Genomic DNA, 67136 nt, shown 5'->3' on the forward strand with positions numbered 1-67136 from the left:
CCCCCTCAGCTTCCCTTATCCTCTTAGGGCAGGCCCAGCCCTCCAACTCCACAGGTGGACCCTTTTTCCCATCTTCCTTTGGCCTTCCCAGGCGTCTCCCCTTTTTCTTTCTTTCTCACCAATTGCTCCCTCTCCAGGCCCAGGCCCGACATGGGGTCCTGCTGGGGGCAGTGGTCAAGGCTGCCCCCATGCCCAGTTTGGCCAACAGGAGGCACCTGCTGGTCAAGGGAAAGGATGGGTCGAAAGGAGGGGTCTGAGCCCAAAGCCTGCTTCTCCTTTTCCAGGGATTTCAAAACACTGGGAGGCATTTGTCACCGCAGGAGGTGACAAAGTCTGATGTGGGCTGCCAGGTGAGGGGTGCTGGAGTCGGGAATGCTCAGAGGGAAGCTAATGTCCAGGAGAGAGCCCAGGGCAGTGAAGATCAAGGTTGTTGCCAAGAGAGGTGTGTGTGTGTGTGTGTGTGTGTGTGTGTGTGTGTGTAGTAATGGTGAGGGTGTGTGGATGGCCAGAAGGTCTGGCTGGGGTCTGGGAATGGGAACCAGAAATTAGAGATGTGAGGGCAGAAGAGACTTCTCTGGGCTCTGCCTGGGGGTGCCAGCGACCCCCAGCCACTCAGACCCTGCCTCATCTCCTCACTTCTGGTTCCCTGAACTGCAAGTCCACATGCAGGGGGAGGAGTCTACTGTGTGGATAGTCTGAGTGAATGCTCCCCAAGGCCTCCTGTGCTCTGCTGCATCCCCCCCACCTATGTCAGGGGGCCCCTGCCATCCAGGGCTTCTCTTTGGCACAGCCCTCCCCACACTGTACTTTTGTCTGTGCCTACAGGTTGTAATCACCTTGAAGGCAGAACCATGTCTTACTCATCTCCATAGAGTCCCAGTGCCTGGCATGTTTAGGGCTTTCAATGGATGGATGGATCGAAGGATGCCCCGAGGAACAGATGCCTGAAGTAACCACCCCATCCCATCATTGCCTCTTCTCAATGTTCCCATGTTCCTATCTGCTCCATCCCAGGGGAAAACTTAGTTGTACAGGTCTGTGATTCTCAGGTGGAGACCACCGCCTCCTGAGCTGTGGCCCTGGATCAGAACCACACAGCAGCTGACCTCCTGGGCCAGGCTGTGCATGAAGACGCCACGGGAGGGGCTGCCTGCCCTGCTCACTCACCTGCTGGGCACCTAGAGTGACCCCATGGGCAATAGTGAGGAGGCTGGGACAGGAACCAGACAAGGTTGGGGAGAATGAGGGGCCAGAAGTCAGGGGCTGGGGCCCAAGGAGCAGAGAAAGGAATAGGCAAGGACAGAGGAAGGGTGCTGAGGATGGAACCTGGGCAGTGGGGGGTGGGGTGGGGTTGGAACCAGAGCGGGGCCCTGGGGCTTCAAATGGGGCTCTGGGCCAAGGCCAAGGTGGGAAGGAGGGACGGAAGGAGGCTGTTGTCCCTCCCAACCCTTTCTTTGGCCACCTCAAGTGGGGTGGAGTCCAGATATTTATTTATTTTTAAAGAATTTTATTTTATTTTATTTTTTTAAAGATTTTATTTATTTATTTGACAGAGAGAGACACAGCGAGAGAGGGAACACAAGCAGGGGGAGTGAGAGAGGGAGAAGCAGGCTTCCCGCGGAGCAGGGAGCCCAACGCGGGGCTCGATCCCCAGGACTCTGGGATCATGACCTGAACCAAAGGCAGACACTTAACGACTGAGCCACCCAGGCGCCCCTAGATATTTCTCAAAGCAAAATCATTTTCATTCCGATGAGCCTCAACACAGGGTATGCTAAAGCCTTAAGGTAACAAAGACTGAAAGTACAAAACTGATCCCTTTAATCTCTTTTTCGACCCTTACAACTGTCTTGTGAAGTGTGGCCCTGTGAGGTGGGGAAGGGAGTAGTTTTCCCTCTTGCTTAACTGGGAGGAAGCTGAGGCTCAGGAAGGGTGAAAGTTTAGCCAGGGTCGCCCCCTTCTTGCCAAGCGGAGCGTGGGGCACGCGCAGAGTCCCTGTGTCACTTCCCTGCAGGCTGCCCCGAGCCTTGCTTTCCTTGCAGAGAGGATGTAAGGTGACTGGCAGTGATGGTGTTCTCCTGGGTACTAGGGGCACTGTGACCTTGTCTTGCCCAGACAGCTGGGGGGGGAGGGCGGTCAGAGAGGGCTGCCACAGTGACTCCACCAATCAGGGCAGCTCTGACCTTGCCCTTGTTTTGACCTAACCCTGTAGTCTGGGAGCTGCCATCAAGGACCCAGGCCTCCCTTATAACTAAAGCTGGGGTCTTCGGATTTAAATTTCAGTTCCCTAGTTCATTTTTAAAATATTTTATTTATTTATTTGAGAGACAGAGAGGGAATGAGAAGTGAGGAGGGGCAGAGAGAGAGAGAGAGAGAAGCAGACTCCCTGCTGAGCAGGAAGCCGGGTGCGATGCAGGGCTCCATCCCAGGATGGAGAGATCCTGACCTGAGCCGAAGGCAGGCGCTTAACCGACTGAGCCACCCAGGCACCCCAAGATTTTTCTTATATTTAAGTAATCTCTACATCCAACTTGGGGCTTGAATTACAACCCTGAGATCAAGAGTCGCATGCTCTACTGACTGAGCCAGCCAGGCGCTCCTAAGTCTCAGTTCCCTGATTCAGACCCAACCTCCTGACCTTCAGTTCCAGCCATCACTCTTCCTACCCTCCCTAGTGGAGATGACCTTGATGCTGATGCACCCTTTGGTTCCTCTATCTCCTGTCCCCTCCCCCTCTTCCTCCTCCCCACCCTTTCCCTGGCATCTGTTTTCCCCTATCTCCTCCATGCCTCCCCCTCCCCTATCCTCCCCTGTACCTCCCAGCTGTCCTCAGCTCTTTCCTTCCCTTCTCTCTCCTCCTGTCCTTCCCAGTCTCCTCACTCCTTTCCCATGCCCCCCACCCCTGCTGGCTTCTGCAGGTGGCAGCTCCTAGGTCATGGGGCTTCTCCTACTAGGGTACCCACAGCTTATCCCTGAGCCGGCCCCTCCTAGTGGGATGCAGGCAGGCACAAGGGGCCTACTGGGTGGAGGGAGAAGGTATGCATGCAGCGCGTGCTGGGCTCCCTGTGTGGATCTGGGCTTCAGAAGGCCTTGGTTGCTGGGGAGGGGCAAGGGTGCTCACCCCAGCTCACCTACCAGCAACCAGTGCCAGGCGCCCAAGGGACAGCGGCATGAGCTAACGAGGGCAGATGTATAGCTGGATGGCATACCTGGATGCCAGGCGCTTGGAGCAGGTGCTGGGGACTCTGAAGGACATGCTGTGAGGGGCCGGGTCCCAGTCAGCTGACTCCCTGCTCAGAGGGACACAGGGCTGTATGCTGATTTTCCAGACTAGGGGAGTGGGCCACTTTTGCGTGTGTGTTAAAATACATTTGACATAAAATCTACCAATTGAACCATTTTAAGAGTACAGTTCAGCGGCACTAAGTACATCTGCAGTGGCGTGCCACCATCCCTGCCAGCCATCTCCAGAACTTCTTCATCTTCCCAAACTGAACCCCACTGATCACTAATCCACCCAGCCCCCGTCAACCACCTTTCTACTCTCTATGAATTTGACCAGGCATGGGCTTTCCTTGCCCTCCCGCTTCCGGCTCCACGCTGGCTGCTCTCCAGGGGTGTCCCCGGCCCTACCCTCTTCCATGTTCCCTGCACCATTCTTTCTCTCCCCTTGCTTGACCGAGCTGCTACCACCACTCTGCACTCGCCACCGTTTGCTCCCAGCTTCTTCCCCTGGGGCTCCTGACATTCCCCTCAGCTCTGCCCTTGCCCACCTGGATGTATCCACCTCCCTCTCCTTCCTTCTTGGGCCAGCAGGTGCTCCGGATCCTGCCCTGACACCGCTCTGGAGAAGGCCATCCTATCCAATGGCCTTCTCTCGTTTCTCACTCAAGTTGACCTTTCTATACTGTTTGATGCTCCTGGCCACTGTCCCCTCCTCCTGTCCTGACGTTCTCTTTCCTCTTGCCCCCAGGAGAGAGTGGAAGAACACAGGCTTTGGAAGCCTCAGAGATCTGGGTTCCAATTCGAACATAGCCCTTTACTGGCTTGGACTCGGGGCATGTCATTCCCTGTCATGGAGTCTCAGCTTCCTTATCCCTAAAACAGGACAAGGCATACAGATCTTGAAGGGTTGTGTGAGGGTCAAATGAGCTAATGTGTATAATGCCAGTCCTGAGCCCGGCAGCGTGTGGGGGTCCAGCTTGGCAGCTTCCTTCCACCTGTTCCTGAGATGTAAGCTCTGTCTTTGTTTTCTTCTCTTGCTCTGGCCCTCACCCATCTAAGAATTTATTTCTTAAAGATTTTATTTATTTGACAGAGAGAGCACAAGCAGAGGGAGAGGGAGAAGCAGGCTCCCTGCTGAGCAAGGAGCCCGATGTGGGGCTCGATCCTAGGACCCTGGGATCATGACCTGAGCTGAAGGCAGACGCGTAACCGACTGAGCCACCCAGGCGTCCCACCCATCTAAGCGTTTAGATAGCACTTTTTCTGTCTAGTCTGACTACCTCTCTCCTGAGTTTCACATCCGCAATTCCTGGTGGACGTCTCCACCTGGGTGCTCCTTGCATGCCTCCTGCCTCGGGTGACAACCACCTTCTCCCCTGGGTGCCCAGGTTCAGAAGCTCTGAGTCATCTCGGACTTTTCTTACTTCCTCTCCCCTTCCACAGGTAAGCAGTCATCCCGTCCTTTATTGGCCCTCTGAAATGCCACTCAGACTTCCTTCTCGTCCATGGTTCCAGCCTTCATCACCTCTCCCTTGGATGGTAGCTGTGATGTCTCAACTATCTTCTGGGCCACCTATTCATTCCCTTTCTTTTTATTTTTTTAAAGATTTTATTGATTTATTTGTCAGAGAGAGAGAGAGTGCACAAGCATGTGGAGCAGCAGGCAGAGGGAGAAGCAGGCTTCCCGCTGAGCAAGGAGCCTGATGCAACTTGATCCCAGGATCCTAGGATCATGACCTGAGCCAAAGGCAGAAGCTTAACCAACTGAGCCACCCAGGTGTCCTTCATTCCCCTTCCTTCCTTCCTTTTTCTTCTTTCCTTCTTTCAAGTTTTTTTTTTTTTTTTAATAATCCCTACACCCAACATGGGGGTTGAACTCACAACCCTGAGATCGAGTTACATGCTCGGGGCGCCTGGGTGGCTCAGTCACTTAAGCATCCGATTCGATTTCAGCTGAGGTCATGATCTCAGGGTCTTGACATTGAGCTCCGCATTGGGCTCCATGCTCAGTGTGGAATCTGCTTGAGATTCTCTCTTTTCCTCTGCCCCTCCCACTCATGCTCTCGCTCTTTCTCTAAAATAAATCTAAAAAAAAAAAAAAGAGTCACATGCTCTTCCAGCTGAGCCAGCCAGGCACACCCCCTCCTTATTTCAAGGTAGGCCCTAACCCAAGATCGCTCACCCTTTCCAAAACTCCCCACCACACCCCACTGCCTTTAGGACAGTCCCAACCTTGGGGTACCTGGCTGGCTCAGTTGGTAGAGCATGGGACTCTTGATCTTGGGGTCATGTTTTTTTTTTTTTAAATTAATTAATTAATTAATTAATTTGACAGAGACACAGCGAGAGAGGGAACACAAGCAGGGGGAGTGGGAGAGGGAGAAGCAGGCTTCCCGCTGAGTAGGAAGCCCAATGCAGGGCTCCATCCCAGGACCCTGGGATCAGGACCCTGAGCGGAAGGTAGATGCTTAATGACTGAGCCACCCAGGCGCCCCGGGGTCACGGGTTTGAGCCCCACGTTGGGCATAGGGTTTGCTTGAAAACAAAACAAAACAAAACAACATAGCCTTCTAGGTCCTCAATAGTCCTATCACTTAGACTTTCTGCTTTTTAATTTAAATTTTTTTTTTTTTAATTTTAGGGAGAAGGAGCTCACACACACACTAGCAGCTGGGGAGAGACAAAAGGAGAGGGAGAGAGAGAATCTTAAGCAGGCCCTGAGTCCAGCAGCCTGATACAAGATGCAGGGCTCATTCTAATGACTCAGATCATGACCTGAACCAAAATCAAGAGGTGCTTAACCGACTGAGCCACCCAGATGCCCCAAGACTCTCTGCTTTTTGCTTCATCTATTGTTTTGTGAAATATTCCAAAGCAAATACAGATATGACATTTCACTCTTAAATATTTTAGTATGCATCTTTTTTTTTTAGTATTCATCTTAAAAGATAGAGTAGGGGTGCCTGGGTGGCTCAGTTGGTTAAGCGTCTGCCTTCGGCTCAGGTCATGATCCCAGGGTTCTGGGATCGAGTCCTGCATTGGGCTCCCTGCTCAGCGGGGAGCCTGCTTCTCCCTCTGCCTGCCACTCGCCCTGCTTGTGCTCTCTCTCTCTGACAAATAAATAACTAAAATCTTAAAAACAAATAAAAAATAGAGTAATTTTCTTATATAATCATACTATCATCATAGCTAACAAAATTATATTTTCTCATGTCTAATTCTCAGTCCATATTCAAATTTTCTCAGTTGTTCTCAAAATGTCTTTCACAGTTCGTTTGTTCCGACAAAGATTTAATCAAAGACCAAGCATTATACTTGGTTGTTATGTGTCTAAAGTTTCTCAGTCTTGACTTCAGACCACTTTCCCGTCCATTTTTTGCCACATCCTTCCGGAACACTTTGAACTAGCAAACCCCAGGCTGCCATCGACTTTGAAAACTACTTTTTTTATACTTGGCTCTTTCCTTGTCTCTGGAACTGAGAGCTTGTTTCTTTATTCTCTAGAGTCACCTCAGAAAGTACCAGCCACCTTTGTGATACGAAATCTGTTCTTTTTCCTCTGGGGCAGAGGCAGCACCTGTCTACTTTCCACCAGGGGATTGTGTGTCTGTTCACAATGTGGGCTTGGCTCTGACTGCTGGCGAACGGCAGGGCCACTGTCTCCTTGCCTTGCTGTCCCCCCACCGCCCCCCCATCTCCTGTGCGAAGCACATGCCTGGCATCTAGCGGCAGCACACTAAAGAAACTGATGAATACCCTTCTTGTAGCATCTCCGCTCCTCTTCTGCTGCCTGCCTACTGTGATATCCGTAGGAGCAAGGTCCAGAATGGGCTTGGTGTGCCTTGCTGGAAGGTTGTGATCCTGGAAACTGGTTCGCTATTAGCCCAGCCCAGAGCTCTTTCCTTTTGCTCTTACAGTTTCTTTCCTTCTTTGTGTACACATACAAAGACTCAGGAAGTGTTTCTTAAGTCAGGACCATAAGAACCTAAGGGGTGGGGCCCAGGCTGGGGTAGCCCGGAGCAACGGCCGCTTCTGTCCTTGGCCTGCTCACACAACTCCTTCTGGGAACCACCATGGCACACAAAGGAGGGAGGCAGCTTGAGGCTGCCCCCTCCCCTTCCAGCCTTCACCTGGCTTTGCTCCCTGGGATATGAAGTGCTGCCTGCTAGGATGGGATGGGGAAATCCAGAAGATATACCCATGCCTGCTTCAGTGTCGTCCCCCACCTGGTAAGAGGCTGATCCAGGAGTGGTGGGAGCATAGACCTTGTCCACACTCCCCCAGAGGGAGGGACTGCACCCTGACTGGCTTTCTCCGGGTCTCAGCCCCCTACTCCGGAGCCCCAGAAAATGGAGGACTAACAGAGAGGGGAACGGGAACACCCACTCTAGAATGTTGGGGGACTCCCAGGACGTGAGGCCAGGGACTTTCTGGAAGTGTTTATTCTGAACCCTCCCGATCCCCGGGAGCTCACAGCGCCCTCTGCCGACTGGGGGATAGGGGTGGGGGCTCCAACAGAGACGGGAGCCAGAGGAAAGGAGTGGGCCCGGGGGCGAGGATGAGGCGGCCTCGTCACCTTGCCTCAGCCCAGCCGCCCGGCGCGGGCGCTCAGACTGTAGCTCCGGGCCGCTTTCCCCACCTTGGCTCGCACACGCTTCCTCCGCTTGCTCGAACCGGGCGGAATCAGGCGCCGCTCGGTCCCGCCCTCCCAGGCCGAGGTGGCCCGGGGGCCGGGGGCACCCGGAGGACCCCAGGCACCCTGAGGTCCGGCCCTCGGCGCCTTCCCTTCGCGGGGGTGGGCGCTGCCTTCCCAGTAGGGGCCACGTGGCCCTGGCCGGGCGGGGGGCTCGGCCCTCCCCTCGGCGGCCGGGTGACTCAGGCCGCAGCTGTTCCCGCGTCACATGAGGGAGGCAGGCGGCCACTGGGCGGAGGAGGCGGCGGGGGAGGGGGCTGCGGCTGGAGGCCGGGGCGGGGCCGCGCGGCGGGCGGGGCCGCAGCCGGGGGGGCGCTGCTAGAGAGCCCCTGAACCGCGGCTGGAGAGGAGCGCACAGCCTCGGGGAGCCCAGGTGAGGCCGCGGGGCCCACGGGCGGCCTCGGTCTGGGTGGGAGGTCGCGGGCAGCGTCCTCCGCTGGGGCCCGCCCCGGGTCCCCGAAGATCCGCCGCGCTCCCGAGGCCCTCGCAACTTTGCAACTTTGCAAAGTTCCGGAGGCCCGGGCGGGGTTAGGTGGGGGGCCGGCTGCGCTTGTGTTTTGGGGGAGGTCAGAGCTCCGGAGAAGGCGGCTGGGGCGGGCGGTGGTTCGCGCTTGGGCCGAGGACCGTTTGTAGCGGCTGGCTGGGTGGGGAAGGGGTGTTGGACGCTGGGGGGCTGGCGGGCCGAGGGTGGGCGTCGGGCTCCGGCTTCGGTCGGCGCCCTGGGATCGGGCCCAGGAGGCGGCGGGGCGGGTCCGGGCTTCGCGGCGGTCGCCCTCACCCCTCTCCAGCCCGGGAGAAGAGGGGGCTGGGAGACGTGGATCTGACCGCGGGTTTCCGGGTGGGAGGGGCCGGGAATGGGGGCAGCGCAGGGAAGGCCTCGAGGGCCGGCAGGGAGCACGGAAACCGAGGTCCTCCCTCGGCCGGTTCTCATCCCCCTGCGCTCCCCTCTGCCCCAGGCCCGGCAGCCATGGCGGTGGAAGGAGGAATGAAATGTGTCAAGTTCTTGCTCTACGTTCTTCTGCTGGCCTTCTGCGTGAGTGGGAAGGGAGACGATGGGGACGCGCTGGCAGGGTGCGGGGAGACCTGGATGCGGAGTGGTGAGGGCTTGAGCGGCCGAGAATGAAGGCAGCTGGAGACCAGATGCGGGAGGAGAGCCCGAGGAACAGGCCGAAGACAGCATGGCCACCCCACCCCCTCCAGCTTTCGGGGTCCTCTGAGGCTTGTTTGGACCAAGAACGGACAGCGTGGGTGCGCAGCACCCTCCCCCTCTCCCCTTCTGGCCCTTCCTGTCTGGTGACCCAACCACTTGTGATACCGGGCAATGGGGCAACCAGCCAACGGCTGGCCTGATGGCTATCGCCGTGGGGCTTCCCTCCCCTCCCCACCCTCCCCTCCCCTCCCCACCCTCCCCTCCCCTCCCCTCTCCCTTACCCCTCACTCCTTTCCAGTCCCTCATCCCTCATCACTCCTCTCAGCTGCTTGGGGGTGGGGAAGGGCTCTGCCCACCTCAGTTTGCTCCTGTCCTGGGCTCCTGGCTTCAGAGGCTGCTCTTTGTCCAGGGAGGGGCACACCACTCCTGCCTCTTTTTCTTCTCCCTTCTCCTCCCTGGCCTAGTGGGCCTGAGGAAGCCTAGTGACAGCTGATGAGGATGGGGCGGGCTCTGGAAGACAGTGAGAGGGCAGTTCTGGGAGCCCTTGAGGCCCATAGGAAGCACCACTCTAGGTGAGGAGTATGTGCCCTGGGGTCAGGGCTTTCTGGGAACTTCTCTTTTGGCATTTGATCAAACTGTGGGGCCAGTATGGGTCATCCTCTTCTCCTGCAGTCAAGTTTCCTGGAGGTGTGAGAATCTGCCTCTCTGGGATGGGGCTCCGGCTGTGTCCTGGGTGTATCTGCTGCCCTCCACCACGGAGGACTGACGGGTTGTGGGTCTGGCCTCACCCCGACCTGCCCTCCTCACAGGCCTGTGCAGTGGGGCTGATCGCTGTGGGTGTAGGGGCCCAGCTGGTCCTGAGTCAGACCATCACCCAGGGGGCCACGCCCGGCTCCCTGTTGCCGGTGGTCATCATCGCAGTCGGTGCCTTCCTCTTCCTGGTGGCCTTTATGGGCTGCTGTGGGGCCTGCAAGGAGAACTACTGTCTTATGATCACGGTGAGCTGGGTGTGGGGCCAGCATGGGGGTCCAGGGCTGCGGGGAGGGTGTCCACGGAGGGGGCTCACGAGGTGAAGTGAGGAAAACCTTTATGAGTGAGCTAGAGGCTGGCTGGGCCACGGCAGGCCACTCTCACCAAGACTCCAAACCTGACCCCGGTCCACCGTGCCCGCAGTTTGCCATCTTCCTGTCACTCATCATGCTGGTGGAGGTGGCCGCAGCCATTGCTGGCTATGTGTTTAGAGACAAGGTAAGCCGGGGAAAAGGGGAGGGCCCTACCTCAGAGGTCTGGCTGCTCTGGGATGTGTGTGCCCTGAAGTTTGACCTCAACAATGCTCCTTCCTCTTCCCAGGTGATGTTAGAATTTAATAAGGACTTCCGGCAGCAGATGCAGAATTATCGGAAAGACAACCGCACGACTTTGGCCCTGGACAAGATGCAGGAAGATGTGAGTGAGGTTGCTGGGAGCAGGGGTAGTGGGGGAAGAAGATTCTTACCTTCACATTGAAGGTGGAGGTTCACGTAATAACCTACTCGGTATTTCTCTTCTCCCGCAGTTTAAATGCTGTGGGGCAGCTAACTACACGGACTGGGAGAGCGTCCCTAGCGTGCCCAAGGGCCAAGTCCCTGACTCCTGTTGCATCAATGTCACAAAGGACTGTGGGGTTTCCTTCCAAGTGAAGAACATCTACCCTGAGGTAGGGAAGAAGCTGAGATAGCAGGGGACTTGGGAAACCTGGGAAAGATTTCAAGGGTTGAGAGAGGGACCAGGGATGGATGTGGAGAGGGTTGGGGCTCTGGGCTGGGGAGGGGATCTGGGAGTGCTAGGGATGGGGTGAAAGGTACAGAGAGTAGGGGTGAGCCAGAGGGACCAGGGAAGGTGGGTGGGAAGTTTCTGATTATGTTCTTGCCTTGTGTGCCTGCTACCCTTCAGGGCTGTGTGGAGAAGATTGGGGGCTGGCTGAGGAGAAATGTGCTGGTGGTGGCCGCAGCAGCCCTGGGCATTGCCTTTGTGGAGGTGAGCGGCGCCCCTGGGACTCATTCTGGGGCATCTGGGCAATAGGGGCAGTGGGAGGAGGGTGCTGGGGAAGTCCTGGCCTGGGGACGGGGGCCCTGGTTGTGTTGGGGGTCTCTTGGGTGGGCCTGGGATACTTTGCCTTTCTGACTCCTCTCCACCGCTCTATCTTTACTTTTAGGTACTGGGAATTGTCTTTGCCTGCTGCCTCGTGAAGAGTATCCGAAGTGGCTATGAAGTGATGTAGAGGGTCTGGTCTCTTCAGCCCCCTCATCTAAGGGAGTGGGGTAGTACACCAGGTTTTTCAATTAAACGGATTATTTTTTCAGACTGAAAAAAATAGTCTGTTTGTCTTGAAGAGTGATAACTTTAGCCTTTCCTTCTCCTCACCCGTGTTCCTGTCCTCTGGGATCTTGTTCTGTGTGCACCTTGGGAAGGAAGGCATATTTTGGGGGGGTGTTTGGGAAAGGCGGGTTTTGCTGAAGGCGCTGGTGGGGCTTGCAGTGGAAGTGGGGATCTGGAGGAGGCTGGGGCCCACTGCGCTCCCTGTCTCCTATTCCTGTACTGCCAGGTACAGTGCTGCAAGGTTCATGAAGCCATGTCCTGCAAAAGTCCAGGGGATTCCCCACAAAGGCCCTACCTGGGAGAGGCCAGCCCAAATCTACCATGGACATCTCTTCCCTGGTGTTCTGCCCACCTCTGAGGGCCTAGCAACTCCCTCCCAACAAAGGGGACCTGGCTCCTTTTAGGGTGGTGGTAAGTTGCTATGACACCTTTGTGGCCAATACCATCCTTCTTGACTCAGATAAGAGGACAATTTAGGGGTTCCTGGGTGGCTCGATCGGTTGAGTGTCCGACTCTTGGCTGACTCAGGTCATGATCACAGGGTCACGAGATCAAGCCCCATGTCGGGCTCCCCGCTCAGTGGGGAGTGAGATTCTCTCCCTCTGCCCCTCCCCTCGCTCGCATGGTCTCTCTCAAATAAATCAATCTGTAAAAAAGAGGGGGCGCCTGGGTAGCTCAGTCAGTTAAATGTCCTGCCTTTGGCTCAGGTCATCATCTCAGGGTCCTGGGATTGAGCCACACATCAGGCTCCCTGCTCTGTGGGGAACCTGCTTCTCCCTCTTCCTCTGCCTCCTCCCCCAACTCGTGCTCTATCTCAAATAAACAAACTCTTTAAAAATAAATAAAGAGAGGGGACAATTTAAGTGGGTATTACCTTTTTTCCCCATGGAAACCACCCAGCCTGGTCCTGACCCCTCTTCACTACCTTCCCTCCCTCCCAAGAAAAATAGGTTATGGCCATTTGTACTCTGAACACCGAACTGCAACTTTACTCTGCAACTTTACTCTTCGTAGAAAAGAAAGGCAACGTCCAACAGTGCCTTCTGGTGGCCATTCCAGGTACAGCTTCAAAGAGCACCTATGCGCCCAGTGGTTGCTAGTGGTTTGGCAGGTACTAAACAGGCCAGGTACCCTGGGCATTAAGTCAGCCTAGGGGGTAGCACTTAAATGGGGTCAGTCTCCCACTGGACAACTTCATTTCTGCCCACCTACAGTGTTTTGTTGTTTAACAAGACACATTTATTGAGTGTTTATTTTGTGCCAGGCATCAGGCAGTACCAGGGTGGGGGCAGAAACAATGTCTTGCCAGAAGGCTGGATTCAGCAGACTGCCTGGGCGGGCTTGGGAAGGACCCAGGTGAGCACAGCATCCACCAGGCTGGCTGGCAGGTAGGAGGCTGGCAGCCAGAGCAGCTTGGCGTCCCAGCCTGGGCTGTAACGGGTTCTGGGGTAACGAGCAGTCAGGGCATGCTCCAGGCACCTGCTCACCTTGGTCAGGTCCGCGTCACAGATCAGGTTCATGATGCGCTGCTGCACTTCCAAGTCTGCATCCCAGGAGGTGGTTGTAATCAGTGTCCCTTCCCACTCCAGCCCATGCCAGGCCCTGTCTTCTGGGTTCTGGAGCTGGTCCCCAGCAAAGGTCAGAGGGACCCTTAGTCCCTCCCCAGTTTGGCAAGTGGGCAGGTTCCATGTGGCCTGGGTGTTCTTCTGTGGCACCCCATTCACCCTCACGTCCTCCCAGCAGGCTGGTGTAGGACAGGCCTTTCTGGCACTCTCCTTTCCCCTCGGATGCCCGTGTGGGCCCAGATACTCACATTTGGTGAGGAAGGCCTCCCCATAGCGGGCCTGTGTGGCAGGAGGTAGCCGTGCCCAGCACTCCTGCAGGGTCTCCTCCAAACACTTGAGATTTGTCACAGAGGTTCGGAAGAAGCCAGGCTCCACGATGGAGACTCGGACCCCAAAATGAGCCACATCCCGCCTGGATGGGGATAGAGGGAGGTTTCTGGCTTCTTGCCTTTATAGGAAAGGGATCCTCAGGGACTTGGGTGTGGGGGCTAAAATGGGCAAGTTAGGGCGCCTGGGTGGCTCAGTTGGTTGGGCGACTGCCTTCGGCTCAGGTCATGATCCTGGAGTCCCGGGATCGAGTCCCGCATCAGGCTCCCTGCTTGGCAGGGAGTCTGCTTCTCCCTCTGACCCTCCCCCCTCTCATGTGCTCTCTCTCAAATAAATAAATAAAATCTTTAAAAAAAAAAAAAAAAAAGGGCAAGTTATCACAGACCGGGAATCGGGGTATTGAAGGTAAAGGGGATCCCTGCTGTCCTGAGATGGGGTAAGTGGGCCGTGTATTTTTGAGGTTTGTTTTCCTTTGTAGTCTAAGATCTAGAACAGGGGTGAATAAACTTCTTAAAGGGCCAGACAGTAAATATTTTTGGCAATACAGGCCTGAAAATAAATGATATCAGTCAGGTAGGTACTTACATAACCATTTATAATGTAACCATTTAAAATGTAAACACCAGGGGCGACTGGGTGGCTCAGTCGGCTGGGCATTCGACTCTTGATTTTGGCTTGGGTGGTGATCTTGGGGTCATGGGATTGAGCCTTGCGGCAGTGGGGAATCTGCTTGAGATTCTCTCTCCTCCCTCTGCCCCTCCCCCCATGCACGTGCATGCGCTCTCTCTCAAATAAATACTCTTTTAAAAAAATAATAAAATGTAAACACACCATTATTAGCTGGTAGGCAATTGGCCAGATTTGGCCTAAGAACCAGTTTGCCAACTCCTGACCTAGAACTACCCCATTCCCTAGGTCCCAGAGCATAGGGTTTAGTCCTGGGTGCTGGACATGAAGGGTGTAGACTGGTATTTGCTGGGCAGACTGCAGACACACATCTAACCTCGACACAGATGCAGAAATCCAAGTATAAAGTATGTGTTCCATGATGCTGATTGGAAAATTAAAGGACCAAGGGATAGGTACAAAAGTATATGAAATTCTTTGCTGAGTGATGGTGAAGAAGGCAGGCTTCCTATAGAAGGTGGGCTGGCTGGGGGCACGTGTACTGCTCAAAATTCAGGCCCTGATCCCCTGTGGTACTTGCTGAGTGTCCTTTGTGCTCTCATGGGACTTTGAACATTATTAATTTTTTTTTTTTTTTAAGATTTTATTTATTTATTTGACAAAGAGAGAGGGAACACAAGCAGGGGGAGTGGGAGAGGGAGAAGCAGACTCCCTGCTGAGCAGGGAGCCTGATGCGGGGCTCGATCCCAGGACCCTGGGATCATGACCTGAGCGGAAGGCAGACAGGCGCCCCCCATTTTTTTTTTTTTTTAAAGATTTTATTTATTTGAGAGAGAGAGTGAGCACTAGAGAGAGCAAGCATGAGTGGGAAGCAGAGGGAGAGGGAGAAACAGACTGCCTGCTGAGCAGGGAGCCCAACACGGGGCTTGAGCCCAGGACCCTGGGGTCATGACCTGAGCCGAAGGCAGATGCTTAACCTACTGAACCACCCAGGCGCCCCTGAACATTACTGTTTAAATACGAAGGGCAGGAGAACATAAAGATGAGGGGCAGGCAGACCTGGGGGTAAGTCCCACTGCTTCCACTAACTAGTTGTGTGGTCTTGGGTAAGTTATGTTACCCTGTGGATATTAATGCCTATCCCTTAGAGGGCTGCTGGGAGAAACAGAGGAGAAAATGTTCTGGCAAGGTACTAGCTCATCACAAGTAGTAGTTACTAATAATACTACTAGGAGCAACAGTTTAGTTGAGCCCTAAACTGTCTCCTCTTCAGGATCCCCCCATGCTGGGTTTTAGTCATCTCTGCAGGGCAGCCCAGGGCTCTGCACCCCTCACCTCAGGCTGTCAGAGAAGGCCTCCAGGCCAAACTTGGAGACACAGTAGCCCCCACCATTGGCCGCCAGGCGACCCAGGACACTGGTGATGTTGACCACCCGGCCCCGGGCCTGCTGCAGCAGGGGCAGCAGGGCAAGGGTGATGCCGATGGGACCGAGTGTATTCACATTGAGCACCTGCTGGAAATCATTCTGTGTGAGCCACGGTGTGGGCCCAATGATCCCGGCCACACCAGCGTTATTCACCAGACCAAAAAGCCCTGTGGAGAGATGAGACAGATACCACAGGGTAGGTAAGGCATTCCGACGCGCGCTCTCCCGATCATTGCTTCTTGCCCACGCAGTCCCTCCCGCTTCCCGCTGCCCCTGTGAGTGAGCACCCCGCACCATGGTCCCAGTGGCCCCGGCACTACTCACCTGCTTCCCCAACATGTGTTTCCACCCACTTGGCTGCCCGCTGGACACTCTGGGGATCCGTGACATCCAGCAGGGTGGTGTGGAGGCAGGAGGAGGCCACCCGCTGTAGGTCCTCTGCCCCTGAGGGGGTCAGGCAGCCGGCCAGGACTCGGAAGCCTCTCTGGTCCAGTCTCAGGGCCAGAAGCCGCCCGAAGCCTGAGTCACAGCCGGTGATGAAGACGAAAGCATCGCTGGCGGGCAGGCTCTGCCGGTCCCTGAGTGACCACAGCGCTGCCCAGAGCAAGACTCCCAGCAGCAGAGGCAGCCACATGGCCAGAACCCAAGAGACCGGCAGGTGGCAGCCGAGGCTGGGCAGGAAAACTTGTCTAGTTTACTCTGGCTCTTAAACCCTTGCCCCTAACCTCCTCCCTAGCTGGAAGTCTGGTCTGAGCAGATTGAGAAATTATCTGCTTGGCAGGTAACTGGCAAACGCTGGCTCACCTAAGCAAAGCAAAGATCCAGGTAGACCCTGTATCTGCGGCCACCTCACCTAAAGCCGGATGAGTCGGGGCCGGGGCACAGGAGCAGAGGAATCTGCTTGGCTTTCACCTCTCCTGCTAAGCCAGCGGCATCTGAATTCCCTACATGTAAACTGGGCCTTATTTTTGGAAACATGTCCAGGGCAAAGAGCACTTCAGTCCTGTTGGCCCCGAACTTCTCACCGCATCTCTGAACCTGTTTTCTATTCTACCAGTGGGGCCAGCACCCGCCATGGCCCAGCTGGGAGCTGTGGAGGGTCAAGGGCGATCATGTGTGAGGAAGCACATGAAAAGCTTCCGGCTTTGACTCATCAACATGTGCGAGCCTAGGAGAGCCCCCTCAGAGTACCCAGCTCCCGGGCCCCTGCTTACCTCCTCTGGGGAAAGCTAGCAGGTAGTACAGTGCCTGAAGCGCCTTCTTTTGCTCCGTTTGAGAGACTTTGCTCCCAGTCTTTCCAGGCTCCCACACTAGCTACAGCTAATACCAAACTCCGCAGCGGGTGGCCTGGGTCCCGGAAGTATTAAGTGTGTGTGGGGGGGAGGGGCTGGGAGGAGGAGCCAGGGAAGCTGGAGGCCCCCAGTCAAAGCCAAAGCTTGGCACAGGCCAGGCGTGCCCAGGCCCCCTTCTCGGCTGTCTTTTCCAGCCAGGGTGCCTGATCACCTCTGTCCTGGACTACCAGGAGGAGGGATATGTCAAGGATGGGCGGCTGCCCCTCTCTGTTGGTGACCTTGGACCTGCCACTCCCCCTCCTTCCAAGTCCCCAAGCGCCCCCATGCCCAAGAATTAATCTCTAACCTGGTCCGGACTCATGACACTGCTTAGCACCAGGCTGGGAGAGGCCACGAGCACGTGGAGAGGCAGAGAGCCAAAGCCGGGACCAAGCCTGCTCTGTGTCATATTTCTCCTCTGCAGGAAACTGAAGTCCTGAGTTAGGAAGCTTGGGGCAGGCACAACTAACCTTCTCTGGGGAGGTGTGGGAAACTTCCACCCTCTGCTTACGCAACATGCACCAGCACCAGGCCCAAAGAGGAAAGGGGGGTGGGATAGTAAGAGGACGCTGGTTCCACCCTCTACCCAAAAGGTAACTGTCACTTAGGGAAACAGCCTTTGAATCTTCCACTCCTACCCACCACGCTGGGCTAGTAGCTCTTTGAAACATACGATGAGAAATGGAGGCTTGTGTTTTATTCTTGGCCTGTCAGCTTCCCCCATGGGGGAGGTAGGAGGGGTGGCGTAGAGGGAAGGGAAGAGGGGCTAGGAGGGGGCAGACTGCAGCTGCCCTTTGTACACATATTCCAGTGCGGTGGCAATGGTGCGCATGTCCAGCTCGATGCTCCGAGCCCAGTTCTCCACATCCCCGATTTCCTGGGAAGGGGAGGAGGTGGGAGGCTGGGAATCAGGGTGCGTAGAGTGTGGCAGGCAGGGACACCTCCATCCATCCCCTAGAAAGGGCTTTGCTTGAACCCACCAACTACTTTTATCTCTCTAGCTTCTCTGACACTGGGGCCATAGATATCACCTCTGGGACCATCCCCATTTCCTTTTTAACCTGAGGCCTGAGCTGACCTGACTGGAGCCAGTCAATAGGGTCCCAGTGATGTAGGGAGTGTGGCCCACCTTGAGTGCCTGATTGAAGTTCTCCACCATCCCGATCCACTGGCCTGTTTGCTTGGCAAACTGGGCAGCCTGGACCTGTAGGGTCTTCACCTCATGGTCCAGCTTTCTCTGGTTCATGTAGGCCTGGGCCACACTAGAGGTTGGAAGAGGGATGAGATCAACTCACCCAGCCGGTGGGGACTGGTCTCCAGGACTAACATTCCACTGCAAGGGTGGGAGGGCAGCCAGCAGCCAGACTGGGGAAAACTTCATGATTTTGGCCATTCTTGGATGTGATGCAAATGAACCAGCTTCTTCCTCCCACTCCCAGCATTCCCAGGAGAGCCTAGCTGGGAGCTGACTGAAAACTTACCATCTCCTACCCCGCAAAGGAATTCCTAAAGCTGGGTGAGAGAAGGGAGGATTAACCTGGAGGGAATATCCCTGGGGAAGAAGCTGGGAGGGTAGCGGGGGCTCAGAGAAGCTGGCAAAATCCAGCAGCAGGGACACATCTGGCCGTGCTTGGAAGCCCAGGGATCTGTGCAAGAAGTTGGGAAGGGAAATTGAGCCCCTCCCTGAATCTGGGGTGGGATGGGAGAGCAGCCCCCCTCCCCAGGAACTCAGGGTCAAGAGAAGATATCCCAAGGGCTTCTTCTTGGCTCTCAGTCTCTCTCCCAACCCTTCTCCTTTCGCCCACACAGATGGAGGAACACACACACACACACACACACACACACAATCTCTCTCTCTCTCTCACCCTTTCTTCCTTCTGCTCTGGGCAGTTTTTTTCTCCTCAATCAAGATTGGCTACAGTTACCATTAATGCCAAGAAGTTGCTATCCCCAAACCCCTGCTCTGCCCCCCTTCCCCCAATCTCCCCATCCCACAACAACTGTTCTCTCTCATTGGCTGGTGAGTCTTTCACTCCCCATCCTAAAGCTCTAGGTCATCTGGGAGACTTCACATCCGGTGCCCACCCCCCACTGGAATCTGTGGGGGCTGGAGGGGGCAAGGGGTTGAGGTGGGTGGAGAGAATGGGAAGGACACCTGACAGGGCTGAGATAGACTAAGCCTTTGTTTTCCTTTCCAGGGAACAAGAGGACCCGTGGGCAGCAACACAAAACCCTTTCTAATCTGGCTTTGGCTTAGCTGTCCTCTAAGCTGGAAGAGGGGTGGCCGCTAGCAAAGGAAGAGCAGAGGGAGAAGTCTGGGCCAGTCTCACAGCAGAGCCCAAGAGGCGCCAATGTGGGAGGGAGGAAAGGGGGCAGACCTTGTCCTTTCTCTTTGGGAGACAGCTTGGCCATAGTGGGGGGGGTAGTGTAGGAGCTGAAACAGTAATAGCAGGGGGGCTCCCAATGCTTTAAGAGAGTCGCCTGGCAGTTCCTAAAATCCTAGTTCTTCCTGTTGACCTCCCACTTTCACACTGAGTGAAGGGAGAAGTCTGGAGGGGAGGGAGATCAGAGGCCCCAACCCCGGCCTCCTTGTCCCCTAATCTTCCCCGGAGATGAGTAATGAAGATGACAGTCCCTGTATGGCTCACTTGGGTGACTCAGTCTCTGGATTCACAACCAAGTTATTCTACTTGTCCTGGGGTGGAAGGCATCATACTGCCCCCTTTCTTCTAATCATCATCTCAGCACTCTTCTGGGTCACTCAGGGTCAAGAGACAATATTCTTTGCTCCTTCCCAAGTCTTTGGTTGTTGCTGGCATTCTCCTATAGGTGGTCTCCGGACCCGGAAGGAAGGGACGAGATGGCCTGGCTCTGCTATAGCTCCTAGCATAGGTTCTGCCCTCACCCTCACCAGCTGTGCCATCTCTCTCCTGTCAGCTGCTCCCCAGGCCTGCCAGAGGGTGGGAGGTAGAGGAGGAGAGGGTGGCAAGTTTTGGGGAAGGGAGGTGCTTGCCCTCCTGCTGAGGCGACAGCTGCACTTGGAGGGGTGAAGGGAAGTGGGCAGATGGCATCAAGCTGTGAGCACCGGGGAGGTTACTGTGGGGAGGGGGGACTCTGGCCGCTTCTCCAACCACTGCAGCTGCTCCTCCTTGTGCAACGTTAGGGGTCAGAGCTGACTCAAGCCTCTCCCCATGAAGTTAAGCTGGCGGAGGGGAGGGCAGGGAATGAAGGGAGGGAATGAACGGAACACCTCACCCCCTCAACAGCAATCTGAGGTCTGGACCTTGTCAATGCCTAACTTGTGTGTGTGTGTGTGTGGAGGGGCGGGGGGTGGGTGCTGATGGGGAGTTCATACCCCACATTGAGGTGATCCACCAAAGCTTCTGTCAGGCAGGTCGCTGCAGTGATAGCCTCTCGCCTCCTCTTCTCTGGGGATGGGGGGAAAGGCATTGGAGTAGAGACTCGGTTTTCTGAAGGGTGCTAAAGGGTCGCCACCCATTAATTACTACTCCGCTAGGTGCGGGAACATCTCAACTAATCTCACAGTGCCGGAGTTGAAAAGGACCTTGCAAAACATAAAAGCAAGCCTTTTCATTTTATTGTTTTTCAAAATTTTTATTAAAAAAAATTTTTTTTCCTAATTCTTTTCATTTTAGAGGTGAGTTAACTGGTACTCTGGGAACGGAAGCGACTCGCCCAGGGGCGCCAACGAGTCAGTGGCAGCCGCCCAGGACTCCAGACCCCCGGCACTATTTTCCCACTATCTTGGCTTGAGGAATGGTAACTCCCGGATTCCCAGGCCAGATCCTCGAAGGGCCCCACCCCCATTTCCGTCGTTTCAGGCCTCCAAGACTCTCATCTCAGTCGGGCCCCAACACCCGGGTCCCTCAGGAGCGTCCCTTCCCACTTTCGGGCCGAGAGGCTCCCTGGGCCAATCGGCACAGCGCTGTTCCACGCGCAGGGGCGGGGCGAGGATGCGGGGAGACGGAGCGTGGGGGGCATTACCGGGGAGGGGGCGGCTCGCAGTGTTGCCAAAGGGACCAGAGCCCGTTGGCAAGGGAACGGGATTTCCAAAAAAGCGCCCCCACCCCCTCCCCGCAGCCCGCGCCCACCAGCCCGCGTCCTTCCCTGCATCTGGGCCGTTACTCGAGGTCCAGGCTCCGGGCTGAGGCTAGGCCGCGGCGGGAGAGAAAACGGCGGACGGGGACGATCGGCTCACCCTGCAGCTCCTTCCGTTCGTTCTGCTTGGCCTGGTGTTCTTTCAGCAGGCGGGACAGCATGGTCGCGGCGGGCTGGGGGCTGGGCGCGCCAGGCCCCCTCCGGCTGCGGAAGCTGGAATCCGCTCCGCGGCTCCCGCGGGGCCCGGGTCACGTGACCGCAATGTCACGTGAGGCCGGGACCGCCCCCTTTTGAGACCGGGGGTGGAGGGTGTAGAAGATCTTGGCTTTGAACCGAGGGACTAGTAGAGGGTTAGGGGCAAATGAGCTCTGGTGTTTTGCGGGGGCTCCTTTTTTTGTGAGTGTTGGAAGTTTTCTTTAGTACGCGTATCGCGGAGCCCGTTTTGATCGTCTCCTTTGGATCTCAGGGCTCCCGGGAGGGTCGGTACTGCCGGGCTGTGCCTCATTGTTCCATTACTGGGGGAGCAGAGGCTCCCTGGACTCATTGGAATTCTTTTCCTTTCCTCGCTTTTCCGTCCTGGCGGCTCTGGTCGCTTCTCCGTTGATTCTCAGCACCCTCCCTCTGGGAGGGAATGCTTTCCTCTCTTTTCCCGCCCCTTCGCTTCTCACCACCCTGCCAAGATCCCTCAGCTCTGGTGATCACTGTAGAGAAGAAGCATTTTCGGCATTTCAAGCGGCCTCTTAGGGAGCTTTGCTAATTTGGCTGGCTATGTGTGGTGAATGTATAATGCCATCTCTGTCCTTTTGTGGTCAGGGAATGCGAACCCTTTCAGTCTTACCAGAAGAGTAAGTGCTGCTGTCACAGTAAAAGGTAAATCATATAACACCTCTCTCAACTAAAGAGAAATGCTTCCGGGATTAACTCCAACAAGAAAAAATTATAAATATCACCATCATATTCTTGCTATTGCCATCGTTTCTCTTGGTGCACCACGCACTAACATGCTCAGTGTCTCTGGGCAAGTTGCTTATGCTCTGGATTTTGGTTTTCTCCCTAGGAAAATAAGGGGATTGGATTAAATCAGTAGTTCTCAGCCCTGGCTAAACATTAGAACCACCTGGGGAAGTTTTTAAAAATGCCCTGGCCCTAGACTGAGTAAGTAGATCTCTAAGGAGTGGAACCCAAGCATAAGTATTTTTTAAAAAGTTGTTCATCTGATTCTAGTGTGCATGGGACGTTGGGAATCACTGGACTAAACCATATCTAAGGCTGTTTCCAACTTTGGCATTCTCTCCTTTTGTGATTCAGTTACATAGTAGAAAATTGGCTTCACGATGTATACTTACAGGGGAAGAGAAATAGGTGCTGATTTAGAATAAAACAGTCTTGAATTTTCTGAGAAAGAGTTGAGGATTACTGATTGATTGAGTCATTCAGCTATTTGCAGAGTAGCATCTTAAGTCCTGGGAGGTGTGCAACGGTGAAAGGATTAGTGAATGAAATGGTTAAGTGGTAGCATAAAGCAGAGCGTTAAATGCCACCAAGATAAAAATTCTGAATAAAAATGTTGGATACTGCATATGTATGTGTCTATGCTTATATGTGTACTATAACTTATTTTTCCAACATTTCCTGAGTACTTACCATGGGTCAAACCCTTTACACGTATTAATTCATTTAATCCCTAGATCTATGGTGTGAATTATTGTTGCCCTCAATTTTCAGATGGAGAAACTGAGGTACAGAGCAGTTAAGTAATAGAGCTGATAACTGGTAGAGCTAGGATACAAATCCAAGCTATCTGACTCCAGAGCCTGAGTGTAACCACTGTCCTATGCCGCATAAACCATGGGAAAGACCCCAGGAGGGGAGGCTCTGTGTTTTGTCACTATGCCCTTCTAGCTTGTGGGCACAGTTGGAGGGAATCCTGGTTGGGGAGGAGTGTTTGGGAAGAGGCTCCGTTCCAGCGTGGGGTTGATCAATAGAAGCGGGAAGAGTGAGAGCATCACAGGGCAGCCCAGTCCTTCCCCCAACCCCCGCTTGGCTCCACCTTCCAACTGCAGTGAGCAAGCAAAATAGAAGCACATTGGAAGATGCTCGGTGCCTCACTCCCAGAGACGTGGGGCCTGGGAGAGAAGAGCGGGGGTTGGAGGGAGTACCAGAAAATGGTTACTTGAGGATGTGAAACAGAGGGCAGGGGCTAATGAGGGGGATTGGTGTTGGGGTTTTCGGTGGTGAGTTTGTGAATGTTAAGATTAGGCTGACTCAGGGAGAGTGCCAGCCCATCCTGTATTACCCTCACCCCCCCTGGCACAACCGCCTGACATTTTCACAATCAGTATAGAGACTGCCAGGAATCTGCAGACATCAGCCCCACCCCCCTCCCCACACACTGGCTGTTCCTTTGCCCTAGAGCTGGGCAGAGGACATGGGTACCTCTATCTGGGGACTCCAGCTGATCTCTCCAGGGTCATCCTCCAGATGCTCTTTTTCTAGGCTTTTGCTGCTCACTGTGTAACTTCAGTTTCTGCTGAGTTGAAGCTCAGCTCCCCACCCGCCTTTGGTTGAGATGGACACAAGCTTCATGAATCTCTGGAGAATGACTCTTGACATTTGAAATCTCTTTCTGCCCGCATCTCTTTATACTCCCCGCCCCCCAGATTTTTTTCTCTTAGAATGAATGAATGCAACTCCACGCTCCTTTCCTTCCCCACTCATTTCCTTGTTCTTTTGAGGTCTTTTCCTGAGTTAGCTTTACTTAGCAAGTTCTAAACTGAACGTCTGGGCCAAACATTAGGGCTGGAAGCTGCTGAGTTGTTAAGGGTTGGATGAGGACTGAAGGAGAACATTGGAGTGAGTGGAGAAGGCTTCTCATACTGGGAAGCCTGGCTGGGTTTCAAGAGGGGGGTACTGTTGGTGGTGTGGCCAAGTTCCAAATGTTGGACTGCCGCCAGTGCTCAAAGAAAAGGGGCCCTCAAGACAGTCTAAATGGCTCCCCGTGGGAAGTGACCTCCCAGTCCTTCTCCAGAAAATGCATGGGTTTCCCTTGGATCCTCAAAGATGAGAGCAGTCAAGTCATTTCCCCAGCGATTCCTCTCAATCACATTTATATTCTCTCTCTCCCAGCCACTCCCATAGTTCAAGCTTTGGCTACAGCCAGAATTCAGAGGCAGGCAGAAGGATTCCAGTGCTGGAGAGGTGGGTGGGGTGAGAAAGTCCTCATGTTGTGTGTGTTGGGGAGGAAGAGGCTGACCCTGGGACATATGCTCCAAGGCTCTGCTGCCAGATGAGGTGGAGGGAGAAGTTAACCCTGCAATGTGTTCTGGAAGTGTTTGCCTGTTAGCTAGAGGCAGCAGCTGGAAAATGTGTAATCTGGGGAAGCTGAAAAACAGGGATCCCAGATGGAGGCAAAAAAGGTTGTTAGAGGGGGAAGGGGCTGGAGAAAGCCTCAGCTTCCACTGAGATACAGCTGAAGCCTTTGCTGGGCCTGGACATTAATTTTTTTTTGAAAGCTCTATGCCCAAATAATTTTTAAAATTATTTTGAAATAGTTCTAGACTCAGAGGAAGTTGCAAAAATAGTACATGAAGTCCTGTGTACCCTTCACCCAGTTTCCCTCACTGGTGACATCTGATATAACTGTAGCACAGTATCAAACCCAGGAAGCTGACATAGGGACACTGGTCACTGGCTTACAGGCCTTATTCAGTTTTCATCAGTGTTCTACACACATTCATTTGTGTGTGTCAGTGTGTGCGTGTGTGTGTAGTTCTATGCAGTTTTAGCCTGTGTATAGATTTGAATAACTACCACCAAAATCAGGATACAGATCTCTTCATTACCACAAAGGAACTTCCTGTGCTATCTTTTTTTTTTTTTTTGCATTTGTTTATTTAATTTATTGAGAGAGAGAGAGCACAAGCTGGGAGGAATGGCAGAGGGAGAGGGAGAAGCAGACTCCCCACTGAGCAGGGAGCCCAGACTTGGGGCTGGATCCCAGGATCCCATGATCATGACCTGAGCCGAAGGCAGACGCTTAACTGACTGATCCATCCAAGCGCCTCTATTTATTTATTTTTGAAGTATAATTAACACACGATGTTATGTTAGTTTCAGGTGTAATGTGCTATCTTTTTATTCTCACCTCTTCCCATCCCTGTCCCCTGGCAGTCAATAATCTCTTCGTCATCTCTATAGTTTTAATTGGTTTTAATTTCATGACTTTCCAAACTCTTGACTCAAATACAAGAAGTTCTTGGCAGGTTGTTTATTCAAACACCGAGCTTCATTCTCCAGATCCCTCTAGCTTCTTCATTCCGCTCCCCCGCTTCACCTACAACGTTGTGGCCCATTCCAACAATCTTGTCTCACTTCTCCTTTAGGGAAAATCGACATGTCTAAATTTACTAGGCTGGTCTAGGACTCTTACATTCCCCCGCCCTCCCTTGCCCCACTATTTATAGCCAGGCTAATTTTGGGCAGCCTCTCTCTCTTTTCCTGCTCCTTCCTCGTGTGGCGGGTGAGATGACTTCTCAAATATTTGGGCAGAGGAGGTCAGAAGCAGATTCTTGGCATTGTGGTTTCAGTCTTGGATTTAGCAGGAGCCAGTGGGGTGAAGATGAAGGGAGGCAGAAGCCGCAGGTGCAGAGAGGAAGGCACCTGGGCCTCTAAAGGCATTTGACCCAGGTTGGAGATCTTGGCTCAGAGTCAGGAGTCCTGGGTTCTGTACTGATTTTACTACTCTGCATTCTCATATCAGCTCTACTGTCTGGGGCTCTGAGATAGAAAAGGGATAGAGAGGGCAGATCTGAGGGATAATAAAAGTAGGATCCTGGTGCCGGCTTGTTGGCAGCACATGTGTTTCCTCGATAGCCCCTAGTTAGAGGTGTGCTAGTCCCCTTGAGGGAATGTCTACAGTATAGTGTTGCAAAAACAGAGGCCCAAATCTTCAAATGTATAGTAACTTACCCAGGGCAAGGATTGTCCCAGGGCCAGCAGAGTGAGAGCCTACCTTTCTGTTTGTTTTTAAAAGTATAGTCTTGGAAAAAGAAATAAGAGAGACAAAGGGAGCATGGGAAGAGAAATTAGGTAGGGTGCATTGGGGCTTTTAAGAAAGTGAGGGAGAGGGGCACCTGGGTGGCTCAGTTGTTAAGCGTCTGCCCTTGGCACAGGTCATGATCCCAGGGTCCTGGGATCGAGCCCCGCATTGGGCTCCACGTTCGGCGGGAAGCCTGCTTCTCCCTCTCCCTCTCCCACTCCCCCTGCTTGTGTTCCTGCTCTTGCTATCTCTCTGTGAAATAAATAAATAAAATCTTAAAAACAAAAGAAATTAAAAAAAAGAAAGGGAGGGAGAAAAGAAAAAATATATTTTTTAAGATTTCATATTTAAATAATCTCTCCCCCCAACGTGGGGCTCAACCTTATGGCCCTGAAGTAAGGGTCACACGCTCTCCCAACTGAGCCAGACAGGCACCCCATGAGAAGAGAAAATCTTAAGGATATGATAGACTTGGAGGGACAGAGACAACATTGGAGGCATTGAGAAGTCTTCAGAGAAGGGTTCCAAGTGATAGAGACAAGAAAGGGGACAAAAATAAAGTTTGGGATGAGACAAAACCAGATAATGAGAGAGGGAAGGGAAAGATGGATAGGTGGATATACAGAAGACCGACACCCAGTGAGAAGAGGAGGTGGGAGCAAGCGAGGTTCCAGTTGTGCCAAATTATTTCCTATCTCTCCTCCTGGCCCCATTTCTGGATTGGAGTTATAAATAGCAGAGGGCTGGAAAATGTCCCCCCCCCCTTTGCTTCTGTCTCAGCCTGGGGGGAAGGGAGAGGAAGAGAGGCTTGTGGGTCCCTGTGGAGATCCTTGCAAAGCCCCACCCAGATCCTTCATGGATCAGCCGGGGACGCTGCCCTCTCCAATCCTTTCCCGTCAGAGGTGGGAAAAGGACAGTTCAGGGAAGGGGTCTGTGAGTCGAAGACATCCTTTCCATCTCTCTGCCTCTTGGGTCCAATCTTTTTCATCCTTGCCCTTGCTCTTCTTTGACCCCCACTCCCTTTTCCCCAGCTTAATTAATTTCCTCTTCCTCTATCAATCACCCTCAGTAATTTTCTTTTCTCCCTTCATTCCATTCCATTCCATTCCTTTTTTTTTTTTTTTGAAAGCTCTATGCCCAAAGTGGGGCTGGAACTCACCATCCCAAGAGCAAGAGTCCCGTGCTCTAAGGGCTGAGGCAGCCAAGAACCCCCCCCAGCCCCCACCATTCCTTATTGATCAAACTCTTGCCCTTCTTTCTCCATCTCTTTTCTCTGTTTTCTTTCTACCTGCCTCCTTTGCTCTCCTCCCAGACCTGCTGAGTTTCTCTCTCTCCTGCTGCCTGTGTCTTTTCCTCAGTTCTCCTGAATGCTGACCATGTGGCTAGCATAGCCGTTGTCACTGCCGGGCTCTGGGGGGTGGGATGGGATGGGGCGGGATGTGGTTTGATTCGAAGAGCATGCTAGGCGCTCTACGTGACCATGGAGAGAAGGGAGCACCAAAAGACCACACAGGACCCTGCCCTTTCATCTCCCTGTCTGCATCTCTCTTCCCAGACTGTCCTTTAGCCTCAAGCACTTCTCATTTCTTACCCTCCTTCCTCTTTTTGGTCCCTTTCTATCTGTACTTGTCTCTCCCTCCCCATCCCCAGGCACCGCCCCCACCACTCGGGGGCTGGGGCAGGAGTGGGGGGGGGAAGGGCAGGAGGGCGCAGGCGGGGGCGGGGCCAAAGCCCGGGTGGGGATCCTGGCGAGCAAGGCCGGTTCCCACCCCGAGTCGCCAGCCTGGACCTCCCTTTGCGACACCGCGAAGCCTCCACCTGCCGCGCGAGCGAGGGGCGGGGCCGAGGGCGGGGCCGGGGCGCTGCCCCTGGGGGAGGAGGCGGGAGCCGGAGCGCTCTCCTGGCCTGCGGCTGCTGCAGTCCTAGCGGGTGCTGGGGCAGCGGGGCAGCGAGGAGGTGGAGCGGCGGGGGGACGGGGCGGTGGAGCGGCGGGAGAGGGGTGGCGAGGAGAGAGATTGCGAGAGCCCTGAAAGACGTGCGAGACTCGAGACCAGAGACCCGCCGTGGGAGACCAGGGGCTGCGGGAGGGAGCGAGTTTTCTTGCGCTCGTGCGGAGCGCGCCCAGGGTTCGCCGCATGGCCGGGACTTCAGGCCGTGATCCTCGGGGCGCCCCCGGGATTTGTTACCTTCTTGGCTCCCTGCTGGCCGGACTGCTCGTCCCGGGTGCTGTCGCCTTCAATCTGGACGTGATGGGCGCCCTGCGCAAGGAGGGCGAGCCGGGTAGCCTCTTCGGCTTCTCTGTGGCTCTGCACCGGCAGTTGCAGCCCCGACCCCAGAGCTGGTGAGTCACTGCACCCGCGCAGAGTCCCCGTGCCCGAGCCACAGATTTCCCCCCAACCCCCCACCCCATCTCTCAGTCTTCCAACCCCAAGACGATTCAGGGTATCCACAGATATCCCATACTTCAACCTTGCCTTACCTGTCCTGGGTCCGGAGACGTACCCTCAGGGCCTGAGAACCAGGGTCTTGCTTTGGGGATGAGTTGGAGAGGGAGGCCCTTGTCTTGGCAGGTTTCCCCCAACTTGCATCCTTGCCTCAGTCCCAGGGTCTGGGACTCCCCTCCTTCAGAGGGCTGGATTCCCTCAGGAAGGGGGACTGGACATCTTGTCTCTGCTTAGGGCAGGAGGAGAGGGAAAGGACAGAGAGGATGAAGACTCCATGGGAGGGATGGAGGGTAGACTCCAGAAATAACTTCCCGTCAGAGCATTGCCATGGGGTGGGATGAAGACAGCAGGACACTGGAGGCCAGGAGAGCCCTGCCATTCTATTCTGTGGCTCAAGACCACGGGGAGGTTGGAAGAGGACCTGGGAGGGTATGGCAGCCGGTACTAGATGGTTTGATGATAGAATGACAGGAAGCAGAGCCCCCAAAAGTTGTAGCAGCAGCAGCAGCAGCAGCAGCAGCAGCAGCAGCAGCAGCGAGAGAGAGAGCGAGCGAGCGAGAGAGAGAGATATCCAGGAGGGATGCTGGCCAGGTTGTTCTCCTTCCTCCTCCTCAGGAAATTTCCAGGTCTAGGAATCTCAGCATTGGGGGAAAGCAGGCAGGAGTGAGGGGCAGAGGACAATTCTAGTTATTTTCTAATCAGTTCAGGACTCATGGGAGATGGACACATATGTGTGGGGCCTGTGTCTGTCATGTTTCCTGTGCTGTTGGCTCCAGCTACATGTATGATTTTAAAAAGAGAGACAAGGGGAAGAAAGCTTCCCACCCCCCTCCTGCCAGGGGGCTTTTCTTTCCTAGGCTGGTGCCTAAGCCACACTAAGTGTCCATTACTGGGATCAATGCTGTCCACTGGGATTGTCTTCTCCCTGATACCATTGGCTTGGGGGCAGAGGGTAGGGACAGGAGCTCATTTCTCTTACCCTGCTCGAGGAGGAGGGGCTAGCTCTAATCTTTTTTCTTCCATTATCCCTGTCATCAGGGAGCATGGTCAGTGGTCCCCCAAACTTTGGAAGAGATAGAAAGCAACTGACTTCATCTCTTCTTCAGCCCTTCTATCTGCTTCCTACCTCATCTCTGTCTCCCTCCCTCCCTTCTTCCCCCATCAGCCAGAGTTCCAGGACTGGAGGCCTTTTTAGGACATGCTGAACTCTCTGAGCTATTTCCAGGCAAATTCTAGGTTATTTTTAATAGCTTGGTCTCTTGTTATTTCCCCCTCCTCTCTGAAGGTGGCCCCTGATTCGGTCTCCGAGAGCCAAGCTGGGGGCTTTCCCAGGGGGACCTGACTGCCTAACCCTGCTTTTGCTCCAGCAAGGGGTGCTCTGCTGCCTGGTGGCACATGAGAGACCAGGGGCCTTGCTCAGTCCCTAGCTTGTGTGTTGCAGGTCGCCTTCACCAGCATCCACTGATCGAAAGGCCTCACCTGTTTTGATGTCTTTCAATCTTGCCCCTGGATGAAACTTTGAAATCTAACCTTTGCTCTGTGGCTTCAGCCTCATTTATATCTTTCAACTGTAAAACGGAGTTAAGCAGTAGTACTACCAGATAGTTGTGGGGTTTAAGGGTTCTTAGTATATATAAAGCCCTTAGAATAGCGCGAGGCCCAGAGGGAGTGCTGTGAAAGTGTTAGCACTGTGATTCGTGTATCGTGCTCCACAGAGCTAGAGAATAGCTTCAGTGCCTTACTTCAAGCCTGGATCCAAACGCTTGGCTGGATCTCCCTGGTTGAGTCAGCCTTCAGGCCAACCACCCTCCCCAGAGGGCCACCCAGATTGAGAGTCAGGGAGGGCAGGCCTTGGGTCAGAGCCTTGGAGTGTGTGCAGAACTGAGAGGTGCGGTGGTAGTGGGCTACTCCTTTGCTTCCACTTAGCCAGGCTGCTGGGGAATCCCTCTGCCCCCAGCTGCCAACACGTTCTTGCTTTTGCCTGCAGTGGCTGCAGCGGAGGCTCTTGTTCTGTCCGGAGGCCTGGGGTGGCTTGGGATGGTGGGATGAAGCCAGAAAAGTGTGTGGTGGGCGCAGAGGTGGAGGGACTAGAGAGGCCGCATGTGGGAACTCTTGTTCCAGGGCGGGTGGGCTGGTCTGGTCCCCACTGAGAGTGAGGCTGGCCATATGTATGCGGACCAGCTTCTTTCCTCCATGTGGACCCCTTCCCTCCACCCTCCTCCCTACTCTAGACCTCTAGGGGAGATATTAGCTTCTCTTGGTGCTTAGCTATGTGCTGTGAATAAGAGAGCCCCAGTCCTCCAAGATATGGCCATCTCTGAGTTGGGAGGTGGGGGGATACTCCGGACTTGTCTGAAAGTTGGCCATGCCACCTGGTTTCCTTTTCTGTGCGGGGTACCCTCCCCTTCCCTTCCTTCTGTTCTTTTTCTGGAGTGGTCTGTCTCAGTGTTCTGGAGATGGCCTGTCATTGGTATGGTGGAAGATGCATGGGTTTTGGAATTAGGCAGATGTGGATTTAAATTCCAGCATCCTGCTTAACGCGTCTCAGTGGGTTTCCTCATCCGAAAGACAAGAAAAGAATCCTCACATAGGATTGTCATGAAGCTTAAATGAGAGCATGCATGAAAGTGCCTAGCCTGATGTCTGGACCATTAGGTAGAGGGTGACCAATGTTAGTTCCTCATATCCCTGGCATCTAGCCGAGGGCCTGACCCACAGTAGGTGCTGAATAATGTTACTGCCTGTCTCACCGGTGCCTGACACGGGGCTTGGCAGGCGATAGGTTCCCAGTACATAGTTGTTAATAAATGCCGAACGCATGCCCTCTTCCTTGCCGCTCCCCGCCCCCTGCTTGGTCTGGACGCTGGCTCTGATGCGGGACGACAGCTGCTAAGAGACCAGAGCTGTGGGAAGGGAGAGTGGCTCTGTGCCCTCCCCTCCTCCTCAGAACTGGCCCAGTGCCCCGTAGATGCCTGTCTGCAATATTGCCTGAACAGCTTCGGGCCCTGTCCCCCAGCAAGGGAGATGGAGGAAAAGAGTGCGGGAGAGAGGCCTCGGGGTTTGCCCTGCCTCCACTTTTGAGTCTCTCCTTCTGTGAAGAGAGATCCTTGTAGTCAGCTGGGTGCCAGTCACCTCACCTTACCCCTTCCTTCACTCCTGGCCTGGGGTTCAGCCCCAGGGGACCCAGGCAGCCTCCATTCCCAGCACAGTCCTCCCCTGGGGAAGAAGCCTTGGCTGTGATCATGGAAAATTGTCCTGCCAAGAAAGTTGTAGCTGGGAAAGTGTCTGAGGGGGAGGTAGGAGAGAGGACAGGGTGGGGGCAGGGAGGGGGGGAGGAATGGGGAAAATCATGGATGTGGGGAGGGGAGGGATGATGGATGGGAAAGGGGATTCAGGGTATGGGCAGAAAATGGGGGTAGGATGGGAGACAGATGAGAAACTTGCCCCTACCTCCATGCCAGCTAGAGTGACAGATAGAATCCCGGGCTGGCAGTGTTGCTGGGAGGATGGGGTCTCTGATGGGTCCCTGATGAAGGGTGATGAAGGACAGGCCCATATCTAGCCCCTTGCTTGGCCTCTGAAGCTGGTCCCTGGGCCACCTCGTGGTGCCAGTCTGGGCCCCTGTTACTTTTGCTCTCAGCATTCTTGGCATTTCTGGGAGGGTTCCAACGGGACTGGGTTTGGGGAGGAGGGCAGAGCTTGGGGATGGGGCCAGGAAGTGGGTAGGAAAGGCCTGGTCAGGAACAGGTGCTGGGAACAGGCGGTTCTTTCAAACTAGCTGCGCTGGCCAGGCCACTTGGCTTGGCGTGCGCGTGCACGCGCGCGCGTGTGTGTGTGCATGTGCATGTGCGCGCACGCGCGTGTCTGTGTGTGTGTGTGAGTGCACGTTGGCCCTCATCCAGAGAGTATGTGCATATGTAATGTGATGATTGCATGGCCAAGTGTATTAATTTGCCCTTGCCAGGACTCGGGGAACCTGACTTCTGGCCTTCCTCCTTAGTTCTTCAACATTTGCTTGGTTCTGAGGGGTCGGGTCTGGGCAGTGCTGGGGAGGCACGGCACTCTGGCTGCCAAAGCTGGCCCCTGCCCCATTGTGCAGGCTGCTGGTGGGTGCTCCGCAGGCCCTGGCTCTGCCTGGGCAGCAGGCGAATCGCACCGGAGGCCTCTTCGCTTGCCCCCTGAGCCTGGAAGAGACTGACTGCTACAGAGTGGACATCGACCGCGGAGGTGAGGACCCCGCAGGGTTGGGGAGGGGGCATGGCACAGGAAGGGGAGGAGAGGACTCAGCCTCCTCTTCCCTCTCCTCATTTCCACTATCCTGCCTCCAGCTGACGTGCAGAAGGAGAGCAAGGAGAACCAGTGGTTGGGAGTCAGTGTTCGGAGCCAGGGACCTGGGGGCAAGATTGTCGTGAGTACCATTTCTTGTGACTGTGTGCCAGGGTGTGTGTGTGTGTGTGCACAGGTGTGCTTATAGAACACAGGTTGGCGTGTCGTATGATGGCCTCATTCCCAGGACCAAAGGTAGAAGACATGGTGCCTGTCCTTATAAATTTAAAACCATCTAAGCATCCATCTATCCATTTGTCAGACTCTTACTGAGAACCTTTTAAGCATCAGGCATTGTGCTAGTTACTGAGAGAGGAAATGTAAAGATGGGAAAAAGCCTGGTCCATGGCTCACAAAGCCTACTGGATAGTTCTGGAGACTGTCGTTCTCTGTTTCTCTCTGTATCATCACTAACATGTGCAAACACAATTAATAATCGGAGTCACCGTAGGGCAGAATATGGTTAATGTTTTTGAAGAATTTTTTAAATTTTTATTTATTTGAGAGATTGAGAGAGAGAGCATGAGCAGGGGGAAGGGGGAGCAGACTCTCCGCTGAGCAGGGAGCCCGATGCGGGGCTGGATCCCAGGACCCTGGGATCATGACCTGAGCGGAAGGCAGATGCTTAACCGACTGAGCCACCCAGGCGCCCCAGAATATGGTTAATGTTAAGGGAGCGGTACAGTCCCCAGTATGTGAAAGTCCAAAGGAAGAGTGGAGAGAAAAGACTCCCGCGGGGGCAGTGCGGGGTAGAGTTCAGCCAGCCTTTCAAGAATAAGCAATGCTTCAAGAGTGGAGAGAGGAGGAAGTTCTTCGCAGGCCAAGTGGTGGCACTTACAAAGATCCAGAGTCAGGACCAGCTTGGCCTGTCGGGGATAAGCACATATGGGGTGCTGTGTGCTGGCTTAGTGGGGCCTGGGTCCCCAGGCAGAATGTGGAACAAGGCTTCTTCCTAACAGCGCAAGGAAGTGAGTGCAGCTGGGATAGGTATGTGTATATCGCCTAGCGCTGGGCTGGGTGGTGGTGCCCAAGTAATGTGTGTGTGTCTGCGTGCTTGTCTGCACGTGGGCTGTGTGGCTCCAGCAGGTCACCGGCCCACACGGGGCTGGGGGGCGGATGACCCCGTGTCGCTTCCTCCCACAGACCTGCGCGCACCGGTACGAGGCTCGGCAACGAGTAGACCAGATCCTAGAGACCAGGGATGTGATTGGTCGCTGCTTTGTGCTAAGCCAAGACCTGGCCATCCGTGATGAGCTGGACGGTGGCGAATGGAAGTTCTGTGAGGGGCGCCCCCAGAGCCACGAACAATTTGGGTTCTGCCAGCAGGGTACAGCTGCTGCCTTCTCCCCCGACAGCCATTACCTCCTCTTTGGGGCCCCGGGAACCTATAACTGGAAGGGTGAGTCACTCCTCAGGGAGGGGAGAAGGGAACCAAAACGTCCTCTTACCTCAGAGATGGGACTGGGGGCAGCACGTGGCCAAGCATGCCCACACGTTCACTGCCATGTCGCCCTGGGGCTCTGCCGCGTCCTCCACCCCCATCATGCCAGCACGCACACGAGTGGGGGAGTCTCCCCGCCTTCGAATGGCTGAATGTTGCCCACCATGCTGGCATGAGCCCCCACACGCACGGCTGGGCCTGCTCGCTCCAGCGCGCCCGCCCCATGGCATCACCCCCTTTCCCGTCTCCGCACGCTGCCGCGGGCTGAGCTGACACTCGGTGAGTGGGGCGGCAAGTCTGTGGGACTGGCGGCTTGGGCTGGGGAAGGGGTAGAGATAGGGCTGCGAAGGAGAGGAGGGGCTTCCCTGTGTGCCTGTCTAACTGGCGTCTGGCCTGAGAGGTGCTCCTTGCTCCCTGGCCCGGGCACTAACAGGTCTGTCCTTGCAGGCACCGCCAGGGTGGAGCTCTGTGCGCAGGGCTCAGCGGACCTGGCGCACCTGGACGACGGGCCCTACGAGGCGGGGGGTGAGAAGGAGCAGGACCCCCGCCTCATCCCGGTCCCTGCCAACAGCTACTTTGGTAGGGACCCCTCCCTGGCCCAGAGCTGCTCTAACCCTCTGCTCCTCTCTCTTGTCCTCCCTCTCCACGCTCCCATCCTTCTGTCTCTGTCTCTGTCTCTGTCTCTGTCTCTCACCCTTTCTCTCTCTGTCTTTCTGTCTCTGATTCTTATCTCTCTGGTCTCTTTGTCTCTCTCATATTCTTTTTCTCCCTCTTCCTCTTCTACCTCCTTCTTCTTGCCTTTATGTCTGGCTCTGTCTCCCCACTCTGTGGCCCCTCCTCTGGATGTCCCTTCCCTGGTGTTTCCCCCCACCTGCCCCCCGCAGGGTTGCTCTTTGTGACCAACATTGATAGCTCTGACCCTGACCAGCTGGTGTATAAAACTTTGGACCCCGCTGACCGGCTCCCAGGACCAGCCGGAGACTTGGCCCTGAATAGCTACTTAGGTTTGTAAGCTCCCACCACGTCCCCCTGGGCCCTGGGGGCTTGGCCTGGCCTCCCCTCCTCTCCTGCCCTGCCCTCACCAACACATACCCAGGGAAATACATATTGGGCCCAAATTTCAAAGAAGAGCTAGGCCCAGTGACCAGGCCAGAGAAGATGCCCCGAGGGGGATGGCCTAGGGGTCTGTGAACAGGGCTCTCCATGGAGGAAGAACCAGGTGGGTTGAGGCTGTACTGGGAAAGGAGGGTAGAGCTCTAGTGGGACTTTCTCTGAGGGATGGATAGTGGACACATGCCAGAGAAAGGTCTATCCTTGTTGGTAAGTCCCTCTCATTGTTTCATCTGCAGCCCTGTGCAAAGGGGGAGGAAACCAGGCCTGGGAGATGTTTGGGTGAATCAAATTCTTTCCCACTCCCCCTTCTCTCCGCTCTATCCACATGAAGACTTCCCTTCCCTGCCAGCAGGGATGGAGTGGGGGGCAAAGAAGGTGCATTAGATGGGGCTGGGGCCTCCTGGGTGTGCAGAAGGTAGAGCAGCTCCCTGGGGACCTTAGGCATGATGCCCTGCTCGGCTCTTGCCCAGCTGGCTGACCTTCCTAGCCATTGCCTTTCTCTTTCTTCCCCAGTCCCTGAGGCTGACCTCATTGCACTTCTTGTGCCAAACTCTAGTCTCTGGGTGTGGGAGGGCTGCCGGGCCTTTGGAGGGGGAGGCAGGGCAGTCCAGCTGTGGTGGTGATAAACTGGAGGGCACCTGTACCTTTTGGCTCCAGACCTGTGAGGAGGGGGCAGAGTGGGGGGAAGGCGGTGCCTGGACGCAGCTAGGCTCCTGAGTCTTTCGGAGAGGGCTCACTGGTAAGTCACCCCCCCAGGTTTCTCCATTGACTCGGGGAAGGGTCTGGTGCGTGCAGAGGAGCTGAGCTTTGTGGCAGGGGCCCCCCGTGCCAACCACAAGGGCGCTGTGGTCATTCTGCGCAAAGACAGTGCCAGCCGCCTGGTGCCCGAAGTTGTGCTGTCTGGGGAGCGCCTGACCTCTGGCTTTGGCTACTCGCTGGCTGTGGCTGATCTCAACAATGATGGGTGAGAATGGGCACAGGGGAGTGGAGCCTGGGGGAGGCTGGGCGGGCCTCCGGCATCTTTCTGACTGCCGTGGCTGGGGAGGGAGCCACACTGACTGTTTCCCTCTCTCCGTAGCTGGGCAGACCTGGTAGTGGGTGCCCCTTACTTCTTTGAGCGCCAAGAAGAGCTGGGGGGTGCCGTGTATGTGTACATGAACCAGGGGGGTCACTGGGCTGGGGTCTCCCCTCTCCGGCTCTGTGGCTCTCCTGACTCCATGTTCGGGATCAGCCTGGCTGTCTTGGGGGACATCAACCAAGATGGCTTTGCAGGTGTGATTGGGAACCGGAAAGCCCCGGGGGAGGGAGGGTCAGAGGCAGGGATGGGGAAGCGCCTCAGAGGTCAGGGGGAGGCCTTCTGACGGCTCTGGGAGAGAAGCAACCTGGGCTGGCATCTGAGCTTTACCATTTACCAGCTTTGTGACTTGGGTCAAGTAAACTTTCCGAGCTGGTAATATCTGCAGAGAGTAGCTAAGAGGCTTAAAAATGATGTGTGTAAGATGCCTGGGACTTAGTAGCCTCTCAATAAAATAGAAAACATACTATATGGAACTGAGTGACTGAGGGAAGGTTGGGGTCCGGATGACTACCCCCCCTGCCCCACCCCAGTCTGATTACCTTTTTCTCGTACCCACAGATATCGCTGTGGGGGCTCCCTTTGATGGGGATGGGAAAGTCTTTATCTACCATGGGAGCAGCCTGGGGGTTGTCATCAAACCTTCCCAGGTGAGGGGGTTCGTTGGGATGAGGTGTGGGGGGAGTGGGTGTGGGGGGAGTTAGGGGGGCAGCAGAGGGCAGGGGGCAGAGCTGGGGGTCATGCTGTGGGGGAGCTGATGGTCTGGTCCTGCAGGTGCTGGAGGGTGAGGCCGTGGGTATAAAGAGCTTTGGCTACTCCCTTTCGGGTGGCCTGGACGTGGATGGGAACCATTACCCGGACCTACTGGTCGGCTCCCTGGCCGACACTGCTGTGCTTTTTAGGTGAGCTCCTTCCTCTCCTCTGCCTCTGCCTCTCCCTGCCTGGGATCAGCTGCCCTCTTTCCCTGCCTCAGAGTCTCATGTTTCTTGTGCTCGACTCCCCATTCCCCAGGGCCAGACCCGTCCTTCATGTCTCCCACGAGGTCTTCATTGCTCCCCGAGCCATCGACCTAGAGCAGCCTAACTGTGCTGCTGGCCACTCGGTCTGGTGAGGCGGGATCCAAGGGGAGGCAGGGAGATTTCAGGGCCCACTTTTCCCCATTCTCCCTTTCTCTGCCCAGTGTGGGGCTGGGGGCTGGGGCTGGGGGGCAGGAGTGAGGCATTGGCCCATCAGCCTGGCCTGGCTCAGGAGCTACCCTTGCCCCCACAGCGTGGACTTGAGGGTCTGTTTCAGCTACATTGCAACCCCCAGCAGCTACAGCCCTATTGTGGGTGAGTGAAGTCCTCCTCCCCTTTCCTGCCCCATTGGGCTTCAGGGTGGGTCACTCTGAGGTAGAGAGACGGGCATCTCAGAGATAGGGTTAGATTAGAGCAGTTCCCCAGCTCACTGGCTCTTCTTTTCTCTCCACATGCCACAGCCCTGGATTATGTGTTAGATGGAGACACGGACAGGAGGCTCCGGGGCCAGGTCCCCCGTGTGACCTTCCTGAGCCGTGGCCCAGATGACCCCAAGCACCAGGCCTCAGGCACCGTGTGGCTGAAGCACCAGCATGACCGAGTCTGTGGAGACACCATGTTCCAGCTACAGGTGGGCCCTGACCCCTTGGCCTCTGAGGGTCATTGTCACTGCATGATTTCTTTTTTTTGATTCCTTTTAGCTTCTTCCCTAACATGCTCACAGCTCATTCTTTGATCTCAACTTTTGGGAAGCCTCCCTTATGGGCTGACCTCCTCTTCACCTGCTGCCTTCTTGTGCCTTCTGCCTTCTGTGTGCAGAGTACAAGTTCTATCCTCCCTGGAGATGGAGATGGCAGGTTCCCTTGTCATACCTGGTCCTCAAAAGCCCTGGATCCTGGTCTCCTCCCTTTTCCACCCCCGTCGCTCTCCCTCCCCCTCACTCTGGTTTCTACCTCTCTCTCTCTCATCTCTGCAAGCTTCTTGCCAGGTTTCAGAATCTGTCCTAGGTCTGGCTGGGGCCTGAGGATTGTTCTAGTATCCACGTCCATCCTTCCTCTTCCCAGGAGAATGTCAAAGACAAGCTTCGGGTCATTGTGGTGACTCTGTCCTACAATCTCCAGACTCCACGGCTCCGGCGACAGGCTCCTGGCCAGGGGCTGCCCCCAGTGGCCCCCATCCTCAGTGCTCACCAGCCCAGCACCCAGCGGGCAGAGGTGAGCATGGGTTCTGGCTTAGCTCAGGAGAAGGAGCTGGAAGGAGTAATGATCATCATCCCTCACAGTGACAAGCATTCATAGCTTCCAAAACTCTTTCACAGGCTACCCCAACAGTTCCCCATGTCTCTTGGTGTTGTGACAAGTAGACCACAAAATGGAAAATGGCTCAAGTGATCATGTGTTCCTCGTTAGAGGGGACACTGATCTTCCATTCTATGCGTTCATTCAGGGGCCCAGGCTGATGGGAATCTGTCATCCTCAGATGTGGCCCCCAAGGTCCTTAGGTCACCTCTATCCCTGTCAGCTGGAAGGGGGAGCGTGAAGCTCCTTGTATGGCTCTCCTGGCCAGCCTGGAAGTGATGCCCTTCACTTCTCTTCACATTCTAAATCCAGAATCAGTTACACGCAAGGGAGGCTACGGAGATGTGGTCTGGCTGTGGGCTAACCTTCTGGCCTCTACCTCAGCACCATCACTGCTCGTTTTACTGAGGAGGACACAGCTCAGGGTGGTTCAGTGACCAGCTCAGTATCACACCGCTAGTAAGCAGCAGATCTGAGAGTTGAAGCCCTGTTGCCTAATCTTGTGATACTCCACCCCACTGTGTGCCTTGGCGACACATTCACCTCCTGCCTCACCCCTAGGAATGACCCTCTCCTCACATCTCTCCCTAGATCCACTTCCTGAAGCAAGGTTGTGGTGAAGACAAGATCTGCCAGAGCAATCTGCAGCTGGTCCATGCGCGCTTCTGTGCCCGCGTCAGTGACACGGAGTTCCAGCCTCTGCCCATGTGAGGGGGGAGCGAGGGGGCAGGTGGGGTGGGAAGGCAAGAGTTCAAGGAAGAGAAGGAATCCCTCTCAGGAGGGCCAGGCCGAGGGGCGGGGCTGAGCCTGCAGACCGAGGGCGGAAGCTGATAATTCAGAAGATGAGGGTCAGCGATGGGGCCACAGAGACTCTCCTGGCAAGGAATAACATGCCTGCACAGGACGTATAATAATACACAGTTTATGTGCAGTGCACTGTTTAGTCTCCCCAACCCAGTGAGGTAGGCATTATTATTAGCTCCTTTGTGGATGGAGAGCAGGGGGCCTAGAAAGGTTAAGCTCCTTGCCCCAGGTGAGGAAGTAGGGGAGCTTGGACCGGAACAGCGGTCTCCAAGCTCCCCGTCTGGTTCTCTTGAGTGTGGGAAGACCTGAGGCTTGGACTGGCATGGAGGCCGATGTGGGGGAGCCAGTGGGAGGGGAGACCAGGGAGTGGAGGCAGGCAGCATGCCCCGGGCGGGGAGCAGGCAGGAGAGGGAGAGGCAAAGGAAGATGTTCAGATTTAGAGTGTGAGTGGGATCTGACCTCCAGGGATGCAGATGGGACAACAGCCCTGTTTGCCCTGAGTGGGCAGCCGGTCATTGGCCTGGAGCTGACGGTCACTAACCTGCCCTCGGATCCAGCCCAGCCCCAGGCTGATGGGGATGATGCTCACGAAGCCCAGCTTCTGGTCACCCTCCCTGCCTCTCTGCACTACTCAGGAGTCCGCGCCCTGGACCCCGCGGTGAGGGCCTGAGGCAGGGTGGGGTGGGGTGGCGGGGGCTCCGGTAACCCGGACTGACCTCTCCTCCTTTCCTCACTGCAGGAGAAGCCGCTCTGCCTGTCCAATGAGAATGCCTCCCACGTCGAGTGTGAGCTGGGGAACCCCATGAAGAGAGGTGCCCAGGTTGGCATGTCAGCCCTTATCCCTGTCCGAGTGCCTCTCTAAGCCCTGAGCCCTTCTCCAGCCCCTAGCCTTCCCTGACTCTAATCGCTCTCCACTCTTGGCCTAGGTCACCTTTTACCTCATCCTTAGCACCTCAGGGATCACTATTGAGACCACAGAGCTGGAAGTGGAACTGCTCCTGGCCACGTGAGCCTGGGGGGGCTGGGGGTGGTGAGGGTAGGGGCAGCTGGGTTGATGTCCACCTGGATGGGGCTCTGCTGTTTTCATCGGAGCCCTTGGGGTGGCGCCCATGCCCCATTGCCCATGCGTGCTCCTGCCCACACACCAGGATCAGCGAGCAGGAGCTTTATCCGATCTCTGTCCGAGCTCGTGTCTTCATTGAGCTGCCGCTGTCCATCACAGGGTAAGCTCTGCCCAAATGGGCGCATTGGCTGGAGGGGTGGGCATTACTCCCAAGCCCTGGCCTGGGCTCTGCCTCCTGACCCTCCAGTCAGCCAGGCCCCAGGCCTCCTCAGCCCCCCGCCCCGTTCTGACCCTTCCATGCCAGGCTGGCCATTCCCCAGCAGCTCTTCTTCTCTGGTGTGGTGCGGGGTGAGAGCGCCATGAAGTCTGAACGGGATATAGGCAGCAAGGTCAAGTATGAGGTCACGGTGAGTGTCCTGGTAAGGCCCCTGGTCAGGCCCCTCCCTTCTTGGCACAGAGACTGGCTGAGGCATGTTCCAAGGCTGTGGTTCTTCCACCCTATGGTAGCATGATGATCCAGCGAGTTCAAGGCCTCCCCTTGCTCCTGCGGACCTTGATTGTGGGCAGGTGTTTTTGTTGGGGCCTCGGCTGACCATTTCCTGGTCATCCCTGTGTGGACATCTCACCTGCTGGTCTGGTAGACCATGAGGGTCCAGGGAAGCTTTTCTGCCAGGGGCTTTAGCTGGGGGATGGGGACAGTGGGGGAGGGCTGATGTCTCTCCTTAAAACTCTGCCCGTGCTTGGCTGGGGCCTCCCCAGCCTCGCAGGGACATCTCCAGGCCTTCCTGGTTTTGGCGTAGGCAGAGAATGTTGCCTGGTGGGGTCTAGGATCCCAAGTCTTTGTTGAAATTCTGCTTCCTGAGGCCTTCCCCTCAGCCCTTGTCCCCTCTGTCTCTGCAGATTTAAGGCCCACTCAGAAACGGAGCACCCTCCCTTCACACTCCCTTCTGCCCACAGGTCTCCAACCAAGGCCAGTCGCTGAACACCCTAGGCTCTGCCTTCCTCAACATCATGTGGCCCCATGAGATAGCCAACGGGAAGTGGCTGCTGTACCCCATGCGGGTGGAGCTGGAGGGCGGGCAGGGGCCCGGGCAGAAGGGGCTCTGCTCCCCGAGGCCCAACATCCTCCAGCTGGTGAGGCTTAGGCAGGGTGGTCAGGGCCACTGAGGCAGGGTGGAGGGGGGTTAGACTTTGGGAAGGATGTCATGGCGGCTGTGGGAGGCTGTGGGGGCCCAGGGGGAAGGTAGTGGGGAGGAGATGGCATCTCAGGATGGCTGTGTTGGGAGGGACGCTCACTGCTCCCACTCCCCGCATCCAGGATGTGGACAGCAGGGACAGACGGCGACGGGAACTGGAGCAGCCGGAACAAGAGGAGCATCCTGAGCAGCTGGAGCCCAGCACGTCCTGGTGGCCGGTGTCCTCCGCTAAGAAGAAGAAAAACATCACCCTGGTGAGGGCAGGGCAAACACGGTACAGTTCGAATGAGGGGCGGGGCTGTTGGTGATGTCACAAGGGGTGCGGGGGGCAGGGAGCTTTAGGGTGCTGGGCGTCCAGGAGGCTGGCCTGTTGACAGGCGTGATGGTCACACACCTGGAGCGAGTTGACAAGACAGTTTATATCACACCCGTGAAGCAGCTGCTGACACCACGGGTCCCCCTGTGACCACCAAGTATTCACTCCAGAACAGTGCCCTTGACCTGCAGCCAATTAGCCACACAATCAATTACTTGTTGGGCATAGTTTGGTTCTTTAAGTGGATGTATTGAGCCAATGAGCACGCGCTCTGTGCTCTTCCCTTGTAGGACGGTGCTGCCAGTGGGTGTGGAGGGGACAGGCTGGGGGGTATTTGGCCTCGCTGCAAGGAGGTGGAGACCTGGGTGTGGAAGGCTGGGTGGTAGAAGGAGTCAAAGAGACTGTTGGCAGGGGGATGCGAACAGATGGGCTGGGCCTGGCGTCATCTGTCTGGGAGGGAGCTCCACTGTCACACCCTGTCTCTCGTGGGGGCCCTCAGCTTCCCTGCTCCCGGAGAGCATGGCAGGAGGCAACACGAAGGCGCGTGGGGGTACTGTGAACTTGCATCATGGTAGGTTCCCTGTCACGGGTATCGTCCTGCCTTCTCCATGTGGCTGATTTCCCCTGAAAGACCTCCCTTTCTAATAAGAACTTTGATTTTTTCACTTAAAATTGCCTTTACACAAACTGGCCACGGATTCTTGAGCTGCTCAAAAGTGGCAAAATTTAAAAGACGATTCAAAGAATTCAAATGCTCTCAAAGGCCTTCTCCTGTACATGATGTGTGGTGAATATAACACAATTTTTAGGCAACTAGATCATCAGGTGGGATTGGGCCAAACGGATGTAGGTGAGACCTGAAAGGAGCAGGGCTTAAGTCCCCGGTGCCCCAGCAGCTCCTGGGACAGCCTCCTCCTCCTTCAGTGGGTTTGGGCTTAGCATAGGAATGTGGCTTTGCCCGACATGGACCTGGATTCAAGTATCTGTTCTACCACTTACCAGCTTGCTAGCTGTGCAGCCTGAGCAAGGTCACCTGGCCTCCTTTTTTTTTTTTTTTTTAAAGATTTTATTTATTTATTAGAGAGAGAGAGTGAGAGAGAGAGCGCAAGAGGGGGTAGGGTTAGAGGGAGAAGCAGACTCCCTGCCGAACAGGGAGCCCGATGTGGGACTCGATCCCGGAACTCCGGGATCATGACCTGAGCCGAAGGCAGTCGCTTAACCAACTGAGCCACTCAGGTGCCCTTTTTTTTTTTTTTTTTTAAAGATTTTATTTATTTATTTGACAGAGAAAGACACAGCGAGAGAGGGAACACAAACGGGGAGTGGGAGAGGGAGAAGCAGACTCCCCGCCGAGCAGGGAGCCCGATGCGGGACTCGATCCTGGGACTCCAGGATCATGACCTGAGCCGAAGGCAGTCGCTTAACCAACTGAGCCACCCAGGCGCCCCCTTTTTTTTTTTTTTTTATAGAATTTATTTTTAAGTAATCTCCACACCCAACGTGGGGCTCAAACTCACAACCCCAAGATCAAGAGTCTCAAGCTCCACTGACTGAGCCAGCCAGGTGCCCCTCTTTTTTTTTTTTTTTTTTAAGTAATTTCTTTGGCCAACAAAGGGCTTGAACTCATGACCCTGAGGTCAAGAGTTACATGTTCTATGGACTGAGCCAGTCAGGCACCCTGCACCTGGCCTCTTTGAACTTTAATTTCCTAGTTTGGAAAATGAGGATGATAATAATATGCATCTTGCAGGATGGCTTTAATAAGTACCTTACAGCTAGGAGATGCTCAGTAAATGGGACTGTTGTAATATAACATAAACATTAACTGGGAAACTACAAAACTGGAAACTGACAGCTGCTGCTGTCAAATAAGAGACCTCCTCCCTGCTCCCCATGTATTTCAAGGCCAGAGAGGCCAGATTTGGGGTAGGCTGCTCTTTTGGACCATGGGGTTAGTTTGGGAGGACTTCCTGGAGGAGGTGAGTTTGAGGTCGGCTAAGGAAAATGGGAGAGATATGAGTGAGGAGCAAGGGCAATAGGGGGTCCAGGGTGTGGGAGCTCATGGATGGACGGACGAAGTGAAGTCTCTGGGCAGATTCTGTGTCCGTGTGAGTGCATATGTGAGGGTGCTGGGCCCTGGGGAGGCTCAGTGGGCTGGGGCCAAGTGGCTCAGAGCCCTGCCTGTCCCGGTCCCTAGGACTGTGCCCGGGGCACTGCCAACTGCGTGGTATTCAGCTGCCCTCTCTACAGCTTTGACCGCGCCGCTGTGCTGCACGTGTGGGGCCGCCTCTGGAACAGCACCTTCTTGGAGGTAAGGGCACCGTGGCGGTGGGGCTGGCATCTTCCTCCCTGGCTGTCCCTCTGGGACTCGCTGCTCTTTCTGCCTTCTCCCTGTCCAAGTGGAGCACACTCTTAACCCAAGGCAGGCAGAGACGCCCTCTGTATTGGGCACCATGGCACTTAGAATTTCAGGAGCTGGGGCGGGGCGCGGGGGGCATTGAGGAGAAGGCTGTCCTCTGCTCCCTTAGGAGTACTCAGCTGTGAAGTCCCTGGAAGTGATCGTCCGAGCCAATATCACCGTGAAGTCTTCTATCAAGAACTTGCTGCTCAGAGATGCCTCCACGGTGGTAAGCTGCAGGCCTGGCGAAGCTGGGGTGGGGAAGCTCTTCTTTCCCTCTGCTCCAGTCCTTGTTCCCTTAACCCTTCATTCCCCAGATCCCCGTGATGGTTTACCTGGACCCTGTGGCTGTGGTGGCAGAAGGAGTCCCCTGGTGGGTCATCCTCATGGCCGTCCTGGCCGGGCTGCTGGTGCTGGCTCTGCTGGTGCTGCTCATGTGGAAGGTGAGGCTTGGGCAGGCGGTGCTGGTGGGGGCTGGGCCTCCCTGCCAGGCGGGAGGCCCTTCATGCGATGGTCCTCTGTCCCACCCGCTCTCTCATTTATTTGGCCCATCGACACTGAACGCTTGTGTGTCCCAGGGACTCTGTCGGGCTCCGGAGTTTCAGAGAGAAGTCAGATGCAGATCCTGACCTCCGGGGTCTGATAGTCTCGTGGGGGAGGTGAGCCTTGTAGGAAGGACCAGGCAGAAGGCGCTAGGGCCAGCGAGTGCAGTGGGAGTTCAGAGGTGAGAAAGCTTGAGAGCAGGTGGCTTAGAAGAAGATGGGATCTGGAGGTGGGAGATGGCGTGGGTGGGACCATGGGAGGCAGAGCCATGGAGGCAGGGAAGTGGGGGCTGATTTAACGAGAGCATGGCAGGGAAGGCTGGGAAGGAAACTGTGGTAAAGAAGACACAACAGCGTGGAGAACAACCTCCAGGGACTGCCTCCAGCACGGAACTCAGAACCTTCACATACCAGGCTCTACACGGAACCGTCTTCGAACACAGTGTAGACAGAATCCCATTTGTGTCTGGGGTTCCACCAAAAAGCACACACGTGCACATGTCAGTACAGGGAATCGCATCCACCACCCATCGTCAGACCCTGCACCACATGCCACATCTGGGCAATGGAGGACCATGCATGTCTTTGGGGCCCCCTGGAGAACTGCCCCCAGTCCTCCCCGGACCAGGTGCGGACCAAGCGCACTGTTTGGTAAATGTGAGTCATCAATGGACCAGGCCTCTGGCTGAGCATCCAAAGTGTGGGGAACCTGGCCCGTCTTCGGGGACTTCATGAAACTGGCTCCAGAATCCCTGCTCCCTGCTTTCTTGGAAGGGGGAGATAAGGGCCCCCACCCACCCCTCCTGAGTCTTCCCATCCTCCACCTCTTTTGCTCCCCTCCGCCCTTGACATCCCAGTGTGGCTTCTTCCATCGGAGCAGCCAAAGTTCATCTTTTCCCACCAACTATCACCGGGCCCATCTGGCTGTGCAGCCCTCGGCCGTGGAAGCTGGGGGCCCAGGGACTGTGGGGTAATTGTTGTGTGTGTGCACGTGTGTGTGCGTGTGAGTGTGTATGTGTGAGTAGAGCCCCCAGCATTCAGGGGACCAGGGTGAGGAAATGAGATTGCACGGGGGTGGTGTGGAACGGGGGTGGGAGGTAATTATAAGGGGGGTATTATAAGGACACACGACCTGAGGCATGCACAAAGGGGTGGCCGGGCTCATGCAGTATGAGCATGTGGGGGTGCAGGGAGGTGCCATGCATGGCTTTTCTGTGGGCATGAGTGTGCAGAGACAAATGTACAAGGACATGCCGTGCGGTCTGAGCATGTAGGAGCCTCGGGTGGTCCTGAGTGTGAGTGTGCAAGGGGCACATTTCCACCTCGGTATAGAAGGGCCAATGTGTTCATGATGTAGGGCGGGGCAAGGTCACCATATTCATGGACTTGGGAGGGCTCTGCCCCGACGGAAATGCTGTTTGAGTACACGGGGTGTGTGTCCGAGGCTCGAGAGGAGTCATTCCCAGTATGCAGGGGTCTAGGAAGTCATTTTTTTGTCTCAGATCTCGTTTATGTTCTGGGGCATGCTGTTGGGTCTCTTAAAAAAAGCTTGGGTGGGGTCAGCGGTCCTGCTGTTCCATCTTCAACCCCCGCTTTCTGGAGCCAAGGGATATGTCCTTGGTCCTGCACCTTTGGCCCCTCCTGGTCTTTCTCTCGCCGTGGGGGAGGACCTGGGGGCCCGGCATTAATTGTGGCACCTGTGGGGGCCACGCGCCGCACTGGATGCTGTTCCGCCCAGCTCCTTTCTGCTGCGGTTGGTACTTTCTCCCCCACTGATGGTGGAGGCAAGGGGCTGGGCTGTGCTGGGATCTGCTCCAGGGGCCTCAGCCCTGCAGGCTCCTCATGTCTGGCCTGGGGTCCTTACAGATGGGATTCTTCAAGCGGGCACGGTACCCCGAGGCCACTGTGCCCCAGTACCACGCGGTGAAAATCCCGCGGGAAGACCGGCAGCAGTTCAAGGAGGAGAAGACAGGCACTATCCTGAGGAACAACTGGGGCAGCCCCCGGCGGGAGGGCCCCGATGCGCACCCCATCCTGGCTGCTGATGGGCACCCTGAGCCAGGTTCCGATGGGCATCCCGTGTCAGGCACCACCTAGCTCCCTGGGTCCCAGCCTGGCCCATGGGTCCCCTCCACCCTTTCCCCCCGACATGGCTCCTTGGGATGAAGAGGGCAGAGTGGGTTGCTGGTGCCCCATCAGGATGTGACAGGATCTGCTTCCTCAGGGGCATAGGCATCCCCCCCAAGGAACATCCCCCAAAACTTCCCTTAAAACAGTGTGTGATGAGGGCAGTAAATCAGGAATGGGGTTGTGGAGTAGGGGAGAAGGGCAGCGATGTCCTGATGCAAACGTGGGAAGAGGGACTCTGATCCCTCCCTCTCCCATTCACCCTGTTTAACAGGACCCCAAGGACCTGTCCCCCTGAAAGTGCCTTAAGCCCAGAGGGTTGGGGAGGAGGTTGTGTTGCTGACTCAGGGGCTCTTCCCTCCCTAGTTTCCCCTCTCCTCTGACCTTAGTTTGCTGCATCAATCTAGTGGATTTTGTCTATTTATTAAAAAATATTTGAGGACAAAACCTCTGGCTCCTTTGCTGAGTCCTGCTCCCCCGGTCCAGGGTCTCCAGGAGAGGACTGCTTCCTTCTGTAACCCCCACAGCTCAGGACAAAGGTGGTAGTGGGAGGGAGGGCTGGGCACATGGGTGTGGTCTCAGATGAAGAGGAGGGGGACCTTTACTAATGGGAACAAGGGAACTGCCCTGGCAGTGGGTGGGCAAAAATTGGGAGACCCAGTCTAGGGATTTGCAGTCAAGGACATGGCAGGACATCGCTTTCCTCCCTGTGGTCAGGTTCGGAATAGAGCCTTCTCACTTTGGCAGGAAGGATTGAAGTTAGACGCGGGGGCAGAGATGGGGGAGGGAGGAAAGGGGCGGTGGGGGGAATGGCTTCTCTGCCTAGATCCCCCTCAGTAGAAGACAGGTTAGGCGGTAGGCGGGATTGCTCTGGCTGGAGGCAGGACTCGGGAAGGGTTATTTCACAGCCTTTCCCATGATGTGGGGCCCGATAGGCAACCACTTGAAGGGAGGGGGATGTTGTTCCATTTGGAGTTGAGAGAACTGGGCACTCTCGAGGTCCTTCCAGGTCTCTCTGGTGAGGCAGCAGCCGTCCCCAATGTGTCTCCAGGTGGGCTCTAAAACTTGCTGCCACAGGAAGGCCCAGCTTCCACGTGGCTCAGCCACATGCTCCCAGAAAAAGAACACTCCTCCCTGGGAGAGAAGAGAGAGTTAGCGCCCCTTCTTTGCTCCGTTCTACAACATCCTCTGCCCTCACCTCCACCCCGCTGACCACGCCTGGTCAAACCTCTTGGTGAAGCGGGGGTTGCTGGTCAGCAGGTTCATGAAGCACATCATTCTGCTCCTGACTTTCTCCGTAGCCCCTGGCTCCTACCCTCCCTGTCAAAAGCGCATCTGAAGAAGTGGGGGTGACTGGTGAGCGATCTTTAAATGATGGCCAGGGGGACAGCCAGCCAAAGAATGGCCAGAGGGACAGCTTAGCCGAGGGCAGACTGTTGGGGAGCTGGAGAGACAGGAGCAGAGATCTCACCGTGTACAGAGACGCTGTCTTCTGAGACTCAGACACATACATCCAACCTTATCCTGTGGCCGACATCCCAGGGAAACCTTGCACCTGACTCGTGACTAATGCTGCCATTCCTTCAGCCCTTTTCTCCTTGCTGAACCCTCTCTAGGTGATCTCACGCACCCCTGTGCTCTGAATTTACCAGCTACAAGCTGGTGACTTCCACATCTCTATGTGCAGGCCACATCTTTCTCTGACTTCCCACAGCCTCTATGGCTTTTCTGTCTGCCTGTCTCAGTGGCACCTCAGACCCAACAAGTCCCAAATGCGTTCCTCTCATTTCAGCAACTGACACTTCCCTCTACCCTCCCTCTTCCCCTCCACCAGTCACTGATACCAGAAACTCGGAAACCATCCTAAACTCCTTTCCACACCCAGGTCAAAATCTTACAGATTCTATGTCCTCTAATATCTCTATCTAGAACCCTTTTTTATTTTCCCCACTCCTCCACATCTTTCTCGGTCCCTCAGATCTCAGTGTAAACATCACTTCCTTAGGTGTCTCTCCCCCCTCACCCCCCAACCGCTGCGTTAGGGGGCTCTCCCGTGGGCTTCCGTAGCACCCTATTCTGCCCCATCGAGGCCCCGGTCATGTTCACTGTTCACCAGCAGGTGGGGGTGGATGGGTGTCCAACGCGCTAGCACACCGAGGCCCTATCCTGGAGCAGCCAATGCTGCGTCTGCCTGCCCCACGCCCGTCCCCCCCCCCCCCCCCCCCCCCCCCCCCCCCCCCCCCCCGCGCGGCTCACCGGCCTCAGCACTCTCTGGACCTCCTGCAGGACCCTCCTCGGACTCTGCACGGAGCACAGCACCAGGGTGCTGACCACCACATCCATGCAGCCATCTGCCAGTCCTTTCATGTCCTCTCCGGAAGCCACCACAAACTGTTCATATTGGAGATGCTTGTTCTCAGCCATGCTCTTTGTCAGGAACTTCTCAAAGTGGGGGTTTGGGTCCAGGCAGGTGATCCTGCAGCCTGCTGGGTAGAACTGGAAGTTGGCACCAGTGCCGCAGCCCAGCTCCAGCAAGGCCACCTTCCCGGAGGCTCCCGTAAGCCCCTTTATCTGGCCAAAGAGCTCCTGTTTCTTACTCCCCATCTTGCGGTTGCACTTGGCAGTCAGCACAGCCATCAGGTAGGGCAAGCCGATTTGGCACAGGGGCTGCCAGCAGCCCAGCAGAGCCATCAGGTGCAGGGGCAGCGTGAGGAGCAGCACCAGCAGCTGCAGGAGGCGCACCAGGGCATCCATGACACGCTGGCTCGGAGGGGCGCTTCGTTGGGACGCTGGCCTTCTCGCTCTCTCCAGCGCCGGAGACAGGAGTCTCTCCGCCCCCTGCGATGGGACTTCGTTCCCTGTGTCCTACTTGTCCACTTTCTCTTTGCCAGGGTGTGGAGGGTACATGGAATGTTTGCAGAGGACGCGGGGACTATGGCCCCATAGTTTTATGTGGGGGGAGCCGGTGTCCTGAGTGGTGCTGGTGTCCTGGGTTCTGGGGCCTGCCAGTTGAGGGTGGGGGTGTGATCATTTCAGAGAGGAGTGGGAAGGGCAGACGGGGACAGGTCTCAGATCACAGCTTTATGGGGGCCCAATGCTGGGACAGAGCTGACTCATGGGCATGTGCTGGCCTCATTCTGTCCCCAGGATCTGTTCAGGTTGTGCAAGCTGGAAAATCTGGTTGGGTTCCCCTGGCACATCCCCAGGGCTCTGTAAACTGTAACATGCCTTTGCCCCAGATTGAAGCCCAGCACAGAGGATTCAGGGGAAGGCCGGATTGGTCAGGAGAAGGAGGAAGATTGCAGGTCAAAAGAAAGGCATTTTTTCAACTGACCGGTTCAAGACCACAGTGCCCCAGCAATAGAAAAAAAGAAGGGAGAAAAAGGCAGCGTGGAGAAGCCCAGGTCCCAGAGTTAGTTCTGCCATTGTAACTTGCTGGGTTTCTTTGGGCAAGTCTTTTTCCTTTCTGGGCTCCAGTTTCTCAACTGTAAAATGGGGAGATGAAGAGAGATTGGAGGGGCCTTCCATAGTTGCTAAGGTCTCCCCCTGCTCCTACAGTCGTGTGATCTAAGGAGAGTGGGGGAAGACAGGAAGCAGGTTACCCTAGCTGTCCTCACAGCCCAGGACCGTACTCCCGAAGCTTCGGTCCCGTGCTACCATGGAGGCAGGGCGGTCTCAGAACCCAGACTTCGGGGTGACAGGCATCTTAGCAGAAAGTCTCCAAATTATTATGCGGTGGCTTCTCTTTTGGCTGAAGCCTCCCTCAGAAGCTTGGGGGGAGCTCCCCACAGATAGTTCCACAGGCTGCCCACCAACTGCATAGTGGCCAAAGGAAATTTTGTATAGAGAAAAGAAAATCAACAGCTTGGCATTATACAAGAGGGAAATTACAATAGTCTAAAATCTCATGAGTAGCATTTCCCAGGGCCACTGATGGCCTCTGGGAGAGGACTGAGTTTAAACAAAGTCCCGGGTTGAGAGGGGTGCTCTGTCAAAGCCCACTGCCTCTGCCGTCCAGTCAAATCCACCAGTGGATCTGCTCCGGCAGGCGGGGGCCTTAAGAGAAGAGGTGTGGGGACAACTCCTGAGTCAGGCAGGGATGAGCTATTTCAGGAAAGTGTCTTTTCCCCGCACAGAGCTGCCCGAGCCAGGGGCAGCCCCCATGCTGCTGGTCAGGTGAGAGGTTCTGTGCCCCCACAGTCAGACACATTCTTCTCTGGGCTTTGCTTCTGTTGTGACTGTAAGGGAGGCAGCAATTCTCCCCACAGCAGGGGTGCGAGCTCACGGAGGAGGTGGTAATGATCCAAGCCCGATGAGAACACAGTGTGGGCGCGGAGTGGCTTTTCTGCTGTAGTGAAGAGTCAGGGGAAGCCGAGCCAACTGCGGGACAACAGAGGCTCCTCGGAGCGGGGATAGGAAAGGGAGGGTGTTCCCGGCAGAGGAAAAAGCAGGTGTATGGACAGACGCCGCCTGCCCCTTTCTGGAATGGGTGAGCAGCTCAGTTTAGTGGAGAATGGGTGAACTGCAGAAGTGGTGGGAGGTGAGGTCAGAGAGAAGTCGCTCCGTGGAGGTTTCTCTTTGCTTTTTTTTTTTTTTTAAAGATTATTTATTTATTTATTTATTTGAGAGAGAGAGAATGAGAGAGAGAGCACATGAGAGGGGGGAGGGTCTCTTTGCTTTTAAAAGAATCATTAAACTCTTTTCTGGAAGAGGTAATACATTCACATGGCACAAAATTTAAGAGGTACAAAGAGACTAGAGAGAAAATTCTCTCTTCCACTTTAGTCTGTCAATGACTCAGATCCCCTCTCCGGAGGCACCAAACATCACAATAGCAATTTCTTGGAATCTTTCTGGAGATGGAGATGATCTGCGAAGTAGCAGATGACACACCCACCCCACATTTAGGTGCATACACACACGTGTGTCTACATATTCCTCTTTCTTTACACAAATGGTAGTACATTGTACACACTCTCGAATACCTTGCTTTATTGGGTTTAGCAGATACTGCCCAAGAGTCTTCCAAAGTGGTTATTCCAATTTACACTTCCACTAGTAACATTTGGTGTTAGGCATCTTTTATCTATCTATCTATCTATCTATCTATCTATCTATCTACCTGTCATCTATCATCATCATCTAGTTATCTATCTACCTATCATCTCTACTCACTCATTCATATTATTATTGACTCACAGATTTCCTGTTTTATTCAATGGGCTGTAGCCTAATACCCTCTTTGTACAGTTTTAATGATGTATAATTATGCGTAAGAAAGCATACATAGTTGTGTATGCTTGATGGGTTTTGACATATGAATACATCTGTGAAACCATTACCACATTCAACACAGTGAACATGTGTACCAACTGTGAGAGTTTCCTCACGTCTCTTTGCAATCCATCATTCCCTCTTTCATCCCCATCCTCAGGTAACCACTGGTCTGCTCTGTCACTATAGGTTAGTTTGCATTCTCAAGAATTTTATATAAATGGAATCCTATAGTATGTACTTTTTGTCTGGCTTCTTTCTTTCTTTTTTTTTTTTTAAAGATTTTATTTATTTGAGAGAGCGAGCGAGCGAGCGAGTGAGCACACAAGCCGGGGGGCAGTAGGCAGAGGGAGAAGCAGGCTCGATCCCATTAAACAATGACTCCCCATTCTCCCCTCCCCCCAGTCCCTGGAAACCACCAATGTACTTTGTCTTTATGATTTTGACTGCTCTAAGTACCTCCTATAAACGGAATCATACAGTATTTGTCTTTTTGTGACTGACTTATTTCACTTAATCTAATGTCCTGAAGGTTATTCACGTTGTAGCATATTGAAGAATTTCTTCCCTTTTAAGGCTGAATAATATTTTGTTATATGTATATACCACATTTTGCTTATCCATTCATCTATCAATGGACACTTGGGTTGCTTTCGCGATTTAGTTACTGTGAAAACGTGGGTATACAGGAGTGCCTGGTGGCCCAGTGGTTAAGTGTTGGACTCTTCGTTTCGGCTCAGGCCCTGGTCTCAGGGTCGTGGGATCAAACCCCACCTCAGAATCTGCTTCAGATTCTCTCTGCCCCTCCTGCTCATGCTCTTGCTCATTCTCTCTAAAATAAATAAATCAATCTTAACCCCCCTCCCCTCAACGTAGGTGTACAAATATCTCTTTGAAACCCTGCTTTCAATTCTTTTGGGTAAATTCCCAGAAGTGGAAATGCTGGATTATATCGTAATTCTATGTTTGATTTTTTGAGGAACCAACATACTGTTTTCCATAGCACCCATTAGGAATGATGTGGGCTGTAAGACTGATGAATCACAGACCTGTACCCTTGAAACAAATAATACATTGTATGTTAATTAAAAAAAAAGAATGATGTGGGTTTTGGGGTTGAGACAAAAATCCCCATGTTAAATAAGTAATGTAGTTACATTTAAGATAATTTTACTTCTTCCTTTCCAATTTGGATGACTTTTATTTCTTTTTCTTGCGTTGCTTTGGCTAGAATTTCAACTGTGTTGAACAGAAGTAGTGAAAACAGGCATCCTTTTCTTATATATCTCAGAGGAAACGTTTTTAGTCTATCACCATGGAGTATGACGTTTGCTCTGGGTATTTATTTGGATTATGTGAAATATATTTTAGGGAGAACTGACATACCTTTTTGTCCAAAAGTATGTTATGTGTCCCCAATTGTTCATATCTTCTTTTGTCCCGTCAGTAGTATTTCAAAGATATCGTTATGTAGATACTGAACATTTCTTAAGCTTCTTTCTAGTTATATTACTTTTTTTTGACTAATATAAGAGGAAGTCTCTTCTTCACTTCTATCTTCTAACTGGTTTCCATTTGTATATATAGCTCATCATTTTTGTTTCTGTGTATTAGTTTTGTACCTAGTCATCTTATTAAATGTTCTTACTGTTTATAATTATTTTTTTATTTGATTCTTTATTTTTTTTTTAGGATTTATTTATTTGTTTTAGAGAGAGAGAGCGCGCGAGTGAAGGGAGGGGCAGAGGGAGAGAAGCAGACTCGCTGCTGAGCATGGAGCCCCCCACACGGAACTCAATCCCACGACCCTGAGATCTTGTTTTGAAGTAAACCCTAGACATGTCATTTCATCTGTAAGTATTTTAATATATATCTTTAAAGATACGTAACAAAAAATATAACCAGAATATTATCATACCTGAAAAAGTCTAACATAATTCCTAGGACTCATTTTTTGAGTTTCTTTTTCCCTTACTCCCATATCCAAGCTCTACTTCCTGATTTATCTTTATTTTATGCACTTCTAGCCTCTCCACTGCACAGAGCAAGGCACAACTCTCGTCTGTCTGGCCCATTATGATAGCCTCATAACTGCTCTCCCCACTGCCAGCCCCTACTTAAAATCCTTTAGTGAATTCCCATCACCATTAGCATAAAATCCAAAATCCTTATGGTGGCCCAAAGCCTTGCAGATCTAGCCTCTGCCCACGTCACCCCATTCTCCCACACTCACCAAGCTTGAGCTGTACAATCTTTCACTTCCTCACACTCTCTTCTTTTTGCTTCAGTGCCTTTGAGCTTGTCATTTCCTTTGCCTCCTATGCTCTCTTTCTCTGCAGCAGTCCCCTCCTCCCTCCTGCCTACTTAACTTTTACTTACCTTTCAGGTCTTAGGGTGCAAGCATCCCTTCCTTTCCCCCATCTAGGTCAAGAACTCTTAGCTCAGGTTGTAATTACTGTTTGTATTGTACTGCTGTTATTATCTAATTAGTTTCTGTCAATAAGTTTCATAAGAGCAAGGATTATGTCTTTTTTCCGTATCATCACATATCCAGCACCTAGTATGGTGCCTGGCAAGTAGTAGACACTGAAAATGAGACAGATATAAACTAAAGGGACCCCATGAAAAGCTGCTTTTTTGTTCCCTTTCCCGCTTCTATTCTTGTTAGGACCTACACCCCTCCCTTACACAGGCCTTATAGAACAGATAAGGTATGTTCTCCTTGTAAAGGTCAAGGAGTTAATGATGTCTTTTGACTCTTCCAGCACAATAGATAACATCTAAGAAGGGACTGGGTGAGGTTGTCAGAAACATTTTCCAAGACCACCGACTCGCCAAGATCCCGGGCTGCAGGGCGTAAGTGACTCATGGAGGACATCTATACACCTGTCTTTGTTCCTGGAGGCCTGAGAAGACACATCAGGACCACAATCCTCAACAAGAACCCAGGACCCCAAGCAAAGATGAGACTCACTCTCCTTTCCTTTCCCAGTCTCCCAGACTCTCTGGGTGTATCTACACTCTCTCTCTGTCTTCAATAAACTACTCTCACTTCCTCTCAGCTTGTATTTGATTTGCATCCTGCGCAAAGCCAAAGACCCTCTTGGCTGGTCCTGCGTGACCCCCTCCTCCCTCTGGTCCTTGGACCCAGCCAGCATCAAAAACATGTGTGATCAATAAAACCAATAGTTTTTATCACAATTTATAATTGAAAAATTTTGTCAATAATTTAAAGTCTGGGGTTTCCTCTACTGAATTAACTCTACATTGTCAGAAAGCGTATTTCCCTCTTCATTGCCATATATACTCAGGGCCATTTCTAGTGTCAGTCTCAGAGATCACTCAACACGTATTTATTGGATGGATGAATAAAAGGTCTATATCACTGAGAAAGGGTCCATTTCATTGAGAAATGTCTGTATCATTGAGGATCTTATATGCCAACCTAAGGAGTTTGGATCTTATCCTATAGGAAATGGGAAGGAGTCATATGGTCTGATGGCTAGTTGGAAGCATCTCTCTGATGACTGGATTTACAGAAAAAAGACTGGGAGACCAGCTGAGAGATGATTTGCATGACATCAGCCGTAAAAACATATTTTTCTAGATATATCTCCTTTGGCAAGGGAAGCAAAAGCAAACTTAAACTATTAGGGCGACACCAAAATATAAAGCTTTTTCACAGCAAAGGAAACCATAACAGAACAAAAAGACAACCCACTGAATGGGAGAAGATATTTGCAAGTGATATATCCGATAAGGGGTTAATATCCAAAATACATAAGGAACTTATACAACTCAATGCAAAAAACCCCAAATAATCCCATTAAAAAGGCAGAAGATATGAATAGACATTTTCCCAAAGAAGACATCCAGATGGCCAAAAGACACATGAAAAATGCTCAACATCACTCATCATCAGGGAAATGCATATCAAAACCACAATGAGATATTATCTCACACCTGTCACAATGGCTAAAATAAAAAGCCTAAGGAAAAAAAAAACGTTGGTGAGGATGTGGAGAAAAAGGAACCTTTGTCCACTGTTGGTGGGAATGCAAACTGATGCAGTCACTGTGGAAAACAGTATGGAAGTTCCTCAAAAAATTAAAAATAGAACTACCATATGATCCAGTAATTCTACTACTGGGTATTTACCCAAAGAAAAAAAAAACCTCTAATTCAAAAGGCGTATATGCCCCTATGTTTATTGTAGCATTATTTACAATAGCCAAGATATAGAAGCAACCCAAGTTTCCAAAGATAGATGAGTCGATAAAGAGGCTGTAATATATATATATACAATGGAATATTACTCAGCATTTAAAAGAATGGGATCTTGCCATTTGCAACAACGTGGATGGACCTAGAGGGTATAAGTGAAATAAGTCAGAGAAAGACAAATACCACATGATTTCACTCATATGGGGAATTTAAGAAACAAGACAGATGAACAAAGAAAAAAAGAGGCAAACAAAAAATCAGACTCTTAAATACAGAGAATAGGCTGATGGTTGTGGGGGTCGGGGAGGGGATGAGGGGAGGGGTGAAATAGATAAAGGGGATTAAGAGTACTCTTATTGTGATAAGCATGGAGTAATGTATAGAATTGTTGAATCACTATGTTATACACCTGAAACTAATATAACACTGTATGGGGTGCCTGGGTGGCTCAGTCGTTAAGCGTCTGCCTTCGGCTCAGGTCATGATCCCAGGGTCCTGGGATCGAGTCCCACATCGGGCTCCTTGCTCCACGGGAAGCCTGCTTCTCCCTCTCCCACTTCTCCTGCTTGTGTTCCCTCTCTCTCTGTGTCTCTCTCTGTCAAAAAATAAATAAGATCTTAAAAAATATATATATATAACACTGTATGTTAATTATACTGGAATTAAAGAAATAAATAAAAATTTTAAAAAAGAGAGAGAAAAAAAAGAGAGAGATGATTTACAATGGTCCAGTGAAGGGATAATGAAAAATGGAACAATAGTGGGGACAGAGAGGAGATTTATGTAGGAGGTGGTAAGAAGTAGCATTTTATTTTTCATTTACAAAATTTTGGTAAAATATGCATAATATAAACATTACCATTTAAATCAATTTTAAGTGCATAGTTAGCGGCATTAATTTCATTCCCATTCGCGTTACTGTGCAATCATTGCCACCTTCCATCCCCAGAACTTGTTTTTTTTTTTTCTTTTACGATTTTACCCACTTATTTGACACAGAGAGAGAGAGAGAGAGCACAAGCAGGGGGAGTGGCAGGCAGAGGGAGAGGGAGAAGCAGGCTCCCTGCTAAGCAAGGAGCCTGATGTGGGGCTCCATCCCAGGACCCCAGGACCATGACCTGAGCTGAAGGCAGATGCTTAACTGACTGAGCCACCCAGGCGCCTCATCCCCAGAACTTTTTGATCTTCCCAACTGAATCTCCATGCCTGTTAAACAATAACTTCTCATGAGCCCGTGGCAACCACCATTTATCTATATATTTATTTTTTAAAAAGATTTATTTATTTATTTGAGAGAGACAGAGAGAGCATGAGTGGGGGGAGGGGCAGAGGGAGAGGGACAAGCAGACTCTCCACCGAGTTGAGAGCCCCATGTGGGGCTCGATCCCAGGACCCCGAGATCACGACCTGAGCTGAAGTCAGATACTTAACTGACTGCTCCACCCAGGTGCCCCAAAGATTTATTTATTTATTTTTGGTGGGGAGGGGCAGGGAGAGTCTCAGACTCCACGCTGAGGGCGTAGCCCCGTGCTAGGCTCAATCTCAGGACCCTGAGATAGGGCCTGAGCTGAAACCAAAAGTGAAACCAACAGTCAGATGCTTAACTGACTGCACCACCCAGGTGCCCTGTAAACATTTATAATTCTTAGCAGTTTACTCAGACTTCTGATTCTAGTCACTGGAGGCAATATACCAGAATAAGGACTTTTTTTTTTTTTTAAGATGGTGAATTTGGTTTTGGCATGCTGATTTGGAGGTGAAATGTCCACTGAGCAGTTCAATATGTGAATCGGGAATTCTCTAGCGTTTTAGGCTAGAGATAAAGATTGGAGACCCATTAGCATAGAGGTGGGTTCTGGTCTGGAACTCCAAACCAGCCGCTCTTCCTGTCCTTTCTGATTTGGTTGGATACATTGTAATTCCCCCAAGCCAAGCACCTGAGAGCCATTCTTCCCCCTCCTGTTCTCTCCCCCCCCCCCCATTCAATTCATCACTAAATCTTGCCCTGTACTTCCAAATACCTTCTTGAATCTGTCTCCTCTGTCTTATCCCAACCGCCAGTGCGGTAAATTCAGACCCATATTATCTGGTTTCTGGACCATGAAAACAGCTGCCTAGTTTTGTCACCTTCAAATCCATTCTCCATGCAGCCCTCAAACATGATTTACCTAAAACAAACATCCCCATGCCATGCCCTTATTTAAAAATCTGAATTGTTTCCTCATTGTCGTCCAGAGGATAAAGTCCAAGCTGCTTACTACGGCAGAAAGGCCTTCTGTGATCAGCCCCTTGTTGACATCTCAGCCTCTTTTCTGAGGCCTTCTCCTTTGCTAATGTGCTTCGACAACCCCAAGTGTGTGCACTTCCCCTGCTACCCAGCTCTTTCATACTGGAGCCTCTGCCAGGCGGGTCCCCTACACCTCACTTGGCTTACTCCTTCTCTTTGTTAGATTCGTTCAGGCTCTCCTTTGCCCAGAATGGCTTTCCTGCTGACTCCCTAATTCTGATACTATCCTGGGCCTCTTTTCCCTCACACGGTATACAGATACTATTGTTGTACTTACCATATTGTGCCAAAAATATCTATTTACGTGTCTGTCCCCTTTAAAAGCCCACTGGCTTATGGGGCACAGGGACTACGTCTTATATGTTTCTCTAGCCCCAACACAGTAATAATCAATACTGTTTGCAGAATGAATGAATGCTCTAAAGGAACCATACGTATAAGTAGTGAACAAAACACACATATAGGAAACTCTTTAAACAAGTTTTTATTTAAATTTCAGGTCGTTAACATATAGTATAATATTAGTTTCAGGTGTACAATGTAATGATTCAACACTTCCATACATCACCCGGTGCTCATCAAATATATAGGAAACTTTTATGTGAAATTCAAAGCAGTATTGCATGTGGTTAGTGCAAAATATGCATGGGACAGACTCCAAATTCTGTGGGCTGGAGCAAACTGCGAGGGGACAATTTCTCCTCTTCCCTTGGTGACATTAGGACTGTTGTTACTGTGAAATATGTATTTTTTTATTTTGCAAAATGGCAATAATTAATATTTAGAAACTTGCTACTCAGTGTAGTCCCTGGACCAACAATATTGGCTTCACCTGAGTATTTGTTAGAATTGCAGTCTTGGGCCCCACCCCAGACCTGCTGAATCTAAATTTGCATTTTAACAAGGTCCCCATGAGTAAGAGACAGGTGGGGCTAGGTAGGGAGAGATAGATAGGGGACTATGTGACCAGGCTCACAGAATCCCCAAAATGTGGAGGTGTGGGAAAACCAGAGATAAGGGAACAAACCGGACCCCCCTGCCCTAGGCATGGGGGGATGGGTGTCTTTTTTATTATAATCACCTGTGACCAACAAAGAATAAGCAGACCCTAAAAAGGAAGCAAGCCATTGAAGGTGTTATCACTAGTCCTTGCTCAATGGTGATATCAATAGAGATGTTAAAAGGATTTAAGTCCCCTAGTTGGCTTTCTATAAAAGACCAACCCTAAAGACCCTCCTTGGCAACGCTGTCCGGGCCCCTCTCACTCTGGAGAGGTTTTTCTGTGTATTCACTTAATAAACTTTATAGCTTTACTCACTCTCCCTTGTCAGCGAGATTCATTCTTCGGTTCCGTCAGACAAGAACCTAGCTCCCCCGCATCACCCAGGTCATTCCTATGTGTATTCAAGTTTGAGAAGCACTGTTTCAAGCCTGTGAGCTCAGATCGTAGTTGCTCTCGCTCCTCCGGGAAGCAGTGGGGTGTAGGGCTTGGCTGGACATTCCAGGGCTTGACCTCAGGGAGGAATGGTGGCAAGGACTCTAGCAGCTGTGCTCACATAGTCAGGCCTAGAGGCTAAGCCCCTCAGAGGTGGGGCCAACAGGAGTGTCGGGGGCGGGCGACTGGGCTTGGATAAACAGGACCAAACGGAGTCTGGCCAGGGTTAGGCAGGGAGGCAGGAGGACCTGGATGGAACTGATGGGTGAGACAATCGGGGCCTGGTCAGTGAGCAATGGTCAGGGCCAGAGGATCAGATGAGCCCATTCCTGGGGTTGGGGCAGGGACTGGGGCTGGGCGCTCAGCTTCAGGAATGGGGCGAGGTGCAGGCTTGGAGTAAGGGTCAGAATGTTGAGTGTAAACAACATTCTTGTTAACCCGAAGCAATAATTGACCTTTTGAAGGGGTGGCTGTGCGAAAATGTCCTGCTTTATCCCGCGGCTGGCAGGCTTTCATCTTCGGTCTCTGGCCATAAGGACAGCTCACAGCGAGCAGGTGGTGGGTGGCAGAGTTGCTGGGGCCCCCCAGCACCCAAGTGTGCTCTTTTTGTTGTATATATCTGTTGTGTGACTCCTGCGTGTACCCTCTTATGTTCAAATGTGATGTTTTGGTATTTCACAGCAAAAATCATGGAAGCCATCAGATATGTGTTAGAATGCACACCGTGCTATGTGTGAAGTCTTGACACCTGCCCTTTCCTTCTGTCAGAGAAGAGAGTTGTGGATCAGAATTTGGACCTTGCACCTGGCCTGGGAGGGCTGAGTGACCAAGTAGAGATACTGCAGGCTTGGGAAGAAGGCAAGTGTTCCTTAGCCCAGTCCCGTTAGGGTTATCATTTTGAAGGAATAGGGTCAAGATTTTAATATCAGGGCAATATATGCCTTAAAAAAAAAGATTTTATGTATTTATTTATTTGGGAGAGAGAGAGAGCAAGAGAACGCATGAGCAGGGGGGAGGGGCCGAGGGAGAGGGAGAGAATCCCAAGCAGACTCCCCCTGAGCACGGAGCCTGATGTGGGGCTCGATCTCACGACCCTGAGATCATGGCCTGAGTGGAAATCAAGAGTTGGACGCTTAACCGACTGAGCTGCCCAGGCGCCCCAATACATGCTTTCCTAATACAAAAGTGGATTTTATTGATTTGGGAGAAAAATTAATCCTCACTAGGATGAGGTATGCTTGCTTTTTATTAGGTAAACTGTGAGGAAATTGGCTACAGCACACAATGTCTACTTCATTCATGAAATCAGAGATAATTTGGATCTGGTAAAATACGGACAGAGGAAAGTTTCTATTAGCATTTGGCTAAAATCTGAAGTTTGAACATGGGTAGAGAGAGAGGAAGGGTCTGCAAGAAATCCTTTTCTCCTGAAGATCTGGGTCTATAAGGACTCTTTCTTTCTTTTTTTTTTTTAAGATTTTATTTATCTATTTGACAGAGAGAAACACAGTGAGAGAGGGAACACAAGAAGGGGGAGTGGCAGGCAGAGGGAGAAGCAGGCTTCTCGCTGAGCAGGTAGCCCGATGTGGGACTCAATCCCAGGACCCTGGGACCACAACCTGAGCCGAAGGCAGACGCTTAACGACTGAGCCACCCAGGCGCCCCAAGGGTCTATAAGGACTCTTTTGCTTGTATGATACAAGGGAATGGCATCTCTTCTAGTCTTCTTCTGGACTGTTCTTTAATAGTTCCTTCTTACAGAGTGATGTAGTGCTCCAACAGAACACAGGGGATGATTTTTTTTCTCCTGGGGAAGCCCAGAGAGGCAGGAGGACATGATCAGGGGCTGAGATGCAGCCATGAATTGGAGAGGATGCACTTCTCACCTCCTTGGGTTTGTGAGGAGGAGCCACCACTTTGATCTACTAAGCTGTAGGTGGCTCTCCTAGCAAGAGAGAACTTGAAGTTGATTTATCTGAATTCTCACTCCCTCCCACTGGGAAGCAAAGAACTCCCCAGTAGCCCAGAAAGGAGGAGCGTTATTACTAGGGGGAACCAGGAAAACTGCAGGGCCTGGGCCTTGTATCCATGAAGGGCCTCAAGTATAGTGTTTCCCTTATTGCCAAATAAGGTCATATTGTCTTTGTGTTTATTAGTTGTGTTCAAAGTTTTGGTTGGTTAAAAATAAATATCTAAAGTATATCAATATTTTAATAACTCTGTTCTGACATTTCTTTATTTTTTAATGTACCCAGAGCCTGGAAAATGAAGAGGAATAGTCTTTTTTTCAGTCTCTGAGTGGCCCTGCCTGCCACATCCAGGTTGTAGATAGAATGTGAAGTCAGTTATGACAATTGTAGAAAGTTACTCATGGTTCTGTATGTTTCTCCTCGCAACATAGGCACTAAAAAATGGAAAAACCCTGAGTGCTAGTCTTATGGACCAACTTACTAATATCACAAAAGCTGGTGACTCACTCCTCGCTCATCCCAGCAGCTCCAGTCCTGCCCGGCTACTGAGACACTCCTTGTCAGCGCTGGCCCTGGTCTCCCAGCACGGCTATTGCACCCCCACGCCCCCAAAACCGTGGTCGTGGGGAAACAGGGCTCATCCTGAGGTTTTACGACTTTAGGATCTGGCAAAAAGCAGACCTGAAGTCCTTGAAATCTTTTTTGGTTCCATTGTTTCTTCAGGACCCACCCCTTTCTGAGACCCCAGGGAACTATGAAGGAAGTGCGATTAAAACTAAGAGCAGGAAGAAGCACTTCTGGAATGGTGGAATAAAGACCTCTGAAAACATGTTTTTCCATAAAAGCAATAAGAACACTGACGAAAATTGTCAAAATCAAGTATTTCAGAACTCTAGAAATTCACCAAAGGCTTACAACCCAAAGAGCATTTTTTTTTTAAGAAAAATGGTGGAATCTTGAAAGAACAGTGAATTCTGTGGTGTTTTAACTTGCCCTATTCTTATCCTCTTTCCCCAGCTCCACGTAGCTTTGAAACCAGCGGCCTTGGATCCACACTGCAAAACCCAGAATCCTAGCAGCTACTGGAAGGCATAGAACGGGCTTGAGTTCCCTAAAGAGCTGTTTCCAGAGAATTGTCACTATTTGACTTGTCTGAAAGATTCCTGGGAAAGCCCTAGGGCTTCTCTTCATTTGCTCAGTGAGGAAATCCCTACCTTGAGGGCAGTGGTTAGCAATATTTAAAAACTGCTGCTGCTTAATGTGGCAATCTTGTGGGGCAAACAAGAGGCTGGCTAAAATCTTGAAAGGAGAATTTGGGGATGTCAATAGGGGGCTTTGAAAATCTGAGGGTCTAGAATGCAAGGTACACAGCTGCACATCTCTCACCTCTGGCTGACCTAGGGACTCTATACAAGCCAGAGATGAAGACTAAGTGGGAGTTGTAAACTGCTGGAGAATCAAAGGCAGGCTGCAATACACACACGACGCCTCAGCAAAGCGGGGAGATTCAATGGTCAAGGCACTTAAAGAAATCTCTGTGTGATCATTAGCTCACTGCTAAGCTAGCCAAGCAGAGACTTAGGTGGCCATATGTAACAAAGAATATAGACTTTATAGAATTAGTCCAGGAAAGTCACAAAATAAACAACGATAACAAGCAGCAACAACAAAAATCCCAAAGGATGTGGGAATCCAATTTTTAGAGCTCCCACATAATGTTATTTAAAATGTCCAGTTTTCAACCAAAAACTGAGACATGCAAAGAAACAGGAGAGTATGGCCCATCTACAAGTAAAAGAAAAAAAAAGCCATAAATAGGATTGCCAGGGAAGGCCAAATGTTGGACACATAGTATTCTCTTATAATCTTTTTTATTTTTTTAAATTGTTTTTTAACAATTTTATTTATTTATTTGTCAGAGAGATAGAGAGTGCGTGTGCTCACAAGCAGGGGGAGCTGCAAGCAGAGGGAGAAGCAGAATCCCCACTGAGCAGGGAGCCCGATGCGGGGCTCCATCCCAGGACCCTGGGATCATGGGCTGAGCCGAAGGCAGACGCTTAACCGACTGAGCCATCTAGGCGTCCCAATACTTTTATTCTTTTTCTTGGTCAGTCTAGTTGAAAGTTTATCAATTTTGTTGATCTTTTAAAAGACTCAACTTTTTGTTTTGCTGACTTTCTCTATTTTTAAAAATTCCTACTTCATTTATTTCAACTTAATGCTTATTATTTCCTTCACTATAGAGTGAATCCTGTATCCCTATAAAATGTTCTTCTTTATCTCTAGTAATAACTTCTGTTTTAACCTCTATTTTTGCCTGGTATTAGTAAAGGCACCCAACAACAAATACAGGAAGCCAAACCTGGAGAACTGAAGGCAGAAATGGACAGCTGAACAGTAATATCGGGAGACTTCCACACTCCACTTCCAATAATGGATAGAACAACTAGCAGGAAGATCAACTGAGAAATAGAAGGTATGAACAACACTATAAACCAACCAACAAGTGCTGGATGTGGAGAAATTAGAACCATCATCTATTGCTGGTGGGAATACAAAAGGGTGCAGTTATTTTGGAAAACTGGCAACTTGTCAAAATACTAAACTTAGAGCTCTCATATAACCCAACAATTCCATTCTTAGGTATATACCCAAGAGAGTTAAAACCAAATGTCCACACAAAAGCTTGTACATGAAAGTTCATAGCAGAATTATTAATAATAGCCCCAAAGTGTAAACAACCCAATGTCTATAAACTGATGAATTAATAAATAAAATATGATATCTCCATACAATGGAATATTATTTGGCAATAAAAAGGATTGAAGTACTAATAATATGGACAAAACTTGAAAAGATTATGCCGAATGAAAGAAACCAGGCACAAAAAACCATACTTTGCATGATTCTATTGTATAAAATGTCCAAAATAGGCAAATCCATAAGAGAGATATCAGATTACTTGTTGCAGGAGGTGGGGGGCGGGTGGGAGGGCCGGAGGGGCAGGGAAGGAGAACAGGGAGTGACTGCTTCGGGGTATGGAGTTACTTTTTGAAATGATGAAAATATTCTAAAATTAGATAGTGGTGATGGTTACACAATCTTGTGAATATACTAAAAAACGAACAAAAACAACCACTGAATTGCATATTTTAAATAAGTGAATTTTTATGGTATATAAATTACAGTTCAAAAAAGCTATAAAAATAATAAAAATAAAACTGGGTCCCTTCTCTGCCTCTCCACATTAAAAAGAAAATAAGAGCAATGATTTCTACTGTAGGATCGATGGTTCTCAGTGATTTTGTCCCCAGAGGGACATTTGGCTGTATCTGGAGACATTTTGTTTGTCACTGTTTTGGGGAAGGGTGCTCCTGGCATCTAGTGCGTAGACACCGGGGATGCTGTGAAGCCTGCTACGATGCACAGGACATTCACCAAGAGAATTATCTGGCCCCAATCATCAGCAGAGCCAAGGTTGAGAAATCTGCCCTAGATCCAGCTCTATCAAGACAGAGCAGGGTACATGGCGCACTCCGCCTCTCCTACAATCCCAGAGGTCCTTTGATGTGATGGCTTCCCCTGTGTTGAGGGCACTTATTAGAACCCATCCTGGGTAATTCACTCTGAAGGCAATGCAAGGATGTGAGCCACAGTCATCTCTCTAGGATTGTCCTTGGGTGAAATTTCTGTCTGGTCCTGGCTCTGAGAATAATTTTACTGTGCTGAGTAGCCTGTCTCTGTTTTATCTCATGGACACTGTGACTCTGGAACTGATCAGACTTTCCTTTTTGGGTTGGCTGCTAAACAGTTTGGGCCAAACTTGTGGCTCACCCTTAACAAGGGCATAGGTCTTACATTTTGATTTTTAGTTTCGTTCCTGGCTCCATCTTACGTCCCTACCTTTCTTTTTAAAAACATTTCCTTCTTTCTCTTTCTTTCCTTTGTTCCCACATTTAGTTTTTGCCATCTTGGGGTGTTCGATCTGTCCTGGTGAGCTATTCATGCTGTGCAACAAAAACCAAGACAGGATATTAACACATAGAACTAGTGAGTTTCTCTGTAGCTCTGGGATGGAAGTGGGAGGGAGGAGGCAGACAATCAGGTGGAGCTGTGGTGGTTACAGGGGCAGGGTGAAGACTGTGGGCAGGGAGCAATGACCATCCCCAAAGGGTGCCCTGGTCCATGTTCCAGAAGCCAGGCTTGGTGGTGAGGGCATGAGGAAGTAAGGGACCTCTCAGAGGGGGTCAGCTGTTCCTGGTTGCTGTGTGGGACCCTGTGGCCTCTTGGTGTTGGAAGGAGCTGGGCTTTCAGAGGTCACATAACCGATGTGGGGACAGAGCTGGTAGGAGAAGGGACCCCATGATGGGCAGGACTGGGTGGTGCCTTAGGGTGTCCTGGACCGGGAGCCAGGGGTTTGGCTTCTAGGTTTCAAGTCCCAGTTCCGCTCTTGTCGGACAAGTGACTTTGCAGTCACATGGTTCCTTAGTTTTCCCATCACTGGAACACGGGAGTAACACCTGTTAGGGCTGTCTCTCCGGTCAGTGTGAGGACCAAGAGATAATGAAAGGAAATTGCTGAAGTGCTCTATTCATTGCTAGGCTGCCAACTTTCTCCTTTTTTCAAATGTTGAGGGACAAAAGTCATTGTGGAACTATGTGGCTGGGATTACTGCTGTGCTCACGGAGACGTGCTCATTTGGAGTAGGTAATTGCTGTTGCAGAGGCCCTGGGGGCTGTGGAGCTGGGAAGCAGTTCTGAGGGAAACAAAGAGACTCCGATGACAGGAGGGAATTAATTAAAACTTACACAACACCCACGGGGAGAAAATATTTGTTAATCATTCCATACATACATCCAGAGGGATGCAAGTTACAGCTTAGGCTTTTAAAGTAAGACGTGTCTCGGGGGTTGGAGAGGCCAGTCCC

At 52.5% G+C, this 67136-nt stretch overlaps 5 protein-coding genes across 10 annotated transcripts; 2 read left to right on the top strand and 3 right to left on the bottom strand.

Annotated features, from left to right (window-relative positions):
• The first annotated feature begins 8191 nt into the window (after window positions 1-8191).
• Window positions 8192-11409, top strand: CD63 (CD63 molecule). Its single transcript, XM_021687164.2, has 8 exons — window positions 8192-8291; window positions 8875-8951; window positions 9878-10066; window positions 10242-10316; window positions 10419-10514; window positions 10624-10764; window positions 11001-11084; window positions 11263-11409. The coding sequence occupies exons 2-8, from the start codon at window positions 8886-8888 to the stop codon at window positions 11326-11328; spliced, it is 717 nt and encodes a 238-aa protein (XP_021542839.1). The 5' UTR covers window positions 8192-8291; window positions 8875-8885; the 3' UTR covers window positions 11329-11409.
• Window positions 11410-12388: 979 nt separating this feature from the next.
• Window positions 12389-16980, bottom strand: RDH5 (retinol dehydrogenase 5). 3 transcript variants are annotated; one of them, XM_044914809.1, is made up of 5 exons: window positions 16587-16625; window positions 15697-16316; window positions 15281-15539; window positions 13240-13403; window positions 12389-12969 (listed from the first exon to the last, which is right to left on the bottom strand). In XM_044914809.1, exons 2-5 carry the CDS (start codon window positions 16004-16006, stop codon window positions 12746-12748), a joined length of 957 nt encoding a protein of 318 aa, XP_044770744.1. In that variant the 5' UTR covers window positions 16007-16316; window positions 16587-16625; the 3' UTR covers window positions 12389-12745. The 3 variants fall into 3 exon arrangements, with proteins under 3 accessions (XP_044770744.1, XP_021542838.1, XP_044770743.1); XM_021687163.1 differs by having other exon boundaries at window positions 15697-16980; XM_044914808.1 differs by having other exon boundaries at window positions 12649-13403; window positions 15697-16043; window positions 16587-16980.
• A 405-nt stretch (window positions 16981-17385) lies between these two features.
• BLOC1S1 (biogenesis of lysosomal organelles complex 1 subunit 1) lies at window positions 17386-21085 on the bottom strand. The gene is made up of 4 exons (XM_021687162.1): window positions 20923-21085; window positions 20059-20131; window positions 17833-17965; window positions 17386-17580 (listed from the first exon to the last, which is right to left on the bottom strand). The coding sequence occupies exons 1-4, from the start codon at window positions 20981-20983 to the stop codon at window positions 17470-17472; spliced, it is 378 nt and encodes a 125-aa protein (XP_021542837.1). The 5' UTR covers window positions 20984-21085; the 3' UTR covers window positions 17386-17469.
• A 6743-nt stretch (window positions 21086-27828) lies between these two features.
• Window positions 27829-47503, top strand: ITGA7 (integrin subunit alpha 7). Of its 4 annotated transcripts, XM_021687160.1 has the most exons (26): window positions 27829-28201; window positions 32404-32531; window positions 32633-32712; window positions 33774-34029; window positions 34519-34650; window positions 34956-35075; window positions 35941-36148; window positions 36263-36456; window positions 36821-36909; window positions 37034-37161; window positions 37271-37366; window positions 37529-37590; window positions 37737-37906; window positions 38340-38489; window positions 39165-39280; window positions 39843-40035; window positions 40117-40197; window positions 40304-40383; window positions 40526-40600; window positions 40745-40847; window positions 41398-41574; window positions 41759-41890; window positions 44150-44263; window positions 44481-44579; window positions 44668-44793; window positions 46759-47503. In XM_021687160.1, exons 1-26 carry the CDS (start codon window positions 27996-27998, stop codon window positions 46987-46989), a joined length of 3546 nt encoding a protein of 1181 aa, XP_021542835.1. In that variant the 5' UTR covers window positions 27829-27995; the 3' UTR covers window positions 46990-47503. The 4 variants fall into 4 exon arrangements, with proteins under 4 accessions (XP_021542835.1, XP_021542836.1, XP_044770745.1 ...); XM_021687161.2 differs by lacking the exon at window positions 34956-35075 and having other exon boundaries at window positions 27863-28201; XM_044914810.1 differs by lacking the exon at window positions 34519-34650 and having other exon boundaries at window positions 27863-28201.
• Window positions 47504-47509: 6 nt separating this feature from the next.
• METTL7B (methyltransferase like 7B) lies at window positions 47510-49819 on the bottom strand. The gene is made up of 2 exons (XM_021687159.1): window positions 49276-49819; window positions 47510-48153 (listed from the first exon to the last, which is right to left on the bottom strand). The coding sequence occupies exons 1-2, from the start codon at window positions 49771-49773 to the stop codon at window positions 47917-47919; spliced, it is 735 nt and encodes a 244-aa protein (XP_021542834.1). The 5' UTR covers window positions 49774-49819; the 3' UTR covers window positions 47510-47916.
• Window positions 49820-67136: the final 17317 nt, after the last annotated feature.

This window comes from Neomonachus schauinslandi, chromosome 5 (genome assembly GCF_002201575.2).
Source record: "Neomonachus schauinslandi chromosome 5, ASM220157v2, whole genome shotgun sequence".
Lineage (NCBI taxonomy): Eukaryota > Metazoa > Chordata > Mammalia > Carnivora > Phocidae > Neomonachus > Neomonachus schauinslandi.

What these genes read in the sequence shown, in the direction of transcription:
- BLOC1S1 (XM_021687162.1), bottom strand. Translation starts at nt 20,983, where the DNA reads ATGCTGTCCCGCCTGCTGAAAGAACACCAGGCCAAGCAGAACGAACGG. An exon ending in GTGGATCACCTCAATGTGGG is followed by an intron (nt 17,966 to 20,058) that starts GTATGAACTCCC and finishes TCCAACCTCTAG; the next exon opens with TGTGGCCCAGGCCTACATGA. An exon ending in ACTTCAATCAGGCACTCAAG is followed by an intron (nt 17,581 to 17,832) that starts GTGGGCCACACT and finishes TCCCCTTCCCAG; the next exon opens with GAAATCGGGGATGTGGAGAA.
- RDH5 (XM_044914808.1), bottom strand. Translation starts at nt 16,006, where the DNA reads ATGTGGCTGCCTCTGCTGCTGGGAGTCTTGCTCTGGGCAGCGCTGTGG. An exon ending in AACACATGTTGGGGAAGCAG is followed by an intron (nt 15,540 to 15,696) that starts GTGAGTAGTGCC and finishes ATCTCTCCACAG; the next exon opens with GGCTTTTTGGTCTGGTGAAT. An exon ending in GCCTTCTCTGACAGCCTGAG is followed by an intron (nt 13,404 to 15,280) that starts GTGAGGGGTGCA and finishes ATCCCCATCCAG; the next exon opens with GCGGGATGTGGCTCATTTTG.
- ITGA7 (XM_021687160.1), top strand. Translation starts at nt 27,996, where the DNA reads ATGGCCGGGACTTCAGGCCGTGATCCTCGGGGCGCCCCCGGGATTTGT. An exon ending in CCCTGCCAACAGCTACTTTG is followed by an intron (nt 34,651 to 34,955) that starts GTAGGGACCCCT and finishes TGCCCCCCGCAG; the next exon opens with GGTTGCTCTTTGTGACCAAC. An exon ending in CTGCCGCTGTCCATCACAGG is followed by an intron (nt 40,601 to 40,744) that starts GTAAGCTCTGCC and finishes CTTCCATGCCAG; the next exon opens with GCTGGCCATTCCCCAGCAGC.
- METTL7B (XM_021687159.1), bottom strand. Translation starts at nt 49,773, where the DNA reads ATGGATGCCCTGGTGCGCCTCCTGCAGCTGCTGGTGCTGCTCCTCACG. An exon ending in TCCAGAGAGTGCTGAGGCCG is followed by an intron (nt 48,154 to 49,275) that starts GTGAGCCGCGCG and finishes CTTCTCTCCCAG; the next exon opens with GGAGGAGTGTTCTTTTTCTG.
- CD63 (XM_021687164.2), top strand. Translation starts at nt 8,886, where the DNA reads ATGGCGGTGGAAGGAGGAATGAAATGTGTCAAGTTCTTGCTCTACGTT. An exon ending in TTCTTCTGCTGGCCTTCTGC is followed by an intron (nt 8,952 to 9,877) that starts GTGAGTGGGAAG and finishes CCCTCCTCACAG; the next exon opens with GCCTGTGCAGTGGGGCTGAT. An exon ending in GCTATGTGTTTAGAGACAAG is followed by an intron (nt 10,317 to 10,418) that starts GTAAGCCGGGGA and finishes TCCTCTTCCCAG; the next exon opens with GTGATGTTAGAATTTAATAA.